At 38.1% G+C, this 72089-nt stretch overlaps 1 protein-coding gene and 2 long non-coding RNA genes across 4 annotated transcripts in view; 2 read left to right on the top strand and 1 right to left on the bottom strand.

Annotated features, from left to right (window-relative positions):
* LOC145996974 (uncharacterized) overlaps positions 1–5193 on the bottom strand; it is a 6150-nt gene extending 957 nt beyond the window's left edge. The window contains exon 1 of the long non-coding RNA XR_014442842.1: positions 4968–5193. This is a non-coding gene — a long non-coding RNA (uncharacterized LOC145996974). The remainder of the gene's footprint in view (positions 1–4967) is intronic.
* Positions 5194–27497: 22304 nt separating this feature from the next.
* Positions 27498–31828, top strand: LOC145997312 (uncharacterized). The gene is made up of 2 exons (XR_014442889.1): positions 27498–27642; positions 31687–31828. It is a non-coding gene; the product is annotated as an uncharacterized LOC145997312 (long non-coding RNA).
* A 2631-nt stretch (positions 31829–34459) lies between these two features.
* Positions 34460–71869, top strand: LOC145997311 (uncharacterized). 2 transcript variants are annotated; one of them, XM_083134212.1, is made up of 4 exons: positions 34460–34751; positions 37699–37827; positions 46161–46277; positions 48833–48969. In XM_083134212.1, coding segments are annotated over exons 1-4 (333 nt in total). In that variant the 5' UTR covers positions 34460–34665; the 3' UTR covers positions 48834–48969. The 2 variants fall into 2 exon arrangements, with proteins under 2 accessions (XP_082990338.1, XP_082990337.1); XM_083134211.1 differs by lacking the exon at positions 48833–48969 and adding an exon at positions 71585–71869 and having other exon boundaries at positions 34468–34751.
* The last annotated feature ends 220 nt before the right edge of the window (positions 71870–72089 follow it).

Raw genomic sequence — 72089 nt, 5'->3', positions numbered from 1 at the left:
GCGTTCTTCTTCTGTGTGTTCATCTAATCATTATTCATCCTCTTCGTCGTGATTAGCCAAAAGTGTAGAAAAGCGACGCGAAATAAGAGAAGTGCAAATTCTTTTAAAGTCGCAAATTTATGCACTGTGTTATCATTCTGATATGTAACTCTTTTGATTGCATTTATGGATGGGATTTGTGGAAGAAATATGCATGCAAGCTATTCTTGAGGTCAAAAGATTTTCACCTCTTATAATAAATATATAAACATACTTTTATATTATCAATGTGAATAAATCATATTAAAGATGCATAATTATGAATCCTGACCATTTAATGTTCTGTAATTCCTTTCTTTATAGCCGTAAGATAAATTTTCTCTATATACATGAGAATAGAATACACTTAACTTAAACTAGTTTTTGAAGCAACATTTTTTATAAACTCAGGAAAAAGCGCCACCTATGAATCGATAAATAAGCAAATAAAGACATTGTAGCACTTTGCAATATTTCACAGAACAAAATTGGTACCACCGTTTCAAGCAACTTTAATGTCATCAATACTATCCAATCCTTATTGCCTCGTATGCTTCTGTATTACCCCATACAGCCAGAAATACTATGGCAACAAGCAGTAGCGGCGATTAGAGGGGCGAGGGGGGCAGTTGCCCTCACACTTTTTGCCCCCGTAAGTTTTGGAACTAATCGCCGCCACTGGCAACAAGTCGTAAGGTTCATGAGGAGGATTACTGCTGTAATGGCTAAAGAAGTGTGAAGCCGCTCATTATTATTGTGCAGTCACCGAATCAACGAAGATGTAGCCCATATCTAATGTATCATTGTTTACCATGATGAAAATATTAAATGTTGAAAGCATATGGCAGGAAAGGGCCGAAGCTTAGAAATTTGGATCTTTTTTTATTTTCACTTCCGGTGTATCGTTAACTACAGAAATGAGATTAATAACAAATTGCATTACTTTACGTATCAAATCACTATTTCACGCATAATTCTCACATGTTATGTGGCCTGGAGGTTGGCATGAAAGTAGTTTCCTGGCCCGATGCGATACAGAGACACCTATAACTTGACAAGTTTAAAAACAAGACACTGCAAATAGCTGTTGCGCATCTCACACAACATTTCCCCACTCCATTCTTCGCAGCGACTTTGGTTCACAGTGTTGCAAGCTGGAGGGAGCGGAATGGTCTGAGCATTTTCAACGAAATTTGTATTCGCTTTTTCCTGGGCTGTTTTCTACCTGTAGGAGTACAGAAATTCAGCTCACCTTTTGCCAACGACTATTTTCCTTCTTTTAAAACTTTGCATCCCCGATGGCGCAGTGGTAGCGTCGTCGCCTTGTAATCAAGAGGTCCCGGGTTCGATTCCCGGTGGAGGCACATAGTGGTTCGGATCCCACTTTAAACTGTAGGTCCAGTCCTGATTAGCCCTACTGTGCATAAAGTGGACTTAAAACAACAAATCAATCCAATCCAATTCTTTTAAAACTTGAGAAACCATCCATTTAGATACTCCTGATTTCGCAAATATGTTGCAACATTGTAAACAATTTCTCTGGCCTGTCATCTAAGGGGCTTCTCAGAGCAGATTATGGATTTCGTTGGACCCGGCATGATTTGATTTTTGCATTTCAAAAATATGCAGCCAAGAGTAAAGAGCAAGAACATTTCAATGTTTAAAAAAGAACACAGGCAAGCGTGTTATCAGATTGCCTTCTCGTAGTGATTGTTGTACGATAAACGAAGTAACCCCCACCCCACTCAGTTTTTTTTTTTAAAAAAAGAAGCCACTGCTCGATGTCGCATTCAGAAAATTAAATCATTCGCCCAGTAGTTTCTCTTCGTTATAAACCTTAACGCGCGTGCGTAATACTACAGTTTACGAACCGCGCACCGCACGCATTTTCAAAGACCGGATCAAATCAAATGAACCACTGATAAACTGATATGAGCCGGCACCGACAATCTACACAGTAAAAATCGTTTGTCATATTTGTTTTAGCTTAATTTTGCTGAGTTGGCACCACTCATACTCTCAAGGCCAGACTAGTACGTAGAAGAGAGGTGGGGAGGATGACGTAATAGGAAGTGCTCCGCAGCGATCTGCGCATATCGGGACTTAACTTGTCAGGCTATAGCGACACATCAGGGGACTAGGAATTATTTTCTGCTGTCCTCAACCAGAGGCCAGAGAACCTTCTTCCTCCCTTCACCACCCCCTCCCCTCCTCCGTGACTCCCGCAGTGAGGTTTCCAGGAAAAGGGCACCCACCTATTTCTTTTCATTCTGGTTCCGGAGGCTAAAATTTCTCCACTGGCAAAGCAATTCGCATTTCACTGCTTGCTGGCTGACTCTTGCATGGAGCGAGACGAGTGGTAGGCTCCCGAGACAGAACCTTCATCACTGAAGTTTTGATTGAATAAATTTGGTTGATTACAGTGGCGGAGTGGTTAGCACATCGCGCTACGACACCAGGGGTCCCGGGATTGAATCCTGGCTTGGGCATGGATGTTTAAGAGTGTCCTTTCATCAATTTCATAATATCATCACCCATCCCCATCTTCGCAAATTAGCCAAAAGTTTCACAAAAAGCTAAGTAAAATAAAGATCAAATCAAATCAAACGTACATTTCTTTGCACATAATTAACCAACTTACATGGGCCTGTGGGACTCGAGTCTGTCCAATAATTTGACTGATATCATATTTTATTTTAGAATAAAGTCCCCACCCTTAAGGAAATAAAATGTTTCGTCATTATTAATTACTGGCTGACTTTTATCGAAATATTTCAATAAATTTGGTACGTCTCCAATGTGATACGTACATTGTCCTACGCACAGCAAACTAAATGCGTCATATCAATTGATGCACCAGAATGCATCGATTGATGCACTAAAGTGTGTTTTATGGCTTCTTCAAAGAATCAGGTTCACATTTGATGCATTTGGGTGCATTTTTGTATGTCGTGAAAGAAACACCGAAGTGCATCATAATTTCATTCAAGTGAGGATTCATTTCAGTCGAGATGCACTTCAATGCATCAGTTGATGTTGCTTGATGCACCTTCCTGCATCATCAAAAAATATGCATTCTGGTGCATTAAAACGCATCAAGGTGCATCAAAACGCATCAACTGATGCATTGAAGTGCATCTCGACTGAAATAAATCCTCACTTGAATGAAATTATGATGCACTTCGGTGTTTCTTTCACGACATACAAAAATGCACCCAAATGCATCAAATGTGAACCTGATTCTTTGAAGAAGCCATATAACACACTATAGTGCATCAATCGATGCATTCTGGTGCGTCAGTTGATATGATGCATTTAGTTCTCTGAGTGTATATCATTTACATTTACTATTAGGAAGCAGTAGACAAAGTGGTTTATAACCAGGATGAGGATCGGTAAGGACTCAATCGAACTATAGTCACCTGTGACTTAAATAGGCACAAACAAGCACGATAAAGTGCAGGCTATGTATTCCTCTCAGAAAAGGCTTGAAGCGGCTTTTTAAAACGCAAAAGCCTACGTTTGTTGCCAAAGGAACATGAAAAGCACTTTGGAGCAAATTCTGTTTTCTTATGACAGGAGAAGCCAGGGTATTGCCGGACACTTAAGCTTTGATAGGAATAATGCAAATATTGATTCATTCATTGATTGATTTGCTTTATTCTACTTCGCTTTTTGTGCCACTTTTATGCTAATTTGCGAAGATGGGGATGAGTGATGATATGATCAAATTGATGAATGGACACCCACAAACATTCAAGCCCAGGCCGGGATTCGAACCCGGGACCCCTGGCGTCGTAGCGCAATGTATTGATCACTCCGCCACGGGGGCTGGCTAATGCAAATATTTGAAAACGTTTAACACAGTATTCGTATTAGAAGGAAACCTTAATATCTTATCTTCAAAATCACCTCGGTAACAGTGTTCCCAAACTATTTGTTTTACAAGGAAAACAAAGAAGAAGACACAGCTGTCATGTTCGGCACTGCCCCGATTTTTCGGGGTAAAGCCGAACAGCGTGTTCGCCATTATGAAAAATAGTTACCATATAGACAAAGGAAATAAAAAAATAGGGAATATGGACCCTGTTTTTAAGTAGCTATATTTTTGATTGATTTGGTGTTCTAAGTCCACTTTGTGCGCAGTAAGGCTAATCGGGACTGGATCTACAGTTTAAAGTGGGATCCGAACCACTAATGTGCCACCAGCTTAAGCATATTTTTACCAAAGTATGTAATCACATCTAAGATGAAACATTATACATACAATTTCTCAGGTCGCAAAATAGCGAACGCCTGTTTCGCCATTCCCCTTTCTGCACCTTGTTGTTTTCATTATTACCACACATGCTGTATCAACAAAGGGGCATTCTAGTATATTTGAAACTTGCCTAATACAATCTATAAGATAAACAACATAAAAAATAATATAGCACTCTCCACTTATGTCGAAGTAAATAAAGCACATAAATTACAAGCAAAGTTGAAGAAAACAATCTTGTCTTCTGGCTTGGATGTCTCACAGAATAATGACGACGCTAGGAGTTTCATGCATTGTCCGTCATAGGCACTATGCTGATCGCAGGCCCAACTGACCTACATAGGTCTATCAGTAACGGCGCTGTTCAACTCTCTCCAAATTTATAGTACGTTTGGCAACATTCTATGTATCCGACGTTCATTTGTTTCTTCCCGCCAGCAACGTTCGGGTGTCTTGTGACACGAAAATGTCCGATGTCAGTCGAAGATAATTTAACTGACCGCTGATTCGTTGTTTCCCAGCCGCCAATCGGAAATACAATTAGTATAGGTGGCACCAAATTGGATCACTCTTACCAAGAAAGCAAAGCACAAAAACCTAGTGTTCTCCCTTACCCCTCTGTCCCAGAATACCCCGGTTTCCCCTATATTAGGGCACATTACCACTGAGAGCAAATACAACAACATACCTTAAATAAACAGTCCTGTAGCGGCCATTGTAATATCGATATTTGTTACGGTGTGGTGACCGGACAACGTGCACCGTTTGTATTACTGGCCTTTTCTTCTTGAATCGCCCACCCTGAACAGTCGTCACTGACATGAGGACGAAGATAATTGCGAGCAAGACGGTCCACCTGAACAGCCTCATGCTCTCTCCGTTATCTAAGAGCTTTACAAGAAACGCAGATGTTCCACAACACTTTATGACCAGAGGATGTTTGCTTTATCGCGGTTAGGGAGATAACCTTCAGCGGGAAGATCTGAGACGAGGAATCCCCGCGCTAACCACTTCCTCCTCGGAACTACACATGAATTCACCCTGAATATACCACAGTCACGTAAATATACCAGTGTTGCCACATGAAGGGAAATTCGGACCGAAATTTTAGCCTAAAGGGAAAAGGGAATTTCGATGAATACCACAATTGCAGAGAAATTTTAGTCATCTAACTACATTATTACATACACATTTTTATGTTATTTATTTATTTTGCTATTCCTACTTGTTTCTGCTCCTTTAAGTTTATTGTACGTTGCTTTTATGTATCTTTGGATAAATAGTATCGATGAGGATTAACAATTAAATGGATTCCTGACCAGGATTCGAACCTGGGACATCTGGTCAGGAAGTGATGAAACTGAAATGTGATTTTTTTTCAAACGAATAACGAATTCAACGGAATACTTAACTACGTACTACTACTGCTTCCACCACCACCACTAATAATGCTGCTGCTACCATTACTACTAATTATTATTATTATTATTATTATAATTTGCTTAGGTGAAGGGAAAAATTGGTCCAAAAAGGGAAATTTTGCCTCTTGGAAAGGGAAATTGTGCCCTCATATTGTGGCAACACTGAAATATACTTTGCAAATTTATGGTTAGAGTTTGTTGGCGAGAGCGCTTTCTGCTGCTTTCCTCATATTCGTCATGCATCTTCACGGGCACCTGCAGAAAATTTTCTAAGCGGGGTCAACATCAGAAATTTGAGATGATTGAAATTCTGACGTCATGTTTACGTAACATTCGACAAGTTGGAGTTCGATTTTAGTCCACTTTATGCTCAGAGAGGCTAATCGAGACTCGATCCACAGTTTAAAGTGGGATGCGAACTGCTATGCCTCCACCGGGTATCGAACCCGGGACACGTTGATTACTAGGTTTGGTTTATTTTACTTCGCTTTTCTGCCACTCTGGTTAATCGTGAAGATGCAGATGAATGTTGAGATAAAATTAATGAGGGAACAATCACAAGCATATGGACATAAGACAAGCCCCATAGAGTTCAATTGCAAAATTCAGTTCAGTACTGGCGTCCAAGAATGATTTTTGTTTGAAGAGGCTTGGAACTATAAATGTGGATGGATATTACATAGCTGTGCTATAAAATATTTCATAATTACCATGTTTAAACATAGTCTTAAAGGCTGTTCAAAGACCAAACATTGTAATCGGAGTCTTTTTAGGGTTAGGTTTCAGTTATCACTTAACCTTCTCTTGAGTTCTGTACTATTGCTTTCATTTGAAAATCTTTAGTTTATCAAAATTTCTGTTTGGACTGTAGCCCCATCAGACCCCTCTGCGTACGCCAGTGGCGTGAGAGAGAGGTTGACATTGGGGTGTTCTCACAAAGACACAGAAAGGAAGAGGTGTGAAAGACGAGAAATAAAGAAATCACAGTCAAAGAGAAGTAAACGAATGATAGATAAAGGAAGGAATAGAATCGTGGGGGGAAAGAGAACCAAAGGTAGTAGAAATAGAAATAAAAAGAAGATAGTCTACATTCTACACGTAGACTATTTTATACTTAGATTACGTAATCTATGTAAACAACATAGCAAAAGGTTATAACTTAGCAAATGGCGCCGTGGAATTAGAAGAAAATTATACTGCGTATCAGTTGCTGATGTGTGAGAAGAAATTTTCATACTCTTTCTTCCAAATTCGAACAATTTCTCACCTAGGAAGAAACCTAATATAGGAAATATTCTAGTGTTTTATGGGAAAAGACCACTCTTGCCTCACGACTGCCATCTGTTGTTGTTTTTGGCATACTATCTCTCTTCTTCCATAGCTATGGAACTATAGTTGATAATAGAAGAGAAGAGAAATTTGTTGTAAATAGGATTCTTTTTACTTCGTTACGAACCAATATAGTTGAAAATGTCACTTTTCTTTCATGAAACCCTTGAAAATTAATTTTAATGCACTTTAGATTGTCTACGTAGTCTATGTAAACTACAACCCAATGTAATCTACGCGTAGATTACGTGTAGACAACGCATGTAGACGTAAACTTATAGTCTACGGCACATCACTGGTAACTGGTAACATAGTTGTATGTTCCTGCTCCTGTGGAGAAGAAATGAAAGCAAGGGGTAGAATAAACCTTTTCAAGACGCTGTAGCCTTCTACGCCTGCGCAGTACGGAGAGTAATGAGCCTTCTCTGCTTCGTTAGTTGGAGGATGCGCATGTGCAGAAGGATGGAAAGCAAAGAATAAAAGAAACCTCAGCGCGATCAATGAGCCTTGTTTGCGATAACTATATAATAATAGGAAAACCTTGATAAGTAATCGAGTCAGAGTATGAACAACGAAAGCAGAGCATACCCTTCACCAAGAATTCTTGCCGCTATTTCAAACTTGTGACGACCACTGAGATAGAAAAAAAAACGTGTGGGGAAACAGCTGGAAAAAGTTCCGGAAAGAACGAAGAGACGGCGGGAAAGGCAGCCGATGGCAACCGATACCACTTAATTACCAACTAGCGGGGCACATAATGGATCCATTATGCGGACAGCGGTCACCCTTCAACCCGGCACAGCTGAAACATGTGCTGCGGCGTGTACTCGCGAAACCATATGTGTCAATGGTCACACCTCAAGCCCCTCGCTCCATCAATAGCTACACGGCAACTCAATTTGTTCAAATCGGCTCTTTCAATTGTCGCATTCATAATGCACACGCTAGCGATCGCATCGCCGTGCCGGAAATGGAGTGCACTCTGTCTGCGACTGAATGTCGAATGAACCGTAAGTGGTTATGCGGGGCTTATGGCTGATGCCTGTCAAACCGCGGATAGATAGCGCTATCGAACAAATGCATGCGCGTGGCTTAAAATGGGTAAAAATAGCAACGCTACACAAGACAGTCTGAACTTACATTTATGCATCCATTAAAGAAAATTGAACTGTGGTATTTCATTGCCACGGTGTAGTGCACGTACTATATTTTTGACATTAAAGTGACTATTCTACTGATAGTTAAGCAACATTTATTGTGAAATAAAACACTGTTGGTTACAGAAGCAACAGCTCCCTTGTGTTACTCAATGATGTACATCGATAAGTGAAAAATTCTCTCTTTATTTAATAAGATATTTATTTTAATTTCCGTGAATTTTCAAATGATGAGAAATAAATAATATAAGACAAAGAGGAAGTAATTGACGTTTGAATATTCTAGTGGAGTTGAGGGAGAAATCTAACAGTTAAAGTAGAAATTAATATTTTTTGGCATCACGGGTAGAACACAATACAAAACAAAAATAAATCAAAAAGTTAAAACAAAAAATCAACATGTAAAACACCTTGTATCTTCTAATTTCATTATGTATAATACTTGACTTTTATCCAAATGACAATTTTAGATTGTTCATTCACAATATAGAATAAAGTTACAGCATTTCATTTAATTTTAAAAATTGAGATTTGGAATGCCGCAACTAATTTTTTAACTTGGTAATATTATTTTGAATATTATGACCAGTTTGAGAGAGTGCCATCTGTTGTTGGATTCCTACGCAGAAATGTACACTATTTCGAGGAGAAATAAAGCCAAATTATTATTATTACTAACAATAACTAGAATAAAAAATAAACTGATATTTTTACTAAGCATACCCTGTCTACAGTAGACTCTAACTTTATTGAATTTTTACACTTCATCAGTTTTGTCAAAGTCTGCTTATTGCTTACATATGCTAATCAAGACTGGACCTACAGTTTAAAGTGAGACATGAATCACTGTTCGGTTCTCCTCGATGGCGTATTGGTAACACTGTAGCCTTGTAATCAAGGGGTTCAGTTGAAGACACATAGTGCTTCTCATCTCACTTAAACTGCATATCCAGTCCCAATTAGCCTATCAGTGCACAAAGTGAACTTAAACTTTTGAACTTTTGTTCCTCCACTGAATTCGAACCCAGGATACCTTAATTACAAGGCGACAGCGTTACCACATCATCATCGGAACGGCCTGAACAGTGGTTCAAACCCCATTTTAAACTGTAGGTTCGGTCCCAATTAGTCCATCTGTGTATAAACTGGACTTAAGACAGCAACTCAAGAACAAGAACAACAGCATCAGAAGTCACGGGTAGGAAAGTTTGTAAGATCTTTCATTGACTTCATCAAATCATGCTCATCGTTGCACTTACTGTAAATGAGCGTCATGACGTGATAGCGAGAAAATGACATTCCTTAAATATCGGATAAAAGTTGGAAAATGTATTAAGAACTACAGTGCATAAAGAAATTTGCTTTCATTCATAATATGACAATAAGTTTATTCATTATTTTATACTGCCATAATGCTTTGGACTGGACCAACGGAACACACTTCCAATATTCCCGCGGGTTGCATTTACCATATTAGAAGTGCTAAATAATAATATTTTTGATCATACATGAGATACGCACATCAAACGTCTGGAATTTGATCTAATCTAATGACTTCAAGTATGTAAAATCTTGATATTATATTTACAGTTGATTATGAACTGTAGGATGTTAAGTTACCCCTTCATGAAAACTACACTTTTTAGTGAAATTTTCATTTTGATAAGAAAATGGAGTGAAGAATAATTTTCAGATAAAGGTAAAGATTCGTGAAGCTTTCCAGTGACGTATATTTGATATTTTGCTTTCCATGGAGTACAACTTTATAAGCACGCAAACGAGGCTTAATATTTTTGATGTAGATAGAAACCATATATGCATCTATTGCAATTACAATTCCACCTAGCGTACGTGGTTAGGTATGCTAGATTTAAAGTTCCCAGCAATCAACTTTCTAATTGCAATATTCCAAATGCTTATAGATAGACTGATAAACCAGTACAGATAAACGTTACGTCTTAGAAATCAATATTATTCTGATGAATTCAACCACAAACTTTTCAAAACTTGCTTATGAAACAAGCACTCCTTCCACAGTACCTTCACAAGGAAGCAAGATTGATTTAAAGTAGATAAAGAACAAATTTATGGCAAAACTCCAAAGGCTAAGATTTGAAAAGAATGGCAACTGGAGTGATTTTATAAGTATCCACCAAGGAGGCACTCTAGCGGCGAAATTTGGAACAAATATCTTGCAATAATATTTCTCTTTGCTTCCGTCCCGGCAGAAGGGAAAGATGAAAGGTGAGCGTTTGATGAAAAAGGGGGCGAATGTTTGAACGGGATAAGAAAAACCGGGATCTTAATTAAAATAGGGACTCGAGATTTTCCACCGCAGATGAAGGGAACGTAGCCATAGTGGTGTAATTCTTCTTTCCATTCTTTGCAGCGCCATAAAACCTCATTGTACTGAAATAAGACTTTCCCCCTTCTAGAAGATTGGTTTAATCTCACGGAGACTTTGTCGTTTTGTTTCCAAGCAACCAGGATATGATGAAGGATTGGATATGCGTTGGATCCTTTCTGAAAATGTTTCTCTCTGCCAGACGATTCGACTTGAGGAATGCACCAGAAAGTTCAGTTAGAGGATGATAAATGCTATTTCTTCACTGGTGTTTCTTGCAAAGGTACCTACCCAAATCCTGACGTAACCGCCCTTAAATTCTTCATGTAAATAATGATTTTGAATAGACAAACATTCATACGAAAGTAATAACAACGTACCTTGAGTATCGTTTGCACAAATGTGCTTGTTGAAACTGGGTCTACAATTTTATGTGGAATCTAAACTGCTTCAATACTTCCCATCCCCTCATGTTCTCTAAATTACACACTATATGCATCATGAAACATACTGGCCGTTGGCCAAGCACTAGACCCTTGTTTGTCCACATGAAAGAAATAATTCGATGGAGAAACAAAAAAAGAAAGAAAGAGAGAAATTGAGGAAGAAAGAAAGAAAAACAAACGGAGAAACAAGATTAAGAATGAAAGACAAAGCGACGGACAACAGAGGAAGAAAGAGAAAAGCAGAGAAGGAAAAGAAGAAGAACGAGCAATAGAGGAAGGAAGATGAGAGAAAGAAAGATAAATAAACAGAAGAAGGAAGAAGACAGAAAGAGAGAAAGAAGAAGATAGAAGAGCAAAAATGAAATAAAGGAAGAAAGACTCGCAGAAACAAGAAGGAAGAAGCGAGTAGGAGATAGAAAAACAGAGGAAGAAATTGATTGATTGATTTGGTGTTTTAAGTCCACTTTAGGCACAGTAAGACTAATCGGGACTGGACCTACAGTTTAAAGTGGGATCCGAACCACTATGTGCCTCCACATGGTATCGAACCCGAGACTTCTTGACAGAGGAAGAAAGAGAGAGAACAGCGAAAGAGAGGGAGAAAGAGAGGAATGTAGAAAGAAGGAAGAAGCAAGGAAAGTATGCGATGAGAATTAAAATAGGAAAGGGATAAAGAACCGGAGAAAGAAAGAAACAGAGAAAAGAAGATAGAAAGAGGGAGAAGCAATGGATGAAAGAGAGAACAGCGGAAGGGAGGGAAAGGAAGAAATAGAGATAAAGAGATGAAGGAATAAAGAAAATGGAGAAAAGAGGAAAGGAGAAGAGAAAGAGAGAGATGGAAAATGGTAGAAAGAAAAACATAAACAGAGAATGAAAGAAACAGTGATAAGGAAGAACAGAATCTTAATCTTAGCAGCATTAACTTCGTCCACCCTTTAGCCAAACCGAAGGAAATATCCAGCCGTTACCACTGGTCAGCTCCAATACTGAAGAGGCTCGCTGACGGTGGAGGAAAGACTCCTAACGAAGCTTGTTAGTGAATCCGAGGCAGACTGCAAATTCGGGCACTCCCAGTCTACGGGCCCCGGCATATTGCTGCTAATAGGCTATATAACCTCTGCATGGATTAATTATGTTTGTGTTTATCGATTTCAGTCGCTGACATGGCAAGGTCTCTGCTTTCCGTTGGCAATACATTCAGAGAGCCGAGGCAGAACTTACACGACTTATGTTCGTTCGATTTTAATTATGTGCACAACCACGGAAACTAATGACTGAAAAATATCTTTTTCAATGATAGATGGCACTACTGTTTTATGAACATACTATATGTCTCAGGTTTCCTGTATATTTACTAGTTATTAAATGTTACTTAATTTTTTATTGGGTTTTCATTGTATCTCGTAGTCGGATATAAAAAGAGTGTATGTTCAACTCTAATAACATCGCAATTTAGTGTGTATTCGTATATCTAAATTAAACTATATTTTTATTTCTAGTTTTTTTAGTGATTGGTTTTTATATTTTAGTAACGGTAATTGAATTATGGACATGGATGTTCATAGGATTCTTCCTAGGGAGGGACAACCAAGGTAATTTTTTCCAACTCGGGCAAACAAGGCATTTTTTCTCCTTCTCAAAAAACACTCCATCAGTATGAAATAATCGTGTTGCTGCAAAAAAATCAACAACAAAAAGACCTTCAAATATTTAACATAAATTACTGACAAATGAAAGTGTGGGAAATGTATAATTTTTGTGACTATCATTTTCGAGGGGAGCGTGCCCCCCCCCCCTTCTGGACGTCCATTAAAGTGGCTGTTATATTAAGACTAACGTTGTTAATTTATTTTCTGACAAACTATATTTCTTCATGATTGGTTCAAATTCGCATTATACGCCCGTAATATTGAAGAAGGAACAAGAAATGAGGTAGGTTTCCTATCTATAGAAATTGAATAATCACACACAAATGCGAAATTTCAATTTTTTGTATTAATTTATTTATACGAGATACGTGGGTGACACTAAAAGGTTTTAGATGCGGCAACACTGATTGCAGCAATATATTGTCTCTAGGATATGTTGAAGTTAGTAGTCTGTGAAGTGTGATAATGCTGCAGAATTTATAGTTGTTAATTGTTGTGTGCCAGAAATTAGTCAATTATTGTCGTATGTGTACAGTAAAATGGATTTAACACGGGAGCACTTCAGAGCAATGATTTTTTACGATTTTCGAGCAGGTTTAACGCAGCAGCAATGTTATGAAAGGCTCCGAAATGCATTTCAGGAGGAAGCCCCATGCCGTGCGACTGTGTTTAATTGGTTTTTAGAATTTCGACGTGGACGTCAGAAACTCAGTGATGAATTACGTGATGGTCGTCCTGTGACAGCAACTTCTCAAGAAAACGTCGACAGAGTGCGTCGCATGATAGAGGAGGATAACCGGGTGACATATGCAGTTATTAGTGCAACACTGGGTATTGGTATGAGTCAGGTTCAAACGATCCTGCATGACCGCCTTGGTGTCAGGAAGCTCTGTGCCAGATGGATCCCACACCATCTTACTCAGGAGCAAAAGCAGGCACGGGTCACATGGTGCATGAAAATGCTGGACAAATGTAACCAAGGACAATCAAATGCAGTGTATGACATCGTAACAGGTGACGAAACTTGGGTGTACTGTTATGAACCCGAGAGCAAACGACAGTCGACGCAGTGGATCTTCCCGGATGAAGACCCACCAACAAAAGTCAGGAAGGGACGAAGTGTTGGCAAACAAATGGTTGCCACTTTCTTCAGTCGGACGGGCCATATTGCAACAGTGCCGCTACAGGGACGTCGGACCGTTAATGCTGAATGGTACACTACGGTTTGTTTACCGGAGATCGTACGGAAAGTTCGTGAAAAACGCCCACTAAGTCGCATTATTGTGCATCAAGACAATGCGCGCAGCCATACAGCAGTACGAACAATCGAATTCTTCAAAGCCTCTAACATCGAAGAAATGACTCATCCTCCTTACAGTCCCGACCTCGCCCCTTGTGATTTCTTCCTGTTCCCTAAAATCAATGATACATTACGAGGTTCTTCATTTCCTACTCCCGAGGAGGCAGTCACCGCCTTCGTTCAGTGCATTCAAGAGGTGCCTGCAGATGTGGGGTCCCAGTGCTTTCACACTTGGTTTGAGCGGATGAACAAGTGTATCAACTGTCATGGAGAATACTTTGAAAAATTATAGCATTCATACTTTTGGTCTCCAGTGTTTTATTTGCGCGTGTCTAAAAACTTTTAGTGTGACCTATCGTAAATACAAATTATTCACACTGGAGAAAAAGCAGTTTTGCAGAGCATTAACATGATATTCAACACGAGTTACTATATACTACTATATGTATTTATTTCTTTCAAAGACATATAACAAATTTGCTTTCTACCAACCGTGTAGTATCCGAGACGTTTAACATCAAGTCCTGACATCTAGCGGTTGAAAGACGTACCAAATCATTGGGGTGATTCGTATGAGCGCTGATCCTTGCCCCTGTGGGCTACCGCGGCCTTTTTAATCAGTGTCAGATAGAGAAAGTCTTGGTCTGTCTGGAGTGATGGTTGCTGGAGAAAGACCTGGAATTTCCTGCAGATTCCACTGTTTGTTCTGGCAAGTGTGGCAAAAGTGCGAAGCCAAAATCCTGACAGTCATGATGGACGTGGAATGAGCGCTGAGTTGGAAACTCGGCTGGCCAAGAAGGGGACAGAATGCTCGATGAGGTAAAAAGTACCAAAGGGAACATAGTTCTAGTTTCTAGGAGCTAGGTTATCGTCTCATGTACCCTCATCCAGTGATGTGCCGTAGAGTATAAGTTTACCTCTACATGCGTTGTATACACGTAATTACGCGTATATTACATTGGGTTGTAGTTTACATAGTCTACGTAGACAATCTAAAGTACATTAAAATTAATTTTCAAGGGTTTTGTGAAAGGAAAGGGACATTTTCAGCTATATTGGTTCCTAACGAAATGGAAAAATCCTATTTACAACAAAATGTCTCTTCTCTTCTATTATCAACTATGGAAGATTAATAGTATGCAAAAACAACAACAGATGGCAGTCGTGAGGCAAAAGTGGTCTCTTCCTCATAAAACACTAGGATATTTTTATATTAGGTTTCTTCCTAGGTGAGTAATTGTTCGAATTTGGAAGAACGAGTATGAAAAGTTTTCCTCACACATCAGCAACTGATACGCAGTATAATTTTCTTTTAATTACACGGCGCTCTTTGCTGAGTTATAACCTTTCGCCATGTTGTTTACATAGATTACGTAATGTACGTGTTTAAAATAGTCTACTTGTAGAATGTAGACTATCGTTGTTTACGCGTAGACTCACATCACTGCCCTCATCATGCAAATGAATATGGTAAATTGTAAATAGCTGTTAGTGTAATCTACGGACACGAGATGACGTCACATTTTTCAGGACAGCAAATGCACCAAATTTATAACTTTAGCACATTTAAATAATGACAAAAGACCTTCAAAAATAAGAAAATGATTTAGAACTGTTCTGTTCCTACGATAAAATGTTAATTATTATTACTGGATGATTTTGATATGCATTAATATTAATACCTTGCAATTCGACCAATTAAAATTGTGACTACTGAGTTGAGCAAGGAAGAATCACATTCTGACATAAGAGTAGATTGATACTTTTTCATGAAATATTGATTGACTTGTAAAGACATAGATATTACATACTATTATGTCCTAAATGACATAAAACAAATAGACCTGGGCACATACAATGGCGATAAAAGTACATTTTCTTCGCGATTTGAACAGCGTCAGTTAACATCCTTTCTAGCAGGCGATAGAAAGGATATTGTTCAAGTAATTCCAATAATCTGGCTGAAAGAAATGCCTTCCATGCGAGAACGCATAGAAAAGTAACTTTTACTTTCGTAACTAGTTATTTGAAAAAGTAATAAAGTTGCAGTTACAAGTTTTAGAAAGCAACGATGTTACTATAAAAGTGATTGTTACTTGAAAAAGTAACAGTTACAAGTTACTGTTATTATAGAAAGTTGTTGTTACTTCAAGGAGTAAAATGTTACAATTACAAGTTTTAGATAGTTACTAGTTAACATTACTAGAAAAAAGCGGTTACATTTTAAAAATAACTAGTTAAGTTACTGTTACTAGAAAAACAATGTTACTTGAAAAAGTAACAGTTACAAGTTTTAGAAAGTAAGTGATTAAATTACCGTTAAGTAACGGAGTAACAGTTGCATGTTTCAGAAAGTAGAAAAGAGTCGTTGTTACTTATAACGGTGTTTCTTCAAAATACTGGTCGTGATTGTTCCATGCCAGTAAAAATGAATATAATTCAATATCTAGAAATACGAAACAACGGCCTTCGTTTTCATTGGACACCCACGCATAGCATGAAGCAAACAATTAAAAATTAATGTATGTGCTTGTAGTCGCGTTTCACGTACTCTCGTCACACGTTTTCGCTCTCAAAAATCTCTAATTAAGGAACGTTTGCACTGCACGACCTTACATCGTCCGCGCGAGTGCACGTGCGTACACGTACATCTATGCGTGCTGCTAACGGTTGCAGCTTTTTGCAAATATTATACGAGGTGAGGTACAGAAGAAAGCAAATTTCGGTTCTCTGGCTATATTTAGTACTCTACCATTGAATCAAATGTTCCCCTGTGTTCCGTGTTTTTACGTATATCTGCACCCTCTCGAAGCCTATGGGAGTGTTTCTGACAGCCAACTGATTCCCAAACCATCAAACCACTTTACGCTCCTAGTACAGTATAAATCTTTAGTAAGGCCTCACTGAGGCCTCACCTTTTACAAAAAAAACAAAAACAAAAACCGATATTGAATTGGAAACACTGCAGCGTCAATGCCGAAACTCTATCCAAGATAAGGAAGAGCTGCACAGCTGTGAGTCGTGAATACCACACACAAGAGCAATGTTAACCATGAGTCATGAAGGAATTAGCACAACGTTTTTTCTTTCATGCCTGACAAGACTCCAACAGAAAGCTTTCCGGAAACAAGTTTAAGTGCGCATAGGGTAGTGATGGCCTTGTCTGCAACTGCCTTCCCCCACTTTCTTATCCAGTACAGGAGTAATGAAGTGTTTCCAACCACCTTGCAATCTAACTAAGAGGAGGGAGACCTTTTGTTTAAAGATCGCCAGTGTACCTAGCACTACGACCTATAGGGCTTGCTCAATGACTCCGCACGGATAAATCTTTTATGTACAATTTATTTACACCCCTCCCTTCTACGTATATAGCTACATAGTTTCAATACAGCTGTACTAAAAAATGCTCAAGGTTGCCTTTTGCTCCATTACAGAGGAATGTACTTTTCCGGACTTCGGTCTACGAGCGCACTATTTGCTATAGCGCTAACCCGCTCTCGCAGTTTATCACTCAAGAGTCTCTCCGCGGTCCTCTCAATAAGTGCTATATATGTGAGAAACGTTACGAGCGCACTATTTATCATTGTGCTAACCCGCCCCCCCCCCCCCCCGCAGTTTATAACTCAGGAGTCCCTGGATGCGGTGCTCGCTCTCTGTATATATATCTCTCTCTCCCGAACGAGTCGGAACCGGGTATTTACCCAGGGTGCGAAATCATTGAAAACTGATGGGGGGGAGAAAGTTCTTAATCTACAAACTCCCCTCCCCCACATATGTGTATTATTAAAAGTAAAAATACGCAATTAAAAGTATATTTTTATTATTGTTATTATTATTATTATTATTATTACTATTTTTATTAATTAAATAAAGGAAATTAATTTGTTACTTTCATATAAATCAGATATTGCAAAGCAGCTAACTAATTTCTTTAGTAACTGGTTCAAGATGTTAATAAATTATGAAATAATTGAAGTGGTTTTATTATGTGTAGTTTGTGCTTTATGTTAATATAAATCAATTAGATTTCATATTAATAATTTTCTTGCATTCTTGTTTTACTTTAATTGTGCGTATTGATGTAGATTTGTTAAAGATGTCTTGAGAGAGAATGCATTCAATACTCACAACTACACTAATTTGTGTATTTTCGATACTAATCTTAGTATAGTATATTTCAAATTAAAAGTAATTGCTTATCTCTTGTTATAACAAAAACTCCCCCCCCCCAGAAAATTTTTGGTGTGAGGGATTTTTTAGGCCAAGATTGTCGGTGGGGGAAATCCCCCCTCTCCCCCAGGATTTTGCACCCTGTTTACACCTCCAAGAAAACTGGCCCGCCCCCACCCACTGGGGCGATGACCCTTTTGTTACATTTTAAACCAGAAAGCCGTTGGAAGAAAACTAACGTTTCAATTTCTGGCTACCGAGCCGAAAAACAACCTTGGCAAGTGCATTTACAAAACAAACTTTTATACAAAGCTTTTTGATTTTACAGCTGTGTGCTTCAAAAACCACACAGCACTTTTCACCAAGGTTATGTGACAGTTATGTTGAAAATATAACAATGATCAGTATAAACCCATTTCATTATTTCAGGCTTATGTGTTGCATTACGAAATACGACGAAAATATGAATGTTAAAGAATGAATGAATACGATGATATGAAGATCAAGAATAAACAACAAAACACTGTACTAATAATAACGATCAAGAATAAACAACAACACTCTGTACTATTTTATGTCGCTATTCTTCTACTTTTGGCTAATGAGGATCAATGGTAATTAGGACAAGCTCAAGCACACGCCGATATGACGCAGAATATAAACTCCACAGAGGATTGTACACCCAACGGCGAAAGAAACAGTAGGCAAATTATCCACCACCATTTTCATTCGGTCTGTATTACACAATGTGATGACAATGAATTGAAATAATTAAGTCAATAAGCCGAGAACAACGCCCGCTTCGAACCAACATACTTTCATTCCTTAAAACAACGCAGGATGCAGAATAAAAAAGTAATGAAAGTAGTGATGGACAGTTTGCCTACCACTATCTTTGCCGTTGACTGTACTGCTTGAGAGCCAGGCAGCAGGGCCTTGCTAGCCTGCAAGTATGTGTGGAAGAGGGATTGATATTTTGACGCCTTCAGGAAAAGTGAACCCCATTTTTTTTATGTTTTGAATTATCACGCAACACAAGATGTATTTTGCGCATCATTTATGTATGTTTGTTTATGTCTTACAACTGATACCTTTCTTGGAAGTTCTCTGCTTATGAAACGCAATATAACCCATACAGTCAGTGATCCATTACGATGTATTCAATTCGTTGATAACCTCTGTCCAGATGTCACTGGTATCGACGAATCTATCTCATCTTGACAGCCATAAAACCACATCGTAGCGTTCCAACATGAACGCGGGGATCTTAAATAGGGATGTAACTTGCCCCTCCCGATTAATACTGTTGATGGTAGAGACAGCCCTGACAGTTTAAAGTGGGATCCGAACCACTATGTGCCTCCGCCGGGTATCGAACCCGGGACTCCTTGACAGTGGAAGAAAGAGAGAGAACAGCGAAAGAGAGGGAGATAGAGAGGAATATAGAAAGAAGGAAGAAGCAAGGAAAGTATGCGATGAGAATTAAAATAGGAAAGTGATAAAGAACCGGATGAATGAAGAAACACGAAGAGACAGAGAAAAGAAGATAGAACGAGAGAGAAGCAATGGATGAAAGAGAGAACAGCGGAAGAGAGGGAAAGGGGTAGATACGTGGAGGAAGGAAGAAATAGAGATAAAGAGAGGAAGAAATAAAGAAAATGGAGAAAAGAGGAAAGTTGTAACTTGCCCCTCCCGATTAATACTGTTGATGGTAGAGACAGCCCTGAACGGGCCAGGTACAAATATCTAAATTAACATTAAAATAAACTCATTATTCGGTTTAGACTGAAGTGAGCAATACGAATGGCAGTTAAGGGGTGTATACTAGCTTACTCTGCTCGGTTTAGAAAATAGCCCAAAAGCTCCTGCTTCTCCGATGATTCCAAGTAAAAAGCCTCGTGTCGCTCTCATGCGCACCTATTTAAACCCTCGCTTGGCCTCTCGTCACCTCTCGCCAAAGGCCAGTGTTCTTACCATTTCCTGTAAAAGGCTTACCCTACACATTTCTGAGCATGAGCTGACAAGGTCTGCCAGGGTAAATATTTCTTAATCGAACGGATATGCTACGACATGAAACATGGATGTAAGTTTATTTGCACAACACATTTCAAGATGAAATTCCTACTCTCCTATTAGTGGAATTTCAGCGCATTTATTATTTATTTCGTAGTACTCAATTCTTTACTCTATAATTCACTTTGAAAAGTGATTTTGGTTGGTTGTACGCGGATTCTGATGCGTACCGGTTCAGTTTACATGATTTATATATACTGTTGTGTTTATGAATACAAGTAGATTTATGTAGTGGATATGAGTAGGTTGTAACAGCTACAAACTGAAGATGTACCTAAATTAAAAACGCAGGAGTGCACACACTAAATACTATTTCAATTGACCAACTACACTACATCTACTATCACATTTATCTAAGCACAGATTCACTTTTTGGGAACACGCTGTCCTCTTTTTCATATCTGGCCGTTGAGCGTGACGTCTGGGAAGCAACGTGACAGTAGATTACATGTGCAATGCAGTTTTAGGCAATTCCAAGTTATTTCGGTCTAAACTTTTTCCCTTTCTCTCCTCCTGCCATAGTCAAGGGGAGCGCTTGCAACCCCCTCCTGTAGTGGCAAAAAAAATAATTTTGTTCATGTTGCTTTTTTTTACGTTGAAAATAAAAATAAATGTTATTCCATTTTCAAATAATTCGAAATAACGCATTACCACAATTTCGAAGTGTAAATTGCTTGTCCTCCCTGGGAATGTGTTGATGGTCCCTTGAAAAATAAAATATTCCCCCTCCTCTCTGGAAAAAGTCTCATGGCTAGATGTACAGTCAACATCAGAAGCGATTGTAGTTCATCAAATGAAACAGGACACTCTCCATATGGCCCTTATGTAGATAATACGAATTACAGTATATAGTATCATCGTATTACACAGTGAACTCCTTTTTATGCTTGAAACGAAGGGATCACATACTGCCTTACTTAAATGACGTTAATTGGCTGAATATGACACGACGCAGAAAACTTCATCTGGCCTGCACAATATTCAAAATTCTGCAAACAAAAACACCCACATACTTATACGACAGACTCCAATTTAGACACGACATACACAACTACACGACTCGACACTCTAAGAAACTTAATCTGGACAGATTCTCAAAATCCATATTCCTGTCATCCTTCAAAGCTGCTTCTGCATATTGTTGGAATGCGCTGCCACCAGATGTTACCTCGTGTGCGACATATAACAGCTTTAAAAGGGCAGTAACAAAAGTACTTCTACATGAGCAAGGACAAACCATCTGTACACATGACTAGATTCAGCATGCTTACGTTGAAATCAAATCAAAACAAAAAATGAGCAGATTCGAACCCAAGATGAACATTTTGATGTGTATGAATGTGAGAAATTGTTTTTTTTTTTAATATTTTTAGTGTGTTAATTACTGAAATATTTAGAAGTGAAAATGTAATGGAATTCGTATGTTATAGTAGTAATTGTATTTTGTCTGTTTTATTGTAGTAGATTTTGCGGGTTAAGTGGTAGAGCAGCCACAGGCTGAACTTCGACCATGAATAAAGAAATTCTAATTCTAATTCTAATTCTAATTACCGCTAATTCGAACGGAAGTTTATTCCCACTGAAATCATGAAATCATCTTTAATTATACATGTTTTTATGTTTTTGTTAATTCTAATTTAGGATAATTAGTCATGCTCCTTGGAGATCGAATTACAAAGAATCCACTGTATATAAAAATATAGATAATTTCTAGCTCCTAATATAATTAGTGATATTTTATTCCACTTCTGCAAACACTGCTTGCGTCGGTTGTGCAGTACGAGATTTGGTGTTCGACCAGTAACGTAAGGTTAACTTCGAATGAGGCCCCAGAAACATGGATTTAGACTGCTGTCGCGAAATTCTGGCTTTCACCATTGTATCGGACTCTTGTTAGCGGGACGTTGAAGTACTCCAAGCCGCCCTCCTTAGGTAAACCAATCAATTGCAAGTTGAATTCTGCCTTCTGGGTTTTTGGAACTTCGCTCTTCAGCGCCGTACTTCACACGTGAGTTACGAACGCATCTCCTACCCTTCGTTATATTTTCCCATCCTAGTGTTACATGTATTTCCATCACCGCAAAAGCATCTTCAGAATCTCTCGAGAGATGTCGCCAGCTACGAAGGATCATTAAAATGTTCTTCAATTCTCTCGTGTAAGATTCTGTGGAGACGCTACAACTATGCACATAAAAGGAACTATAAGATAGTAAATTTACCAAATTAAAAGTGAAAATATGGGCAAACGAATGTTATAAATAATAAGGCATATACAGGGTGTTACTAAAGTTCGTTTCCAACGCTTAGGAGGTGATTCTACAACTGAAAATAAACACAAAAGTTCATGTGACGAAATGCCGAAAACGGCACCCATTCGGAGTTATTGAAGTGGGAAAAAGTGTGAACATTATGTTTACAAGGAAATATTGGCACAACGGCCAAACATATGACCGCGGCGAAGGGTTCCACAAATAAATGTGGCATGCTCTATTCAAAAATGTACATGGCAGATGTGTGAAGTTGATGCGCAAGGGATTCCCCAAAGGAATCGAATGGGTGTGTTGAAGTCATGGGGGTAGGGAAGGGTTTAGCGAGATGTGTTATCCACGGAAAGTGATATGTGGAGACTGACAACTAAGAAGAAAGCAAATATCCGTAGTGGACATCACCATTACGTAGAAAAACAAAGATGGTGGTGGTGCTGCGCTAGGTTGCATATGTGTCGACATGTTCACTGTGTGCAGAGTGGAGGTGCCGAGGGAACCACATCACAGACGATGTTCAAACTGTCTGCCAATAACTTCCACGCAGAGATGACAACGCTGAATCAACGATTGTCTAGTGCGAGCAAACAACCCCGCGGTGCCATGTCCTTTTTTTAATAGAGCATGCCGCATTTCTTTGTGGAACGATCTTCGCCGCGGTCATATGTTTGGCCGTTGAGCCAATATTTCCTTGTAAACATAATGTTCACACTTTTTCCCACTTCAATATCTCCGAATGTGTGCCGTTTTCGGCATTTCGTCACATGAACTTTTGTGTTTATTTTCAGTTGTAGAATCACCTCCTAAGCGTTGGAAACGCACTTTAGTAACACCCTGTATACAGCTACTGCATACGTTATATCGAGCGAAAGTGATTTCATGAAGTTGCGACATACATTTCGTTTGTATGCATATTTTGTTATTTTTTTGTTGTTGATGTTTTAGCATTTAGAAAAAATCATTTATATTTTTTTCTAGATTTTTTTTTTCTAGTCGTATGTTTCTCCCAAAAATTCTGCAATGGAAAATTAATTTTTTGCCTTTCAGCGGTGCAACAGAACACTCAGGGCGCGTGATTTTATAGCATTTCTTTCCGTTATAGGATTAGTGCTGATACGTATCATTAAACTAAGGAATTAATTAAATAATTTTCTATTATAATGATAAATATTTTCCAAAGTAATCTTCCATATTACGTCTAATTTTAATTAAATCTAAGGGTCGTTCAAGGTTGACCGAGCCATTTATTTCTAGCACGTTAACTGCCACGTGATTTCTTCTTGCGAATTGCATTACGTACGGCACCCTTCATCAATGTGCAGGAATATTAGGTATTAAACATGACCCTTTCCTATAAAATTCCACATAAAGAACACCTTGCACAAATGTGTCCATGCGGTTCACTCGCCAGCAACTATCGTTCTTCTCCTAACTGTTGACGTCATTCGTACACTCTTGCCCGTGGCATCGTTTCTTCACCATACTGTGCTTGCAATCTTCTCAAAATTTCAGCTGGCTTGAGATTCTTCTTCACAAGGAATTTGATCATACACCCACCGTTCCACAGTTACAGACACACTACTTGCCGCCATTTTTGCTAACATTACTGTGCATGCGCAAACTGCATCGGGGCAAACGCCCTTTCTTTGATCTCATTTACTCTATTTCATTCCCTAATTCATTGCTACAGTATATGACAGTTTCTGTGACTTGTTAAATGCCCACATCGCGCTACGATCCTGGCCTGGGCATGGATGTTTGTGAGTTACCATTCAACAATTTAATCATATCATAACTCATCCTCATCTTCGCAAATTAGCCAAAAGTGGCACAAGAAGCGAAGTAAAATAAAGCAAATCAATCAATCAATCAATCAATGAATTGTTAAATGCCCGATTTCATTATCTGAAAAATATGATAACCTTAGGATAACATCACCAGATGGGGCGAGCGCAGATTAGACTAGAATTTCGTGATTGGTATTTAGAAATTTTCCATCTCTTTTATTTCATATCAGACTGTCGGAGGCAATTTTGTAGGCGTTTCTACTTTAATTACATCACTTAATTTAGTTTTCCCTTCTTTGTGTTCCGATCGTCTGATCACAAAGATCCCGGGAGAGATTTCTTGACTCTCCCCGTCAAACTTCTTGCGGTAGGCAAGAACACCTAAGTTATCATAATTACTCGATTTTTGTAATCTTCCTGTTAGGGTTCTGTTTGTGTTATTTTGATTACATACAATGTTATTTTTCTACTTTGTAAGGAAATAAGATTAGAAAATGTTAGTGCTGAGCAGATACCCTTACCGATACCGGTACAATAATAAAAGTTGTTCAAAATTTTGATAAATAATAGTGTGTAAAATATTCATATCCAATGCATCAATTTGGTTTAGAATACTTAAAAATTACATCAGAATATGGAAATAGATGTTAAGTACACACAAAATCTAGTTTGCATGCAAAATTGCTGCAAAATGAATTCCAGCCCATACTTTCCGAACCAATACCGAATCCCTATTTAAAATATTAGAGAATTACATCAGAATATTACATTAAATACTAAGTTATCACAAAATTCAGTTTTTCACACAAAACTGGCGCGAAAAACCTTTCAATTTGGCATAATAACTTCCAGGTTAATTAGAATCTCGAAAGTGTCTCACGGCGTATTTGCGGAGTCCTTGAAATACCGAAATTCCGGAAAAGTATCAGTTGGTATCGTTAAATGAATTCCAGCCGATACTTTCCGATACGGATGCCACTGGTACCGACATCGGCTCAATCATAGAAAGAAAATATGTGTGAGAATGAGAAAGAAATTGCCCTTGTGGGATCGGGACCGACAACCTTGACGAGACAAACGTTTCATTGTTTTGCTTTATTTCAATTAGCTTCTTGTGCCACTTTTGGCTAATTTGCGAAGATGGGGGAGAGAGATGATATGATTATATTCATGAATGGACACTCACAAACATTCATGCCCAGGCCAGGATTCGAACCCGGGACCCCTGGCTCGAGACAAACATGTTCGGAAGTAGCCTATATCACCTAAATATTGTCGAAAAGAAAAGAGCAGATCTAGTTCTGTATTGAATATCCAGAATTGGATGAGTTTTTAAATATCCAGTTCTGGATATCCCATGGACGTCCAATGGACATCCAGAATTAGATATTACTAACTGCATATCTAATAGATGTGCCTATGGATCTGATCTGATCTGATCCCTTGGGGATTTGTGTTATAAAGGGTGATCCATAAAGAACGCCGGATTTGAAAAGGACGCCGTATTTTTTTTGTTTGGTTGGCAGCATTGTTTGTGCGATTGATGTTATATGTTATGATTGAGGTTTTGTGTTGAGAAGCATTTCAGTTGTTCTACTGTGTGTGTGTCGTTAACGCCTTGGAAAGGTAGAGTAAGGAACAGCGACTTTTGATTGTCAAAACGCACTACAAGAATGGTGAAAGTTTCGCGGTGACTGTTCGGAAACTCCGTACGATACTTGGTCATCTTCATGCACCAAACGAATCAACTGTTCGTAGGTTGATCAAGAAATTTGAAGAAACTGGATCAACACAAGACATCAAAAGCCCTGGATGCCCTGGAAGTCGCCGGAGTGAAGCAAACGTTGCTGTTGTGCGTGATTCTGTTGCTGCGAGTCCTGCAAAATCGTATCGCCGTAATGCTCAAGAACTGTATATGGCGCCAACAACAATGCAAAGAATCTTGACGAAAGATCTGCACTTGCACGAATACAAAGTGCAGTTAACGCAGGAACTGAAACCAGCGGATCATGGAAAACGACGACAATTTGTTGACTGGATCCTTGAAAGGGAACGAGGGTTTCGCAAAGCGCATCGTTTTCAGCGATGAAGCTCATTTTCATTTAAACGGGTTCGTAAACAAGCAGAATTTCCGAATATGGGGATCTGAGAACCCAAGAGTGATTCAGGAAAAGGAAATGCATCTTCAGAGAGTTACGGTTTGGTGTGAGATTTGGAGTGGGGGCTTGGTCGGTCCTTACTTTTTTGAAGACGAAGAAGGAAATGCTCTGACAGTGAATGGAATTCGTTACCGTGCAATGCTAACTGATTTTCTTTGGCCTCGTTTGGATCAAATGAACATCGAAAATGTATGGTTCCAACAAGACGGCGCAACTTGCCACACTTCAGAAGAAACAATCAATCTGCTGCGTGAGAAGTTCCCGGACAGAATAATCTCCTTTCGAGGAGACCAAACCTTCCCACGTCGATCTTGTGACTTGACACCATGTGACTTTTTCTTGCGGGGGTACACCAAGTCACAAGTTTACCAGAACAAACCCACCCACTTCCGAAATTAGTTGGAACTTAAGCAAGAAATTTGACGTGTCCTCAACGCACTTGATGGGGAAATGTGTGATCGGGTCATGGTGACTTTCATAGACCGAGTGATTGCGTGTAGGGCTAGTAGGGGAAAGGGGGGAGGTCATATGCCCGATATTGTTTTCCATGTTTAAACCTTAATATCTCCAGAAGAGAATGGTATGTGTTTTGTGCTTTCTTTTTCAAAAATAAATTTCATTTATAGAACTTCAAATCCGGCGTTCTTTATGGATCACCCTTTATTTGAACGTCGTCGGCTTGTAATCAAGGTGTCCTGGGTTCGATACCCTGTTGTTGGGATCCCACTTTAAACTGTAGGTCCAATGTCCTACAGTGCATAAAGTGGACTTGAAAACTCTGATCTAACACGCTACACTGTTACTCACGAATCAAATGAAGCGAGGTTTCCCACTGAACGAACGCGACAGACGAAGCCTCTTATATTTGAACGCTACAGTAACTCTGGTCGCTCTGCTGTCCACATGTGCATACGATAACGCTGTTTCACAAATACGGCAGGTTGCCCAGACCTCAAATTTGCGCTAAGCTGTATAATTCTCTGTTTTTTCTAGCCCTAGCATCGTGTTTATGCAACATATATTATCAGGCATTGCATCAGTTGGAGCTTTTATCTGTGACCTTGAACTTACAGCTGCCAGGTTATAAATAGGAAGCGTTTCCCAGAACAGAAACAGAAATCTCTGAACCTCCAAGATGTTGTCCGTTCGAACTGTTCTTGTTTTGGCAGCCTTCGTTCTCCTGATTGGGACAGCTTTAGTCCAGGGACGGACTGCTGTTGACTCTTCAGAATCAAATTCAAACTCATCAGAAGAATAATAGGATGTGAGTATATTATGGATTCTTATTATCACTACCAACACCGAAAATATCTATTATTGCTACAGGCCTACTAACATTACGTAAGAAATGCCTATATGTTTACTTTCAACAATCTTTAAGTATTATGGCCAGTTTATGCACAGATGTAAAGTGGGATCGGAACCACTATGTGTCTCCACCGGGTATCAAACCCAGAACACCTTTATTAAAATGTTACGGCGTTAACAGCACGCTATCATGATCAGGGAACGATTTTATATGTACTAACAAGTGTTGGATATGTAAATGTAAGGTAAGGTGTGCATAAAGCACCGTGTCATGAAGAAACATTTAGGGAATGTGGGGGTAGGGCCAGTGATGTGCGTCTAAACAACGATATTCTACATTCTACACATAGACTATTTTATACACGAATTTTACGTAATCTATGTAAACAACATGGCGAAAGGTGATAACGTAGCAAAGGGCGCCGTGGAATTAAGAGGCAATTATATTACGTATGAGTTGCTGATGTGTGAAGAGAACTTTTCATACTCTTCCCTCCAAATTCGAACAACTTCTCACCTAGGAAGAAACCTAATATAGGAAATATTCTAGTGTTTTATGGGAAAAGACCACTCTTGCCTCACGACTGCCATCTGTTGTTGTTTTTTTCATACTATTTGTCTTCCATAGTTGATAATAGAAGAGAAGATACATTTTGTTGTAAATAGGATTCTTTTCATTTCGTTAGGAACCAATATAGTTTAATATGTCACTTTCCCTTCATGAAACCCTTGAAAATTAATTTTAATGCACTTTAGATTGTCTACGTAGTCTATGTAAACTACAACCCAATGTAATCTACGCGTAGATTACGTGTAGACAACGCATGTAGACGTAAACTTCTAGTCTACTGCACATCACTGGGTAGGGCCCCACACATTATATTTAGTTCTTTTATTCAACATATGAAATTAAATATGGACTTACAATTGTGAAAAGTGACAATTTTCATTATGCAACCGCTCACCTGGTTAAATAAAATGCATTAGTCTTAGATGATTATAAATGAAAACTCAACGCTTTAATTTTCGTTACCACAACAATGGATTTCCAATTTTAAGTTCTGAAACGTGAATCTCCTCCTGTCGTTCTAGAGACAGGTTGAAACTGCGTTCAATATTGCATGAAGTAATGGGAGTATATTTAAATATGCAATGGATTTTTAGCCCGAAAGCTTGTTGACAAAAACAGAGTACAAAACGAACAGAATACAAATGAACGCAAAACATTTGTATTTAACACAAAAAGTGGAAAATGGAGTAACAACATGAATATGGAATATGTGAGGGGTTCAAAGCACAAGTGTTGTAACTCCATTAAGATAAGTTTTTAAAGAAAATGTTACATTTAGATAACGTAGTACTGTATTTAGCTGTTGGAGCACAAACATAGTGATGCCTCTATGAGCAAGAATTTCGAACATAGGAGATACTTTACTCCTAGCACTGAAATGTTGATACTTCACAGATCGAAGTTATACATTCAAGTCCATTTCCACGAAAAGTGGAGTTACGCCACGTGTGCTCTAAACTCTTCATATGTTGGAAAATGCTTGAAAACATGGAAATTATATGTAAACAATAACTTAAATATGTAAAATACATGCTGAAAGCTAATATGGAAAGTAAAAATAGTGCTTTTCAGGCTTGTATATCAGAATTAGCAAAATAACATTGATTTCAGCATCGTATGATTGTAACACTGTGTATTTGCTCCCCCTCCAGCCCCCATAAACAAATGGACATCATTACAAACATAGCAATAGATGGCATCTGAATGTAGAAAGTTAAATTTGAACATGTACATAGACAGAGTAGAAGATGGAGATATTTGAAATTGAAATCATTGCATACATCAATACGTTATGTATATTTATTTTGCACTAGTGACCCGCTCGTAGCTTCAGCCATGTTGCATTCGTTTTTTTAAACTATTTATTGAATATAAATAGTTATATGTTATATTATTGTATAATGTAATAGTGATGTTTGTTCACCACAAATATAATATGCATTGAAGAAGAAAATCATATGTTGAAGGTTTCTAACTCTAAGCAATCATATGAACCGATAACATGTCTTTACCTACTGAACAAAAGTTAAAAATACATTTGAACTCACCTTTCCCCTCTTAGGGGTTGAATTTCGAAAAATCCCATGTTTGTGGGTACATACGTACAGTCACCGGCAAAGAAAATGGAACATCCAGTTCCTGAAATGCTCTCTTCCCTGCGTGTTGCCTAACACACGCCGATAAGTGGATTTTATTAGTAAATTTTCAATCAACGTCTACCACCGCCGTAGAGTTATGCAACACACACAGCACTTTGTAGGGAAGAGAGCATTTCAGGATTTAGATGTCCCATTATTGTCTGTTTACATAAGGCCCTGTCCGAAAGATGCAAGATCGTACTTGAATCATACATTCTTCAAGAATGACCTCGCAGTTCAGTCTCGAAGTGTTGCACTGAAAACAAAAATCTTTCGAATTACGCGTCGACTGCAGCGCCAAATACGATCAGTAGATAAAACTAAGAACACATTCTTTTTCTCGCGTTATAAACACTTATTTTTCATCATAGATATCACATTGGATTTTAAAAAGTTCTTATACAGGGTGTCGCATATTGTATCTACCAATTTGAGCTGGCAGGCTGCTAGTGCAGACGTGGAAGCCTTCATCCAAACAGGCATCGGGCACTGCTGCGAAACAATGAAGATCGCCATGCACCTGTTCCAGAGACACACATCATTCTTAGGTGGGTTAGGCAGTGGAGAGCCAAAGGTTAATATTGTGAACCGCCAGTCACCGTGAAATACTCGCTATTCCACAGGACATATTGAGACGCGCGTCATGGAAACCTTCCAGCATCGCCTCGAACAGTGCTTCCAAGCAGGAGGAGGACATTTAGAGGTCGTTATATTCAAGGTGCAGTGATGTCTGTATTGTCCATATTATACAATGTATTAAATGCCTATACGTATATTTTTATTCATAACCATATAATGTTACTGCAAACACTCAACGTTTTTCCGTTCTTATTTAAAATTGGTAGATACAATATACGCCACCCTGTATTTACATTTCTACACAATAGAACTATAACCAACACCTGGCTGATTTCGATAACCAGAAACATAAATTAAACTGGAAATTTTTTATTTGTTTATTTTATTTGACTGTGTGTAATTTGTATCAAAGAAAATTGTCAAAAGTAATTGTCAAAATAACTTATAAGGTAGGTGAGCCAAAGGTAGACCGTGTTCCCAAGGTGGCCCACTTTACGAAAACATATTAGTATTTAACGTAGATAATAGATAACAGATGGCACTACCTTAATATATCCAGTCGCCCTCAGGTGCATCATACAGAAAACTAACTGTCTCGGGCTGCCAGCAGTCATTTTATGTAAGTTATTCTGGAACCCATGACGTCGTAGGGACTGTGTATGACCAGTCCTCCACGGAGGTCGGCTATTCGTTGTTACTGTATGTAATGCATGTCAACAATCAAAAGTTTGAGATAAACCATTTTCTCTAATAAGTTGTAAACCGTGAATAAACATTAATAAATATGTTTCCTTGAGCATAAGCATCATTTTCTAAGCCAACTGTAAGCCGTGGGTCACCTTTTGGATCCATGGGCCACCTTGAGAACACATGTAACGGTTTTGTAATTCTTTTTTAAAAATAAGTTACAAGCAATGTTACAAAATATCAATTTGGTACACTTTGTTAATTAGTTATAGGAGTTATTATTTTTAATTTCAGATTTTTATCTCTCATTAGAGAGTTGTAAATTTGCCATAGAAGCTTAACTAGGGTTACCTTTGGTTCATCTATCTTATTTACTTTTCAAGTACCAGTAACTGCAACAGTTACTGTTTAAAATGAGTACTGTAACTCAGTAACTTTTAAGAAGTAACCTTCCGAACTCTGATTGTAACACATATCAGTCTAAACATCCTGCCCAATCAGTTTACATTTTTCTTTATCTTTTCAGGTGAAATAAGGAAGGAGTGATAAATGAGAAATATCATGAGAAGATTATGGATGAGGTATACGTTTTGCATTGAAGTGTAAAAACATTGAAAAATTGTACAGAAGCGTATGGAAATAAATGTAGACTTATGATTTCTAACAAATATTTTCTTTAGAAATATCTACATATACTTGGCCAAGGGATGGCACTTCAATTAGACCACTCCAATTCCTTTCCTGCACCAAAACATAGTAACTGCATTAAGCAGGCTAACGAAGTACTGGCGAGCGTAAATCCAGCCATGATATTAATCTTGAACCGACTCCCTTGGCGGAGTAGCTAGCACAGTGCGCTACGACGCCATTGCGAGAGCAAGTTCATCATATCATCACTCATCCTCGTCGCCGCGATTAGCCAAGATCCGAAGAAAAGCGACGCTAAATAACAAAAAACAAACAAATTCAGATATTTACCTTTGTTTTCCTTGTATTTTTCTATCGGTGTCCTTGTTTCTGATTGGTGCCCTTGATATTTTTTTTTAGTCATCACGTATTTAATGTTCACTTTTTCACTTGAAATAATTTCGCCCTCTTCAGCGCTTTCGATATATACAGAATGCTTCAGAACTAAACCGACAAGAGAATGAAGAACAAATTTTCTTGATTTACATGTTAATGCCTAGGCTAGATATTTCGACTCCTGGAAAAACGACTGTTTGTATCCTACAGGGTGTCCCATAAATCTGAACCCGTAGACTTACAGAGTTTGTTAAAAGTGTCCGCCATTACATCGCATACACACAGTTGAAGACGAAACCTCCCTTCCTGCAACAATTTATTTATCACAGTCGCAGAAATTTGCTGACATACCTGCACTGTACGTTCTTTAGGAATGAGAATGCTCTGAATGTTGACCTTTCAGGTGGCAACACAAATAAAAATCGAGCAGAGTGAGATCTGGGCTCATTGGAGGCCACTTCATTCATCCTCGGCGCTCAATCCAATCTGCGGGAAAGTGTGTGTGTTTAGCTAATGTCTCACTCTCAGCATGTAATGCGGGGGTGCATTATCCTGCCGAAAGCACTTATGAGTCCAAAATTACTGCATGGAAATATTATCATGACAGTAGAGACCGCGGCAGGAGGAAGTCGCAGTGCTTAAACCCCCACCCTTCATCTAAACTGATGTTGCATATCGAATTTATTCAAGTAGAGTTTGTGTTGTTTATAAGTTCACTTTTTTGCACAGCAAGGCTAATCGGGACTGGATCTACAGTTTAAAATGGGATCCGAATCACTAGGTGCCTCAATCGGGTATCAACCTCTTGAATTCAAGGCAACGATGTCATCGGAGAGGCCATATCAATTTTATTGTTGTACTTACTCGTACTTCTGATATCACATGCACCGATTACTATACGTATACAAGCACTGACCAATGCCGGAACATAGCGAAGGTGGTGAATATGGTGGGCAGACCCCTCCCCTTTTTTTCGGCTTTATATTCCTGAAGATAATAGGACAATCAAATTATTTTACTGCATTTTCAAAATCATATTTGCATACAAAATTCTTCAGCAGCATTTGAACATTACCTTTTAATAGCTCTTTCCTGTGCCTTAATGGTATCCCTGTTGTATTGTAATCAAGGGTTCCAGGGTTCGATCCCCGGTTGAGGCACATTGAACAGGGGTTCGGATCCTAATTTAAACTACATGTACGTCCCGATTGCCTGTCTCCAAGCTGCCGTAGTAGTAATGCTGTCCCCTTGAAATCCAGGGGTTCCAGAACTCGATCTCCGCTGGAGGTACATTGCACTATTATCGCGTATATTATAAATGAAGAGTAAACTAGAAAATAAAAGAGAAGCGGGTATTCCGAGACGTCCTGGTTTATTTAAAGGAACCAAAACATGAAGGCATACCCTCGAATGTATGCGATTGGAGGCGGACCTACTTCGGGTATTGCCCCTCTTATCATAACCAAAAAAGAAAAGAAAAAATGCTATCGAATCTCACTTTAAAGTTTGAGTGTTTAAGTCAATTTTATATACAGATGAACTAATCGGGACTGGAAGTAGCCATACAGTTTAAAGCGGAATCCTCCTCCCGGTATCGAACTTGGACCCTTTGATTACAAGGTGACGACGGCACAAACTTTCAACTTTATATCCAGTCTCGATTAGCCTTTATAAGCGTTTGTATCGTCGACATGAGTTATGCTAGAACTCTTTTTCTGAGAACAAAACTATCATAAGATTAAAGTTTTCATAAATCTGACTTCACCACTGAATTCCTGGTGAAATTCTAGCCCAAAATCATACCCCACATGCCCCCCTTCCCATTTAAAGAAATGAAGTTGGATCCAAGATGGCGGTCACCAAGATGGCGGACGTTGTCATGACATGCACCAAAAAGTTTCCCCCTAGGCCTAACATATTACTACCATGACCTATTGCTGGAATCTACACTCCCTTTCATTTTATAAGGAGTGCTCGGGGACTTTTGACTCACCTTGTAAATACAAAAATCTTAAAGCTTAAATTAAGTCGTGGTGACTATGACGTAAAAGACTATAAAGGTGACAGAATTCAAAGTCACCCTTGAATATGTGTGTTTATAAATGTTTATAACATTTTCATTATGATATGAGGCTCAACAACAAGATAAGTTTCAATAATAAACATCCGATATTAAGCGAAACAGCTCTATACACATGATAGATACATAAATATGTTTATTCCCTTGTAATCTTTAGCTTTGACATTTCGATAACCTTTTAACCTTACCAACTCGAGAAAACAAGATTACGCCTAAGTATCTATAGAAGCTCAATACGTTAGAACGCTATACATTTCAACCATTTTACGCGTAACTTAATTCAGAACGTACGCATCAAGAAGACAATTGTTGGTAAAATGCGTTCACGGACGATTGTTCTTTGGTTGGTGATTATTATGTTGGCAGCGCTCTTTGCTGAAAAAATTACTCGAGATAGAAACAATGCTGATTCCAGCAGCTCTTCCAGTAGTTCCAGCAGCGAGAGTTCTGACACTGAGCGAAATACTTTGTAGGCTAACAAATACTAGGTAAGTGGGTCATGATTTGTACATTTGTGCAGTAACATAAGGATCCTTTGTTTGTAATCCTACACTTGGCAGAATCAGTGAAACGTTGACTGAAGAAATGACGGTATAATACCGTTAAAAAAGTGAACGTGACCGTTTTTAAAGTAATAACGGCCATGGCATAGTTGCCCTAATTGATATAATTTGAATTATTCAGTTTTATACAATATATTTATGGTGTAAGCAAGTGTAATTTATGATCATTATTTATCTTGATGCATAAAATATTCGAATTGAAATTTAAAAAAAAACGGTTGTGTACCGTTTTTAAACATGAACAGACAGCCTGTTAAATTTTTAACGGTAGAAAATTGAAATTTTTACGGTAATTTCTAACAGCGTACTGTAAAAAGTTACAGTAAATTTTACAGTGCTCTGCCGTTAAAATGTAACTGTTAATTTACCAAAGCGGGGGGCGCAACAGTTTTTCTTCACGCCGCAAGCGCATTCACGACATCACTTCTCTGTGCTATGGCTATAATGAGAAGTACACACGATATTGGTAAGAGCTTGGAGTAATAGACAAGAAATACACATACTATGTGTAGATGCTTCTGAAACTGTATTGATTCCTCACAATGACAAGAGATGTCTCTAGCATCGATTTTAGTTTAAATATTAGTTCAATACTTGTAACAAAGACATATGAAAATATGTTTGAACGTAGAAATATAACAAAAGTAGTATCAGTATTCATTTGACTTGAAAATTGAAACAATTTGTCTGACTTTAACAATATCTTCAATTATAAGAAGAAACCATTAACATTTAATGTGTGTGCCTCCTACAAATTTCTAACACGTATTGTGAAGGTAATGACATTAAAATACAGAAGTCCGCAATTATGTGCAATTTCCTATGGTATAACTGCCAAACTATGACAATAGACAAAGTAGGTTTTGGAAACATATCATGAACTCGTGATAAAATGTTCCGAAGGTCAATTTCGTGTCTGAATCGATATATATTAACCTTAGTGCAGAAGATCATACTTATATGGCTTAGAAGTAAACAAGGTGTTTATTCTAGCTCAAGAAAAATGAGACTAGTTTCTTGTGTAGTGGTCGCCCTTGTACTTCTTTTGATTGTTGTGACGTGTTCACCGGAAGTGCTAAGTCGAGCATGCGCGTTGAAGCAGGCGAGACACTCCATTCAGGTGCCAAACCGTGAGGGTATTCGCTGGATCCAAGGTCGCCCAAGGAAAGTTTACCATTAACAGGTAACTCTAATTGTTGTGTTTTTCGCGCATTGTTTCTTGGGTGACAAACAGTATGTCTCATTGTGTAGCGCAGGCCTGGGCAACGTGCCGTATTTGTGACGGAGCGCTCTCGTATGCACGCGTGGAGTGAAGAGAGCTTGCAGCGGCACTGTAGCGTTGCAAGAGGGAATGAGCGAGGCAGGAGACTTCGACGGTCGCGTCCTTACAATGGTAAACTTCTCGTTATGTGATTCATGAGTAATAGTGCAATGTGGCATTGTAAACATGATAGAAGGGGCAGGGGGCGCCTTCTCCCCCAGTATTTTTACCTCTCAACGCACGCGGCTTCCCCACTGTTGCTCTAAGTACGTGTAACTGATACTATAACAGATAGACCAAGAGCTTGCTGGCCTTGCGTTGCAGTGTACAGGCGGAAAGCTCGCTCAGCTATCTGGTCTCCACAAGTACACGAGATATACGCGTGTTGCTAAGTCTTGTGTACTGGCTAGCACTGTCGCCTTGTAAACAAGGAGTGCGGTTTCGGCTCTTAGTGGAAGCACAGTGCTTCAGATTCAGTTAGATCTAGTCCTATTTAGTCTATCTGAACATAAAGAGGAATAAAAGCTACCTTTGCCTTGGATAGCATTGTCGCATACGACGTTTTTCAATCCACACTCTAGCATCTCAGCTTGTAGAGAAATTTGACGAAACACAGCATTATGGTCAAGACACATGCTAAAGCGTAGAATTTCATAGCAGAGAAATACAGCGGTGAGCCAGATAGGGAGAGAGAAAAAGAGAGGGGAAACAAAGGGGGAGAGGCAGATAGCTCTCTCTCTCTCTCCATATATATATATATATATATATAGCTATAGCTATATACAGAAAGAGTAATAAAGATGTGAGACAGGGGAAGAGAGAAAATGGAGGACGACAAAGAGTGACAAGGAGAGATTTAAAGGAGTGAGACAGAGAAGGAGAGAGATAACATGAGAGAGAAACAAAGGAGGCGAGATATAGGTATACAGGAAATAAAGAAGCGAGACAGAAATGGAGAGGGAAAAGGAAGGAAACAAAATATAGAGACTGGAAGAGATATAAAGAAATGAGACATTGAGGGGAGAGAAAGAGGGAAACAGGAGACAGACACAGAGATAAAGATATAGAAAAGCGAGAAAGAGTAGGGGAGAGAAGGAAGAGGAGTGTGAGAGGAAAGATAAATTATAAAATGAGACCAAAAATTCCAGAGAAAACATAGAAAATGAGATGATCAAAACTAGAAGTACTAAAACAGAAAAAATAGTAAAAAAAAAATAAAAAAAGTTACGCATGAAAAGAACAAGGGAAGGATAAGCAGCCATTTTTCCTGGGGGATGGGAACCCCATTGACCCTCCCTGCGTTCGACCTTGACCGCATGTCTTATCGCTTTTGATATATATATATATATATATATATATATATATATATATATATATATATATAACTATATGATAAGTTAAAACTAACGCCGCAAACATTACGACTCATCCTGTTTGCATAAATGTCACAGGAAACAACAGCTTCCTCAACAAGTTATCACCAGCCTCTTATTAATACATTTCTAACTGCTAAGGATAATTATCTTAAGAGTGGTTTACTTCAAAGATGTTCTTCAAATATTGGCTCTTCTTCTGCCTCCTTGTGCTTATGGTCTCCACCCTGTCACTTAGGGATCATCGGAAATACAAAGAAATGAAGGAACCAATCGAAGGACCAGTACACAACCTATTAATTGGTGTTCCAGGACGAATGACGTCACGGTATTATAATGGTCGCCTTAGGAACGTCTATAATGATAGGTAAGTATTCATTTCTGTCTATGCTGGCTTTCTGGATGAAAATCTAAAGTACCCTGCCCTTGCCCCTCTGAATCCTCGCTAAAGGGTGAAATACAGGGTGCCCACAAATTAATACTTTCATGTTACTTGCAAAATGAAACGACCATTTAGAGCAAAGAATCCCTCAAACGTTTACCACAATTGAATGTTTTGCTGAACACAGTCAGCATGCCTCCACACACGTTGCTCGTAGGGTATCCAGACAATAGTCCAGTTCAAGGTTTCATGACGCGCCTGCGTCATGGGAATTTTTGAGGGGGACAAAATTTTATACCAATTCTATATATCTTTGCACTTAGTTTTGGTTATTATGTGCAGTTTTTTTCCTACGTTCCTGTGGGTGATCACGGCGATGGAGTTGAAATGCCTTTAGAATAGGTGTGGATGGGCAGGGTTGCTGTTCGCATTAATACAAGGTTAGTGAAGCAGACAAATGCTAAGAATAAGGTTCAGTACGCTAACAATGGCAGTGGCCTGAGCAGTTTTGTACGTTTTATGTTAGCAAACATGAAAGTGAGCCCAAAGTACTTAAAGTAAACATATATTGCTTAAATATGTTTGTATTATATTGTTCCGCTAATTTTCTCTGATCAAAATAATTTGAGTGAATAATTCGACATAAAGGGGGTGGTTGGGCGAATGTTCTACCTTTTGGGGGGAGTGCGTCATAGGCCTTGGGGGGGGGGCACCTCTGGTTGGAGGTACTCGATGAAACACTGTTCCAAACTTTAGCTGCACTTGTGTTGCAGATTTTAAAAAGACCCACTCTCTCTCGTTCCCCTGGCCCTATCAACCGTATGTTGATTTTAGCCAACGTTCTGAATTACATATGACGTATTAGTACACGTGGACGGAAAGAATGCATCACATAAAATCCGATAACAAAACTCTTATTCCTATTTACTAGTAGAAATAGGTCCTTCGCACATATATACACGACAAGACAATCACAAAATCTTCATCCTATTCACAGTTTGGTGTAAATAGGTCTTTCGCGTTATGAATTTTCTAAAGCTAATTGGGACAACACAAACACATACATCCGCCCCACACCTAGGCACAAGGCGGACTCCCCAACAAGACACACACAGCTTTTTCCGGCTGAGACGCCATTTCTGTTTATTGAGCTCACTAGCGCCACCACTCGCCGGAGCCCCGAACTAGCACAACGTTGCCAAACTTGCGCACTTGCCAGTTAGTTTTCATTCTACAGGGAAAGAGGGTTTTATACATCATTTACAGACACGAGGTATTTGGCAGTGGCGTAGCATGGGCATTTGGGGTGGGAACGCCAAGTCCGAAGGAAGGGTCGGCCCTTTTCTGCTTAATAATTTACTTATGGTATTAGTCGCCACAGGTATTGTTTATTTGCCTGAAGTCAGCTGGGTTTTCAATAAAACATCATCTATGCATGTTTTAGCTAGAAAATGAGATGCCTCACTATGCAACAAATGTTTTGAACTCTGGTGTTTTATACTTTTCGGTATGACGCAAGTCATTAGAAAACCTACCTGAATCACAAGCGCCTCTGAAGCAACAGTAGACGTCATTGTTGTGGATGATTCAACTACTGATTGATTTGGTTTCTTTTACTTCGCTTTTCTACCACTTTTGTTTTGGTTAATCGAGAATATGAATATGAGTGATGATATTTATGAAGTTGATGAAGGGACACTCACAAAGAACACCCGTGCTAACGCCGGGATTCGAACCAGGGACCTCTGTCGTCTTGGCGCGCTGTGCAAAACACTCGGACACGGAGGTGGGTGGATGATCCAACTATCGTACACTCTACAGACGTAACAGTGCCGATTAGTAATTCAGACCACTGTTTATTGCATCTTGGAATGGTGATAAACATTTTAAAATAATTTTGTCCACAGACCATTCGATGTTAAGAGTTTTCAAATGAATGTTAAACATTTCCATTGACACAATATTAAGCAGTTAGATACTAACGAAAAAATAATAATAATAAAAAAAATAATAGTTTTGCGGGTTAAGTGGTAGAGCAGCCACAGGTTGAATTTCTACCACGAGGACTTCACCAACTTATTTGACAAAAACTGTGTTGATCTTTTAGTTTTTAATACACATCGCTGTTCGTGCGATAAATTATACAATGCAATGGTCATTAAGAAATTGTATATTTGAGTTTGGTAAAGTTACGTCAGTCAATATTGCGTATTGTAGCATCACATAGCACGAGTGGCACGAGCGCGAAGAACCGGGTAGGAATTCTACCGCTGTCGTCTGCTTCAGAAGGCAGGAAGGGGTCACATGAACCAATCACGTAGCCATCTGCTCCATACGCTGACGTACGAGAGAGCATTTGCGCGCGTGCTGTAGAGAGAGATCCAAGCCTGTCCAAGCCAGTGATGCCAAAAGCAGGGAAATTTCCCTCGGCACAGGGAAATTTGAGGGTGAAAAGGGAAAGGGAAATGTAATGAAAAATAGCTAAAAAACAGGGAAATTTAAACTCACATTTTCGTTTCATTCTTTTAAAAAGTTCGAAAATATTTTTTTTCAGCGCGTACTTTTTCCAAATGAATAGTTAGCAACAGTGACACTTTTCAGTAAGCTTTCTTTCTCCCTGTTATAGATGACCTTGACCGGTCAGTCTTATATTTGTCGCGTTTCCTAGAAAGGCCTCAGTGCACGAGCAGCGCTGCACCTGGAAAGAATTTGGGACGCGATTTTTAATTTTTTCCTTGTTCCATCCATCATTTCAGAACGTGTCTTAGTGGCTGTGTGTGTGACTTTGTGTGTCCTGTGTTGTTGCAAGGAGAATGGAAGAGGTGACTGATAGGAAGCTACCTATATCTGGGAAACATGTGAAAAAAAAATCATATTGAGTGGCTGCCCATTACTTCACTCTTTTATGATGTTCATAAATATTTAATAATAATAATTAAAAAAAGTTTGTTCCTCAGGCAAAACAGGCGTCAAAAGAAAAATATTAACAGCAGGCCCCTAGCTAAGCTTTGACAATGGGTGCGTTTCAAAGTCCGACAATCATTGCACCGCAGACGAAATTTTTATTTGGTTTGGGTATTTTTTGAATACCTTAGTGTTTTATTTTAAAATTCAAATGTTTATTTTAGAATAAATATATTATGAAACTATGATCAGTTTCTAGTATTTTATTCAATGGGGGGTTTGAACCCACTAAACCGCCTTATATACGGTCCTGATTAACAGTTATAGTAATACAAAGATACAGCTTCAGATGTGTTTTGAAAATCGAGGGAAATTTAGGTCGAAAAAGGGAAATTTTATACTGGTAAAAGGGAAATTCTGCATTCGGAGATTGGCAACACTGGTCCAAGCTTTCCCTCCAGAAAGACAGCAAGGAATATAGAGTTCTTTACGCCGAACCTGCCCAGCGTCCAGGCAGGAAAGGCATTGAAAAAAATGCTGGAACGAGTGTTGTTAGTGGAGCGTTGCAAGCGGATCGCGAAAAATAGCTATTATAATGCAATGAACGTCAAACATAAAAATAAAATACATGAAATTAGTCAAGATTTACTTTATATTTACAGCATTTACGTATTTTTGAAATTTTAAATCAGGGAACACCGGGCGTATGGGCGTACTATAACGCTACGCCACTGGTATTTAGCAAGTTTTATGATCATGTTGTTTATGTACAGTGGGGTCCGAATGTCTTGTTACTACCTGCAGAACAATTTAGAAAGTTGCCGATCCATGTCGTATGACTTCCACCATTTTCTTGGCATAAACAATTTGCATGTTCTGTGTGAGATTATTGTCTGGCTCGGTTACAATATAAAGCAACCACTGCGTCTGAGACGGTTTCGGACTCAAGAGGACATTCCATCGTCGTGAAACATGAGATGTCCCGACTCACACCTGATGAGGTAGAAGATATTCGAAGCCTCATACATTCTTGTGAACGCTCTGGGGCACTGCTTTGAGGGTTCATAGGGCGCTTTGTGTGCCCCTCTTCTGTTTTTGTACTGCCAATGTAGCCTTGTGACCAGGACGGATAAAAATCATCATTTTTATGCTGTTTTTTTTTTATTTAAATCGATTTTTTTTTAAAAAAAACACGCTTAATATTGCTTGTATGTTTTTGGCACCATACATATACATGTACGTATCTTTTTTTTTTTATATAGAATGGCTTTTTCTGGTAAATGGCCCTGTAAAATATTTGAACAGTTTGATTAAAGCAAATACAAAGTTACACGTAAATATACATTTTTTTTCTGTTTCTGATACTGTATATATAAACATAGTACTATGGAAAGGTTTGTTGAGCCTGTTAATGAAACAATAATACTTTTAGTAACTTTTCTTCTAGTGAAAACATTCTGGATATTTTTAATAGTCTTTGTAACGGAATTTTGGCAATTTTTTAAATTATAGTTTGCAAAATATCAGCTTCAATGTTCATTTACAGTTTAATGATAATGACACTATTTACTGTTTGACATGATTAGTATTTTGTATATTATTCTACACAAAATGTTTGCTATATTTGCCAATAGACATTTTTGAATTTTAAATGAAGAGGATGAAAGTGTGTTTAAAGTTTACACATTACATTTCATTTCGTATGAGCTTCACCCATCAGTACATATATAAACACCATTAAATTATTACAAGATTAATGTACTTTCATCAAAAGTGATTCTCATATCTACAAAATCCTTGTGTACATTATTCCATAAATTATTTCTTTGAAGTGATTTAAATCAGTGATTTTTTTAAAAAAATCATCTGATATAAATCGCGATTTAAACCAACCTGATTTAAATTAACCCATCTTGCTTGTGACCAATACATGCATGCGAAAAGATAATTTCTTTAATTATTTTTTGATACTTCCCTACCAACCCCTGGTACACATGTCTGTCGGGGAGCGAGCCCCGTTCCGATTTGTATCCAAAAACTTTCGGTGGTTGGGTAGGTGAATTGCAAAGGACACTCACCTTATGTAAACTACATGTCTAATGACACACACATATGTTTACATACATTACACATTCCATGTCACACAGATGACAAGAGATAAAACTGTAGACACGAAACGACGTCCCACAGGCATACTTGCTGCGCACTCGAAGACAAGTGTTGCCAACACCTACTTGGCAAATATAAAGAAAAATGTCTTGGCCGCCATGTTGGATCCAAGTACATAGTGGGGGCCAACAATGTCCTACATTGTTTGTACATTGTTAAGTTCCATACAGTGTTCTCTTCCATTTGTATAATTTACAATTGTTGTGCCGTTCCTGCATTCTACCCAAACAAATAGTTGCCATGACTTATGCGCCAACCCTCGTATAACTGATGCACCACGGTCATTATTACAGAGTGTGAAATACATATTTAATGTTGTAAGCAATTGCCATTATAATATACAAGGTGTCCCGTAATAGGAGATCAAAACAAGTTAATGTTAGGAACTTATTATTATACAACACAGTTAAAGAATGTGTTCAAAGTCCCCACCAGCAAAAAAAACTTGGATTCGCTCCTCCTTAGTCAGTGCAGCCTTACCTGTAACAGAAGAAATGGTAATATGATAAATACCTATGGTTCCTGTAGCACAAGCGTCCAGAATTAGCCTACTGGTTTCTGGAGTTCTAAATAGGTCCTGGATTCCTTGTTGAATTTTTCTAAAGTGTAACGTAGCCTTATTACTATTATTAAAGCAATTATAAGATACCTGAACTTAATATGCCTATTTGCTGTTTCCAAGTAGTTACATAGTTAATTCAACAGATGGCGTTAGTATATCATTTAATCTGTCCGAATGACGTGATTGAACCTGTTGGCTGTACGTGATTGTGTTCTATGTGCTCTAATACTGCTTATGTAAGTTAGTACTTACTACACCTTGCAAGTGATAGGTGTTTATATCTGTAGTCAACATTATGATAGCTCATAATTTGTACTTTACAACAATGTACTTTGTTTAGACTTTAATCTAAATCCTGTTTATAACGAAGCTAAAAATAACACTATGTAAGGTAGACTCAGTATGACCTACATAGTGATATAACGTGAAGGACATGCCCAAATGTGACGTTTGTTATTCTTACGTTCACGTAGAGTGTGTGGGACTCACTAAGGATAATGAAGGACCTTTCATTTGCCCAGACTGTGATGCGTAATCCATGGCCTTCTGGTAACAAATTGTGGCATGCCACTCCCTTGTTTATTGGTTTGTAAACAATATTATTTTTTTTTGTGCAAATCTCATATGTCAATATGTAAATAAGATGTAAGTGTATCAATATACTTCCCTACCTATAAAAAACCTACGTATGTACCCAATATGGCCTAAACGTTACTTTTTAACAAAATCTTCCCTGCATCTATGTTAATATTTGGAACTGACTCCCAATTCTCAGTAAACCTCCAAAAATGCCCCCTCTCTTGAATCTTGCGATTAGTTTTAGCTTTCTAACTTTGTGTGCCATTAGAAACAACAGCAAACTTTAGGTAGGCCATCTTTGTATCAGATACCTTCAACAACCTGACCTTTCCTGGCGACCTATATGCTCAGGCTGAGTTCACACTCACTTGACATGTTACTCGAAAGCAGTGTTTCCAAATAACAGTTAATTTTTGAGAAATGTAACCGTAACCAACTAACTGTAACGGAGTTACTTCTTTGCAATAATAATTGGGTTGGAAATTTAATAGTGGCAACACTGCTGTATATACGCCATGAAACGGAACCGGTGCTTCTTACTTATACCACACGTAAAGGCCCAATCACACGGAACTGGATATCAAGTTAGTTGGCTACCTGCCCGGATGTGATGGTTGCCTGACTGACTGCTTGACTGGTTTGGAGGAATAGGACATGTTCTAATTGCTACTGACTTTGCTCGACTGGATTCTGTGGTACAGCCAATCAGAGCAAAGTTTGACCATGTGAAGATAATTTGTGAGCTTGCAAAGGGAGTTTTTTGTCCATGGTTTCCGAGATGACATGCAGTGCATTCGTGTTCAGTTCATTAATATTTAGGTATTTATGCAAAGCGATGAGACGTGTACGTGACAAATATGATTAGCCAAAAATTAAAATCGTTATTATTACAAGTGTATTAAATTATATGTTTGATTTTTTAAAAAATATATGAATGAATCCTGCGAAACCCGAGTTAATTAAAAAGCTTGTTCGGTACGCATTGATTACCATATTTTTTTCGAGCCAATCTCTAGTCCATATTTTCCTTTATAATTTTTAATAAAAGCACAAAGCAGTAATTCTCCTACAACATTCTTCAAATTGCTCGTCCATCTTTACAGAAATTGTCTGCTCTGCGCAATGTCTTATGGGAACAGAAGACTATCGACAAGTATCGTGTGACTCGAAAACTAGCAAATGGGTAGCCAGTCCAGCGCCAACTAGGACATTCCTACTGGAAATCCAGTTCCGTGTGATTCAGGCTTTAGTTTGATACCTAAGCTACCTCCCAGTAAATGGACTCTTCCTTCCAATACTAGGCGCAAGCGCAGTGAGGACAGGAATAGAGTATCGTTGGACTTGGCGGTCTAAAGTTGTGTAGTCAGAACCCCACTAATGTAAAAGTTCTGGTGATTCTCACCGTACCTCCAGGACAGACCGTCAATGCGCAGTTCAGTTTTGGAACATATCCTGCGACCTGCGTTGCGAAAGAAGAGGGGACACTTCTACTGAATCCTCCCATCATTTTGAAGGACAATGCTCGGGCGCATGTAGCGCAACCTGTGGTTGGTTTGTTAGCTCGATGGGGCTAGCAGAAGCTCTATCATCCCCAATACTACCCAGACTTAAGCCCCTGTGACTTTGATTTGATCCCTAAGATGAAGCTTCCGAACTGTTCCAGATATTATTCAGGCAATAGACCACTCTATTCAAACCATCAACAGAACAGGCTCTACCACTAGAAATCCTACGACATCCACATCGCTGGCAACGGTCGTACGCAATGCTAGTGACTTCATCGAAGGGCTGTAAAAGTTTCACAGAGGTATCTCTTTTGTATCATATGAGAATAAATAGTTGACAGTTACTTTGCAGCACTTAAACTGCAAACTTGAAAATTTTGTAACTTGAAGTAAGAGCTGAATTTGTCAACTCGGTTTCCAACTGTGTGTCTTCTCCGGATGCTAAGGTTAAAGGATTATCATATAATAGCCCAGAGAAGACATATAGACTATACATAAATAAAACACATTTTATACATTTATTTTATTATAATTAGCGATTGTTTGTAATTGCCAGATAAGTATTTTTCCTAACTTAAATTTCTTTTTTTAACTCGCAGATCATCACACACCGACCGGTGGAACGAAATGGCGCTAACGGGAGTGGATCGAGTCCCGCGCAGAAAGAAGTACCGCCGCCGAAATGGACGCTTAAGGAGAGTTTATCTGCACCAATGGTAACTATCCGTTTCACCAATTAGGATTATCCTGAGACTTGCGTCATTTTATAGTCAATCTTATTGACTTGACTATTCTACTACAGTACACTGTAATAATAATAATAATAATAATAATAATAATAATAATAATAATAATAACACTGTTGTTAAACAGGATGGCTAGTCACCGGGAATTCCTTGAATTTCGGGAATTATTCGTTAATTATTGGCTCCGGGAATTCTGCGTAAATTGTTCTCCGTAGACGTGAAAAGTTGCAACTTTTATTAACCCAAATCACATTGAATTTACACATACTTATAAATGCCCTGAGGCAAATTTTTCAGTAAAACTTTTATTTTTATCGAAGAAGGTAAAAAAGATGCATGGAAAATAAAACAGAAATTTCTCAATCCTTTAACTTAGTTACTTAGTTACTTTTCAGAACAATCTATCTGACAGATGGAAGATTGTTGCAAGATATCTTGAAGTTAATTAGGTAATTTTGAATTTTAAATTCTTGTACAATAGCAATTTTTCGTATATTAGTACTTGTCTTTTTAGATGTATTTCGCGTTTGACTATGTGAAATGGCAAATGTAAAATTCGCACCTTAAATTAAATATTTTAAATATGTATACAGGGTGTATCATAGTTAATAGCGCAAACTGACACAGTTGAAAGTACACGTTAATAGAAGCAAAAAAGTCTCAGTAAACATGGGTCCGCAAACGAGTCGTTTTCGAGATAATTGCGAATGTGTGGTTACAATCCGCCACTGACTTCATTGTTTGCAAACGTCGTCCTAGTTGGTAAAATGCTAATAATACAGTAAGAAATTCATTGGATACCTCAATGCTTTTATTGAACATTCTACTTACTTTAACAAACGTTAGTATGTTTCAATTACTGTACACTCGTACCTGTTAAAGGAGGTGTTCAAAGTGTCGTCCTTGCATCTGGATGCAATACTGTACGCGATTCCGCATTGATTGAGTTTCGAATTCTTTCGAACACCCTCGGTTCATTTCGAAATTGGTCAAAAGCATGTTCAATTAATTCTCTGTACCGATTGTATCCATCCTGTTTGATTACAACGCCACCTCTCGGAAATGCTCTGTTTTGTAAAGAAAGAGCAAACCTCGGAACGCGCAAGGAGTAAAGCACTCTTTGTTTACAAAAATGCAATCAGTGACGGCTTCTCACCACACATTAGCATGCATTATTAGCACACTAGGACGACGTTTACAAACAATGAAGTCAGTGGCGGCTTGTAAACACACATTCGCGATTATCTCGAAAACGGCTCGTTTGCGAACCCATGTTTACTGAGACTTTTTTGCTTCTATTATCGTGTACTTTCAACTGTGTCAGTTTGCGCTATTACTTATGATACACCCTGTATATACCGTTTAATTGAATTGAAATATAATTTTTGGATACATTGGAATTTCACAAACCCTTATATTGTTAGCTACAGTATATATTTGTGTGTGAAGGCTTGTGAACTGTGGTCAATGGTGTTCAAATAACACAGCTGAATTGTTGTAATCGACAAAATTGTAACACACTGGCGTTAGACGTTGACCCAAATGTGGTGTAGACCTCCTGGGGTAACACTATGACCCTTTAATAACAGTGTTTTGAGTGTATCCAAAATCGATATGTGTATCTTCAGCGTCATCTTAACACTTTATCGAAGCAGAAGTTTCGATCAACTATGAAACTAACAGCTACAAGCACAGGTATCGATTGTTGCATTTTAGGTGCATTTTTTCCCCTGCATATAGATTGCAGTTAGCTGCATGCTTAGTACTCTCAGATTAGACAAAAGTGATTTCAGGTTTCAGCCTTGGTGAATTTTTTTTAAAAAAATCGACTTTCATCCGTAAAGACAATTGGGGAAGTACCGGTCCAATGACGCTACCTGACGGTTCTGGGTCTCAAAGGGCTGAAGTTAAATTTGGTGCCCTTAGGGACGATATCCACTCACCTACAACACACCCAAAATTTTCTCAGTACCCTATGGAAAGTTTCCACACGGGTCAAATTTAGAGTAATTTTTGCTTTAAATTTAGCTCTTGACCCCTTTAAACACAGTTCACTTTATGCATAGGTAGGCTAATCGTACTGGACCTACACCTTAAAGTCATATCCGAACCACAATGTGCCTTCACCGAGTATCGGACCCGGCCTCCCTTGATTACAAGGTTATGTCGTTACCACAGCGACATAAGGGAAGCCTGTTAAGACCAATGTGACAAGCGTCAAGTAACATGCGACACGAGGGTTTCGCACCTAAGCGACAAATTATACAAGGTCCATCCAGTCTGTAGAAAGGCATTCACTGTGTATTAGCATGCCAACAGACCGAAGCGACACGACCGTGTTCTATATTTACGGTTTTTACGACGATAAATAATAGCCTTGTTTTTTTAGTGCCTTAATGTCAAAGAACGCGTATACTGTAGGTTGATATAAAAATAACAGCAGCCTCTTAGTTTAAATTGCTACATGATTTTGCAATATACATTTGTCATTGAGAAGTAACTTCAATTATTTTTTCTCTACACAGATCCAACTCTTTATAAAACAAATATCCACTTTTATGCAATCAGAAATAAGGATTGGCCCTACTTAATCGGGACGCCCCGGTCTGGCGCCGTCGAGGGCGGTGTCCTGGGCAATCGCTTGGTTCGCCCGGTCCTTAACCCGCCACCACACACATACAGGTACTGTTGTACTGTTTTGGTTCAGCATTGGTATAAATATGTAACACTGCAACTTTCAGCCACATCAATGCAGTATGAAGTAGCTCACACGTGTTTACAGGTTCATGTAAAAAATATACTAATCCTTATTACATAAAACAGTGGCATATTGAGAACAGAATATTTTCAACTTCTGCTTGACTTTTCCGAAGGGAAACAAAGGTTCCTATTTTGCAATGGACTGGCTCATTCAAGAGCATGAAAACTACAGCATTCCCATGCTTCTTCCTCTATTCTCGCACATATTCATTCATAATATGCCATGCGTTTTCCTTAATTCATTGTCGGTTTGAAAAAGGAGATACTGAAATAGTAAACCCAAAAGCACAAGAAATATACTCAAACTGAGTGATAGTCCCACTTTATTGATTCTGCCCATTTCAGAGCAGAATCATATGTAATTTCCCATCTGTGTGCAAAAGTTATGTAATATGTTGAAAGTAGTGTTGTGCACGGGACGAGACGGGGCAGGCTTTTAAAAATTCGAGACGAGACGAGATTGACCATGTGTCATGAGACAAACGAATATTTTCGAGACGAGAGAGCATTTCCACGAGACTTCCACAGGCCAAAGTCTAGTCTCGTGGGCAACACTAGTTGAAAGTTATACATTGGGGTCCCTATAGAGAGGGGGCCTAGACGAGAACTCGATGGACCCGGGCCCCCTGCCCTCCCGTTTTCGGCGCCCGTGGTGCAACTTACGGTTTCGCCTGTGTTGCTTGTGGCTTGTCACTTTGGTCCGAAAGGTCGCTAAAACGTATGAGTTTCGTTTCCTGAGCGTTTTTATTTCAGGAGGACAAGTCGAACATCACTCTCCCTCTCTCCCCCCAAGAAGAACAGGAAATTCCATCGGATGATACATGCTCCATGAGACAAGCATTAAAAATATATTTATTTTAATTGGCCGTCCAGCAGATAAGCACTGACCTCATCAGCATTCCGACATGACGTCACCTTCTGAGGCTATCTAAATCTGCACAACACGCAGAGCAGTGAGGATTGGTTCAACATGAAGTTTATCCACCTGCTATACCTCGCAGTACTTATAGTACTCATAGACTGCCTATTGTCAGTCGAAGGAGGCCGTTTTTACGTCCCTCCTATCCTGAGCGTATTCAGAGCACCTAGAAGGAACTATCGCGAACATAATGGCCGTTACAGAAGAATATACTGGACATAAGGTAATTGTGCTGCATTTGTTGTTCTTTGTCCGTACAAAGAAACACTCGTGTTTCTTCTTATTAGCTATATTACAAGACTCAAATGAAACCCTTAAAAGTCCAATAAAAATTGTAGGGCAGACTATACAGCTCAAATTTACACGAGGTATCAACCGTTATTTACAAAACGACCTCAAGGCTGTAACACTAATCAAGTGAGCTTCAAAACGCCATTTTTGATATTTTAAAGATGGCGCCTCGTATTCACACTTGCACCGGTAAAGAGGAGTGGTTTCTTGCCCTCCGTCAGCCTAAAACTTACAAAACATTTCTCGGTAAATGAAAATTCAATATCTCTGTGCATGCTCACCACACCAGCAAGTTTACTAATGGAGGAGAAAGTTTGACAATGGCCTCACTTCGCAGGCAGAAGGCTGGAAAGACCTCCGCAGTAGCTCAGTTATAAGTGACTGCATGCAGAGGCACAACCACGAATTTTGTCGGGGGGGGGGGGGGGAGTACCAGGATAATATTATTATTAATAATGATGGTATTATTATTATTATTATCACGTTCAATTTCACATTAGCTAATGATGGAAAAGAAGCACACAAACTGTATTTTTGAAAGACAGAAAATGCATGACAGAATTATAGCATGTTTTACACAGATGCAATATGTAGCAACGTAAAATAAGAAAATACATGTGCAATATGTTAACACTATATTGTGTTACGTATTTAAAGTTTCTTTAATACATACACACACACACACACACACACACACACACACACACACACACACACAACTGTCAAAGTTTCTCATGCGCTACCAGAAGTTCGGTTCTCATGCTTACTGGGAGGCCGCGGGCAAATTTCCAAGGTGGCGTAGCAGCAGGAGAAGGCATTCTGTGTGTTCCGTTTTGAGGTGTCCAAATCTGTGATTACAGCACAGCATGCATTCAAAGAAAGATACACAACACGAGATTAACGTAACCAGCTGGTATCGACAATTTGTGCAAACTGGATGCTTGTGCAAAGGCAAGCAGAGTCCAGGCTCACCTCGTGTTTCTGATGACAACATTGAAAGAGTGCGTAAGGCGTTTAAGTTAGGTTCCCCCGAAGTCAGTGACTAGAGCAGGGAAGATGACCCTGACTGAATACCAATTATGACGGTTAAACTCCACAACTGGACGGAGTCACCCCTCCCCCCACCTCTCTCCCATTTTGACAGGAACGTACGAGTGTTTCTCAATGATGTTCCTCCACAGCGCTGGATCGGACGTGTTGCAAATGGAGACAACAACCTTCTCCCTTGGCCACCCGGTTCGCCGGATCTTACACCATGTGATTGTTGTTGTTAAAGGTTGTTAATAGCAGCGTTTATGTATCACCATAGCTCATGTCCATCCATGAACTTCATGATCGGGTAACGCATTCACTGCACAGACATGATACTCTAAGTCTGGGATGAGTTTGACTATCCTTTAGATATGTGACATGTGAACCAGGGTTGACACCCCAAAGGATTGTAATTAACGCATAAGAAACTTGGAGAGTTGCCGCTGCTGAAGGTGTATGGTATGTTGTACAGTCACGGACACTTCTGGGTTGTGACAATCCCATTGACTCTGAATGGGATAGCTACAACCCAGAAGTGTCCGTGACTGTACACGTGTAAGTTGAGAAATACATTTTTTATAAGCTTTTGAAACCGACCATTCTTTTGTGTATGCACTGTATATATTTATTATTTAAATACATTACATAATTAATTCATTCGCATCATAACAAACCAACAGCAAAAATTATATAAATCCGTCTCTCTCAAATGTGCATGCTTCTTTTCCTCAAAACAATTGTTCATGTATTTGAGACAAAACTGTTTAACAGCAACAGTCTGAAGTACATAGTTTGTCTTACTTCTCTCTCTGGTAATTTACAATACATTGCAGAAAAGAACTATATTGCGAGGCAAGCGAGGGAGAAAATGTTTAGATGCAAATTTTTGCAAACTGAAAGACAATATTGATTTAATCGTGTGCAAATAATTTCACGGGACACCATGGCATTCTCTTTTACATTCTTTTTAAATTTAGGTTGTTCGGCTCCAAGGGCCGACACCCGCCGCCCCCTTACGGGTCTAAACTTGAAGATTCAATTCAATTCAATTCAAATTTTCTTTATTAAAGGGCGAGGTTCAGCCTGTGGCTGTTCTCCCACCTAACCCCGTTTGACATTTACCTAGTGTACATAAACAAAATCATAAAAAAGAGAAGAAAATACAATAAAAAATGGTTACAAGGAAAGAACAAAGATGAGATTAAAAAAAAATAAAACAAATCAAGACAACACGTAAAAAAGAAAGAGAGAAAAAAACACATTCACGCACACACACACACACACATTAAAACACACATACTAAACATTTCTGAGCAGGACATTCACGCACGGATGTTGAGATTGATGTACATGATTATGGTAGTTTTGTGAGATACGATAGAACAACGCATACGTAAATATTACAATATAGTTGTAGATTTGTGAAGCATTGGATTGGATTGGCGAGGCTCGTATGTAATCTAAACTGTATTGTGTAGTGTTACTCGTGGGAGCTTGAACAGAGATATTGTTCATCTAACAGAAAATTCTTTAGGTTATTCTTAAATTTGTTAGGACTGGGGAGGGAGGTAATGGAGGGCGGAAGTTCATTCCATGTTTTTGCCGCTGAAAGTGTAAAAGACGATTTGAAAATTTCCAGTGAGTGTTTGAAGAGTTCAAGTTTCGCTGTTCCTCTTGTTTTGTAGCTGTGTATTTCCCTTCTGGTTTTTAGTTTCTCGAATAAATTTTCGGGAATTTTTTTATGCAAAAGATTCTGTATAAAGCAACAGAAATGAAGTTTGCGACGGCTGTTCATGTTTAGCATTTTGTTCTCGTTCAGGGTTGGAAGAATATGATCGAATTTTTTAATGCTATATACGAAGCGTAAACACGAATTTTGAACTTTTTGAATTTTGACCTTATTTCGAACAGACAAGTTTGCACCGTATACTATATCACAGTAGTCTAGAAGAGGGAGAATCAGTGTTTGCACAAGTTTCATTTTAGTATTTGTATTTAAGTATTCATTAAATTTATAGAGGGATCTTAGTGCTGCGTAGGCTTTCTTAGTTTGCTCTTGAACGTGAAGGTCCCAGTTCAAGTGTTCGTCTAACATAACTCCTAAATTCTTTATACTTTTTGAATGTGGAATTTCGGATGTCTCTATTTTGACGCGTGGATTATTCGGGTTCATCATTGCGAGGCTATTCTTGGAACCCATGACGGTGAAAACAGACTTTTGAGGATTTATTTTCAGACCATTTGCATTACACCAGGTATTTATGGCTGCCAAATCTTTGTTAAGTAATGCTATTGCATAATCTGGTGATTTTGGTGGAAATGGGATTTGAATTTGGGTGTCATCTGCATAAAAGTGTACGGTACTATGCTCTATGTTGGTTTCTAAATCTGCTGTGAAGATTGTATATAGGAGAGGAGCTAGAATTGATCCTTGCGGAACGCCAGTTTCTAGCGGAAGCGTGTTCGAGAGAGAGGGCGTGGCAGTTTTTAGGAACACGTTCTGTTGCCTGTTTGTCAAGTACGATCTGAACCATTTGAGTGCGGGGTGTGAAAAATTATAATATTTCAACTTGCTTAAGAGTAGGTCGTGATGAACCTTGTCAAAAGCCTTTGTCAGATCCAGTGAAACCAGAGCAACTGTCATACCCTTGTCCATTGAGCGAAGTATATCATCCGTGACTTTTAGCAACGCCGTCGCCGTGCTGTGAGCAGGGCGGAAGCCCGATTGGCATTTCGGAAGGAGATTGAGGCTGTTCACATGATTTCTGACTTGATTGTAAACAATTTTTTCGGTGATCTTGGAAAGGGTGGGTAGTAGACTTATAGGACGAAGATCGTTTAAGGACAATGTTACTTTTTTCTTAGGTAGAGGGATCACGCGCGCTGTTTTCCAGCTGATTGGATATTGTCCAGTCCGAAAGGAGAAATTTATTATATGTGTCAGGTGACTTAAGATAAACGGAAGTGATAGTTTGAGCATTTTTATTGTTATTCCATCATTGCCAGAGGCATTGGATCGTATATTATTTACTGCTTTAATTGTGTCATATTCACTGATTTCTTTAAGATGAAATTGTTTTGCACTTTCATTAAATATTTTGGAGTTAAAAAAAATACTGGTTTTATTTAAGGCTGATTTCGAGCAGTCGGCCTCACGACAAATGTTTGAAAAATGTTCGTTTATTTTATCTACGTCTCGTATATCAGAGGGTATTTCATTATTAGTAGTTTTACTATACACTCCCCACGCCTTGAGTTTGCTCCACAGGTCTTTGTTGTTTTCATTAGATCGTAGGTGATGGTTAAAGAATGCTTTTTTCTCTTGTCGTTGCACCGTAGTTGTAAAGTTTCTTAGTTCCTTGTAATGTTCCCAGTTGTTGTTTGTCTTTTCGCGTTTATATTTTAATAAAGCTCTGTCGCGGAGTTTCATGAGTAATTTCGTGTTTTCGGATATCCACGGAACACTTTTATGCTTAACCGGTTTAGTGTGGAGAGGTGCATGTTTGTCAAAAAGGTGGATAATATTGGTAGATGTATACTGTACCTTATCTTCGATGTTGTCGTAGCTGTTAATTTGTGCCCAATCAATTTTTGCAGCATCATCATCAAATTTCTCCTTATTGAAATTTGAGAAATTACGGTATGTGACATAATGTTTTTCTCTTTTCGGTTTTTCAATGGCAAGGGTGACACTTACCATGCAGTGATCTGAGTTTCCGATAGGTACGGTTACATTTGATGAACGTACAATGGCAGGGTCATCTGTTATTACGACATCCAGGAGTGATTCGCTATTTTCCGTTATTCTAGTCGGTTTATTGATGATTTGCGTAAGGCCGACAGAATTAAGAATTGATCGAAAGTATTTTGTCTCCGGTTTGTGTGGCGAAAGAAAGTCTACGTTTGTATCTCCTAAAATAAGCAATTTGTCAACACGCGGGAAAACTTCAGAGATTGCGGTTTCTAAACGTGATAATTTTGTGTAGGATATATTGGGTGCTTTGTATATCCCGATTATTCCCAGGGTTGTGTTTCGAATCTTTATCGCTACGTTTATAATTTCAACTTCATCGTTATTTTCATAATTGGTGGATGTTGAAAGGACCTTGACATTTAAGTCTTCGCGATGATATAAGATAATACCACCTCCACCCTTCGTAGTCCTGTCTTTTTTGATGGCTGTGTAACCAGGGATAGCGAAAGAGGACGTGGGCGCTTCTTCACAGGACCAGCTCTCGGTGATTAGGAGGAAGTCGGGAGGGCACTCGCGTGTGATTGTTATTAGTTCCTCTAATTTTGTCCGCGACAGAGACCTGACGTTAGCCTGTGCGAGGGTGAGGAGGGGTGGTTGGTCTTTCCCTGAAAGGCGATGACCAGGGGGGAGGGAACCGTTTCTTGCGGTTGCGTCACGTGATGTCGTTGACATGGAAGGCATTTTTGCAGAGAGGAACGGACAGGGGTACCATTTGTTGAGATTGGGACCAGGATGGGTAACAGTTTTTATCAAGGCAGTCGGGTGTTTTTCTTTTTAAAAACGACATAAAAACATTGAATACTATTTGGTGTTCTAAAAATAGATCACGCTGGAGGGATGAAAAGAAGAGAGTGTACGAGTACTTACATGCTGTCTCCTTGTAAAAACTAGCCTCGCCATACCTCACAGAGTTAGCAGTTAACATCTTCACATTTTTAAGCACTTTCTTACATGTAACTTCACTAAACACAAACACACACACACACACACAAAACACACAAAAGTACACAATAATCAAATACCAAATGAGATAATATGAATTTTTCCAGTAACTGGGGAATGATAAATTGTGAGTTAATTTCTGGATGGAGTTCATGAGGTACACACACACGCACAAGTGTTCACACGTTCGTTTCTTGTTTTCCAGTTCCACGCATCATCATTCCCGCCTACATTTGAGAGCGTTTAGGTCCCTTTCGGTTTCAATGAATGTAAGAAAAGCAGATATTGCAAGCGAAGCGAGAAAGATCAGTTTACGAAATGCATTTTTGTTTGTACAAAATTTGAAATCGAGGGGGCCAATTGCCCTTCAGTGCCCCCTCTGAATGTGCCCTCGAGCGTCTGGAAGAAAAAATGCAAGAAATACGTGAAAACTAATTCCATCTTGAGTACCCTTTCGTCCTGCTACTCATACAGTCTGCTAGTCTTTTTTTTTTTACTTCAATGTTTCCTCCCCCTAGAATTGACTTCCGTCCAAGTTTGGGGGTGGGGGCAATGACCCCCCATGTGGTTGCGCCACTGACTGCGCGTGGATTCCAAAGACTTATTCTTCTTGAGGTATATAGGCAGTAACTGAAAGTTGAAAATATACTTAGGCAGATCAGCAATAGGTCTGTGCTAAAATGCAGCAAACTTGATCAACCCTACATACAGAAATCTACTAGATAAGAAACAAAACAAATTAAGGTTTTCATTTGACTCCGTTGTATTAAACTCCATTACACCGCTTAATCTGTATGCTTAAAACAGAACTGGCTCACTAGGAGTCTATTTGTGGCAGAGCGCTCTCGTGTGCACATGTGGATTGCAGAACGAGCAGCGGTACTGTTGTAAGAAGAGCGGAAAGGTGAGGCAGGAGGCTTCGTCGGTCGCGTTCGTGTAGTGGGGAACTTCTTGTCATCTGATTTGTGACTCACAGTGCAATCATAGCAGTAGAAACAAAAGGGAGTTCAATTAACGAAATTGAAACAAACAGCAAAAATAAAATTACCGAGATGTACATACAGGTGTAAACGAATTTAGAAAGGGGTGGAAACCAGTAGTAGTATTGGTGATAGAACCAGGACCACTTACAAGTGTACAAATGATGAGCTCATATAATTAAACAGCCCGATTTGCCCACACTTAAAATTATGCCAAGATGCCCTTATTCCCCAATTCTTCAAGTGTAATATGCTCTTAATTCTAAGAATTTTCAATCCTAGTGTACAAATGATGAGTCCCCTCAGATTAATTTGCATACACTTATAAAAGGCACTTCTGTGAGATTGTTGTCCATAAATTTGTTAAAAATATGCCCCTCTTGATATTTTTTTTGCCCACACCTAAAACTAAACTAAGATACACACACACACACACACACCCACACACACACACACACACACACACACACACACACCCACATACACACACACACCCACAAACACACACACACACACACACACACACACACCCACACACACACACACCCACACACACACACATATTTACTTCCGGTTTAAGTTCAATTGGGCACCAGGCTCAACTTGCATATCTAATATTAAAACAATGTAATTCTTCTAGAATTGCTCTGTGACTCTCTCATTTCTTACATCATAAACATATGATTTTTCCCTTATGAGAATAACACTACATATGGTGTCATCAGGTAATGCCTCATGGAATTCACAGATAATTTTAATGTTTGTCCTGTCATTAACCACAACTTGTTTTCTTTTTGAAGTGTTGATTACAAACATGGGTCTCTGTGCTTTGAATTCATCTGGTGTGTAATACATGTCAGTATTGCCAGTAGTGACCCTTTTGTATGATGAAAATGCCTCATATAATTTGAGGAAATCATCCTTGGACATGTCTAAATTATAATTTTCTCTAGGAAATACCTCATTTCTGCCATTTTTAAGATATATGTTCTTGATGTTGCAGTTATCAAATCTACTTGAATTTTTTTCCTGATTATTGTGTCTTCCGGTCTGAAACAATACCACCACAAAATCCGGCATGTCATATTGTATACTGGAGAATGAATTTGTAGCATCAAACTCATAATAAGTACCAGTTGCGGGCTTCTGTACACATTGATATGTATAAAATTGTAAAGGAATCTGTGGATTTTTTATTATATCTGCTTTGTATTTAAGAGCATAACTGGCTTCATATTCAAGAACTGGGATTCTTAGCTCCATAGTCTGAATAATGCATTTGCCTTCATCAGGTAAGGTATTGGGCAGAGCTTCTCCTGTAGAGTTTAATGTGCTGTACCTCATCAAAGCATTATTATCATTTGCAGCTCTTCTAAATGTGATTCTTAAACCACCCTTCCACATAATATCTTTGTAATCTGAAAAGAATCCTGGCAACAGGCGCATAGGGAACAACACTGTGTGGCTTTTAAATATTATTTTATCACCAGCCTCAAATCCACCTATTTTGTAGTAAGAAGCCTCGGTTTTGGATAATTTTAGTGTGGCCAAAGCTGTGGAGGTAATGCCGGGATAATCCACTCTGTTTATAACAACACCATGCTTTCTGATCTCAATTTCAGAGAACAGATGCGGCACAAAATTGTCCACCAATCTTATACTTGAATTTGCCGGATAATCTGTTCCATCGAGCTTTACAACATCAAATTTGATGTATAGATCTGCTCTGTGGGGGTGTATAAAGCCATCCCCTACATCAAGATCAACCTCAATTTCTGTGTTGGGTTGATTTAAATTTGCAAATGTCCTCCTGTTTGGGGGGAATGATTGTAGCTCATAACTCTCAATATTTTCCATTTTTTTTGTATGTATTTTTATTTAAATATTAATCTCTATGATTGCAGTTGTTGTGGCTCCAGCAAAATCAACTAATTCTTCTTTTTCATTAGTGACCATCAATTCAATGTTATATATTCTATTATGGCACACAGGAAAATATAATGTTGGGGATGGAGTGTAGATGATTGGCTCCATAAATTCAGAATTAGGTTTAAATGTTGCAATGATGCCAGTTTGTTTGTGAGTGCCTATGCCATTTGATTTGGTGATCATACCCTCGGCCACATTACAGTGAATATTCAGAGTCTCTATGGCTAAGAATTTAGGTATATTAATAGCAGTGTGTTTGATGGCCGGTTCAAGTTTTATGTTGTTCTCAAAGCCTAAAAGCTCTCGTATAGTACCCAGATCCACTGTCTCTGTAGCAGATAGAATCTCTACTCTGTGAGTGACAGAATTTTGACTTAACACTATACCTCTGGGTAATTGAGCATTTAGAGTGGACAGATTATATTGCCCTGGAGTGATGACAATTTTTTGATCCCCTACTGCAATTTTGTTGTTGTGGTGTGTAATATTAGGGATCAAGTACATGCCATAAAATGCTCTGAGAGCTATTGTTTTGGGATACACTATGTCATCATGCAATTTGAGTTTCAATATTGAATTTTGGCTGGTGAGATGGAATACCCCCATGATGTTTTAAATACCACAAGGCCTTTTGAAAATTTTCAATTGATGGTTTATTTATTTGAGACATATATCTAAGAACAGATAAACACAAATGTCCACAATTAACATCTTTGAAATTTTGAACACGGGCATTATTGTAATAAAGATTAGCTGAATTTAGATATTTTATTAAATTTTCAGGTGGAACACCTCCAAATGAATCAAACACAAATGCCTCATTTTTTAAATATTTAGGATAACAGATCCAGTGAGTGCCCTGATTTTTGTACTTATCCAAATTAACAATGCCACACTCTTTGTTGAGTGGTTGCTCTGGCAAAGAATCAGACATGTACACACCTCTAAAATTTTTGATGCCCAGTGGCTTGATTAAAGCTTCAATATCTTGGTTAGTAAGCGGCTCTTGTTTTTTTTAAACTTATTCATGGCTCTCTTAACACCTTTGCCTTGTTTCTCCATGGCCAGGTTATGGCGCTTCAATTCATCTAATTCTGCCCTATTTTTCTTGGCATCTATTACTGTTTTTGCTATGGCAGCTGATCCCCCAGCCAAGCTCCCAACAGCCCCGAGAGCAGCTAAGATGGCCGGGATAGTAAATATAAATCCCCCCACATGTGATTTTTTTCAAGATTGCTGTAATTTTTTTAATTGGGGGGTACTAAGCAACAATTTCATACCATGACCCTTGGCAATACAAGAATTTTTTTTCTTGCGCTGCTTTTTGGTTAAAAGGCTGTCAATAGGCCCAAGAGATTTAAGACCTGCATAAGGTATTTGATACATAACACCCTTGGCCTTCATTGTAGGTTTATTATATACATATATTCACAGCCCCCACCCCAGTTTTTGTTTGGTGTTCATAGCTATGGTGGTTCCCAATGCTGCTATTTTTTTACTCAAAGAAGCATCTTTGCTTACAAATCTACCAAATGCAGCCTCTTCTAATTTCTTGTCTGCAACATGTCTCTTGTCAAGATCAGAATGTGTGTTGTATGCTATGTCATGGTCTCTACAAGCAGCATCTAGGGGATTAACACCAGGATCACCTCTGTTTAATCTATGGTCCAATTTTGTGCCTGGACCACAATACTGATAGCCTGGAATATGTAGTTCAAATGGCAGCTTGTTTATAATGTCATTAACCAACCCCCGACCCTCAGAAATATTCCAAAATTTAGGTGGTAGAGTATTAATAATTTTTATAAGATATCCAATCCCCTTAGTGTCATTCACTATAAAATTAGACAATTTTGTGCTTATCATGTCCATAATTCCAACCTTTTCATTGTAAAAATTGTGGTTGCCAGCATTTTCCTCCCCAGCTATCACCAATAACCTATCTACAAGTTTCCTGACATCATCAACCCACACAAATTCTTTAGGCAGGGTGTTGTATTGTTTGATTCCACTACCTGTCTTAATTTGTGACCATATGGGCTTGATTAAATTGTTGTATTTTGCTCCACTGCTAGACTTGACTCTTTTTTGTGTGGGATCATTGTTCTGGTATAGAGCATCTGATTTTATTAATATTTCTTTGTAATGTTCATAATCTTGATCTGTATAGCTGCCAGGCCTTTTCCGAGTCATCAGTTCCCACAATCCAGGTGTGCCGGGGTACTTAACAAAAGCACCTTTTTCTCCGAGACGAGATTCTGAATATACAATCAGATCATCCCCCATAAATGTTACTCTGAAATTGCCAATTCTATGTCTGATGCTACCATCAAGCTCTGTGTCAGCATATAAGCCAAAAACCTCATCTGTATTGTCTTTAGGTGTAGTTAAATATTTTTGAGCAAGAAGACCCAATTCAATAGGATCCTGAGTAGCTTCAATTCTTCTAGGAGCAACAGGACTAGGTGTATGAATGCTGGAAAGTGGGGTAAATGGATAATCTAATATGTTCCTGGCAGCTACAGGTACAAGCTCTGTAATCAAATTTTGATTTTGCTCTGTAACAGTTTTGATATTTTTACCTAATTCACTAATAGCATCAATTACAGGCTGTTCTGTTTGTTTGTTTTTTTCATAAATTCCTCGGTTCTCTGATTTCCATCCCTTAAATCTTTTTACAAGATAATCTCTTAATTTAAGATCATCAATGATTGGCCTTTTCATGGTTATTTATATATGTTTCAATGTCTAGAAAATTGTTGATTTTATTTCTATATTTACCACTATTGGGTGTTCTTGTCATATCAATTGTGACAAACCCATAACTGTCCTGGTTCCAGCACCTGCTGCAAAACTTAGAAAAATCATTGTAGCTCAAGTCCCCACCTACATATTCATCATGTATGTGTTTGAGGTTGGTATGGTCTTGATGAAACACACATATAAAATTGCTGTTGTCTCGGATCAGCTGCTTGGGTATTTTTGAAAAAGTCTGTGCCAGGTAGAAGCAATCAATGTTTTTGTGTCGGCCCTATGTAAAGAAATTTCTAACCTTGTTTTGATTATCCAGTATAATGTCATCAAACACAACAACAGAGTTATCGAGACATTCATAAAGTGGCTTAACATCTGGTTCAAAATTGGCAATATCCAATCCATCATATAGTTTCATCAGCTGCTGATATTTTAATTTTTCCAAGCTCTTAGAAAAGACATACAAGTGCCTGTTTTTCCAGTCTAACCAGTTGGGTGCCAATAAAAAATTATCAACCATTAGTGTAGTTTTACCACAAGCTGATGGCCCAACAATAAGACATCTAATATTTTCAGGCAGCAACTTGCCAATTCTCTTAATCTGCTGTTCAGGTTCTGGCAGCCTCTTTATAACATCCCAGGTGCTCATATTATTATTTTGTTTGCATCGATCCAGCTGTGTTCTGGGAGTCCTAGCCATTTGACAAATAACTTGTTGCCTTTTCTGCGGATAATTTTTTCTATGAGATATGTGTCAGGCTGTTTAGTTTTGCTGAGCTCTTCTTCATAGAATCTGCCTTTGAGAATTTCTCCTCGGTGGTCTTTTATTATATATGTGTTAAGGGTCCCAGGTTTAATTTGAACCACTGTAAATAATTCAGTGCTCCAGTTTCTTGTAAAGCCTCTTTTGAATAAGTGCTTATATTTGCTGATTCTTACTTGATCACCCACCCTGTATTTGGCCTTTCTTGTTGTTGGCCGATATTTAGGATAATAAACAGTGCTGATCAATTTTTGCTCATCAGATGAAGTTACTTCAGAGGGTTTCATGTTGATTGTGGAATGGACCGAGTTGTTATATTTATGTAGAAGTTCTGGAAGAATATTAATCCATTTATAATTACCTTGAAGTGTAAATTGTTTATACATAAGATTTTTTAGGGTTTTGTTGAATCTCTCTACAATTGAGGCTTTGAGATCACTGTAACTCGAATAATGTTTTATTGACTGGCTTTTAATAAATTGTTGGAACACAGAATTATAAAATTCTTTGCCATTATCTGTTTGCAAATAGCGCGGTGATCTTCCACTCTGATTGATGATTGTCCTGATGGCTTCTGTAACACATTTTCCAGTCTTGGATTTGAGTGGCACAGCCCAGGCAAATTTTGAAAATGTGTCTATTATAGTGAGTAGATACTTGTAGCCCTTGTTGATTTTGTCTAAGTTTTTCAACTGTCCACTTGACATTTCAATCAAGTCGCTCTGCCATAAATCATCTATGCCTTTTGTAACTAATGGGAGTCTCATAAAATTATGTCTGGCTTGTCTGTGTAATTCATCAACAATAATTTGTCTAGACATAATTTGAAAACAAGAATATTGCAACTATGGGGTGTTCAGCAGCTGATACTACAGGATTTTCTAAATATAATTTGTCTCCTATTTGTATATGAAATTCCAGAGAGCCATCATCTTCAGCATAAGATGTTTCTAATGTATTGGGATCTGTAAAATCCTCTAACTCTACACTGGTGATTTTCACTTTGTTTTCAGCATTTGTTATTGATAAGGTAGGGTAGTGGTGTGCCTGTGGTTGAAGCCAATATTTGATCTTGATTGGTCTCAATGTGCCCCCAACAAAAAATTGGTAATAAAATTGTGCAGGGGACAGCATATATATTTTGCCACCTGGTGTAAATGGTGAATCATATTCTTTGTTGGGGATGCTGTACAATTCAAGAATTACTGTATGTTTTGGATTCTCGATTATGCCTGTTATTTCCTTTTCTGCTGTGAGCAATCTGCTTGTTACAGATTCAAGGTGCTCATTGATAGTTCTAACAACATCATCATGGCCTGGCTTGATTTTTATGTCCACAATAAGTTTCTTGTATTGTTGCACAATTTCTTGTAGCTGGGTGGCAAAAACAGACAGAGGATTTGCTTGATTGGATTCCATGGTCCCTAGCTGTTGCTTGATATTAGCTACAATTTGTTGCAAATTTTCAATAACTGCCAATTTTGAATTTTGAGCAGTAAGATCATGGACCTGTCTTCTGATATCCTCAAACAGGGCATGCAGTTCATTAATATGTTGATTAGTTGGTAGAGTGGCCACTGTCTGAGTAAGTTGTTTGATCTCTGTCTGGATATTCTTGATATCTTCTGATTTCAATATCCTATTCACTGCCCTCTTAATATTTTTAAGTTCCTGTGATGTAGGCAGATTTGTTACAGTATTTTGCAGAGATTCAAGTGCCAATTTCACATTTTTTAATTCAGAAGCATCAGCCACATTTTGCATAGCATCTTGGAGCAGGGCTATATCTGCCTGAGTGGGTGTTGATTGTTGTAAAATTTCAAGCTTTGTTTGGATATCATCAATCAAGTGATGAAAATGAGATAGTTCAGATTCAGTGTTGAGGTTTTCAAGCTTTGTAATCTGTTCCTGGACACTGACAAGTGTGTCTACAATACCGGGCAAGCGGGATTCCAGAGATTCTTGTACATTTGTCAAATCACTTTGCACTGCTGCTATTGTACCCTCAAGATGGGTTATGGTACTTTGAATTTTTCCAAAATCTTCATATGTTTCAAGTTGCAGCTTAATATTTGCAACACTCCGAGTTATTGCACTCAAAGCATCAGAAGATGGCAAATTGTTCATAAAATTTTCAAGTGTCTCAATTTTTTCTTTAACCTCGGGTATGGCATTGTTCAGAGGGTCCAGATTAGGTATCTCCAGTGATTGAATCTGTTCTTTTAGAGTGGAAATCACTAGATCAAAATCTTCTTGTGATTTTATGCTTTTCACAATTGTTTGGAGCTGTGTCTGGACATTATTAATATGTTCCTCCAATTGTTGTTTCAATTGCTCAGAGTTGGTGGCCTGGGTCTTAAATTTGGCTTGAAGAGCTGCAACAGCTTCTTCTAAACTTTGAAAATTATCCAATGTAGCCAGGTCAGTATATTTCTGAAGCAATAATTTGAGTTCAGAATCAATTTTAAGAAGAGGGTCCATGCATTGTGATTGCAAATTTGTAATTTCTAATTGAAGACTGGCATTAAGTGTAGTTTGTAAAGCTTGTAAATCACTTCTTAATTTCTTGACTCTGACATCAAGCATCAAAATCTCATCACTGTGATCTTCATGCCTTGTATGGCCAAAAATATCATTAGGCATTTTTGTTTTAGCGGTTATTTATTATTGAATATCTGATTCTTAATTCTATAAAAAAAGGTATAAGCTTGTCATATGATCCAGGGACCTCAATATATAAGCAGTCACCAGCAGAAACAGTATAAACAGTGCCAGAAACCATGTTTGAGTGCTTAATTCTGTAAATATTTTTCCCTATTGAAATCTTGACATTGCCCTCAGGGGTTGTAATAAATTGCAATTGCCCACCCACAGGTAATTGGTAATGATTTAAATTATTGTTAAATATGTACAATATTTTACCTGTTTCATCATCAATATCTGTAAGTATGCTGTTCAGATGAATAATTAACAAAGCACTCAGTTTAGATATTATATCAGGAGAGGCTTGGGGTGTTGGCAGGTCCATAATACCTTGTTTCTTGAACCCAAATAAGTTCATAGGCATGTTTATTTATTTCAAATCATGCTCTGTAATTGGGCATTGATTGCCACTTTTCAAATCACAATGACCCCATGGTAAAGTATGTATGCCACATGATAAAATGCATCTCTTATCATCATGTGGGTCCAAAGCCACTTTTCTTACAATATTGCTAGTCAATAAGTGATCCACACTCTGAATTCTATTTTCTGATGTTCTTATTAAATTCTGGGTCTTGAGGCAATTTTTATAATCTTCAAATTCAAGCTCTTTTTCCACAGTTACTCTGCCAATGCCCTTGGCCTTTTTGGCAACAACACCACTACATGTTTCAAAACTATACATCTTGGCTCTTAACCCAGCAAATGCCACAATAACATCACCAAGTGTCTCATCTTTTAACTTGCCAGGCACCTTTTTGTTGTGGGGTTGAATCCTTGTATGTTCACTGGTATCAAAATATTCAAGCAATTCAGGCTGTGTTATATCTTTATAAACATCTTCTGTTTGAATATCAACAACAAAACTATCTGTGTCCATGTACATCAATTTTACACGATCCTGATAAAAAGGTTTCAACACATCATAATACAATTTTAACATGTGTAATTTGGCCTATTCCAATATCACAGCCCCTACATAAATAGGCTTATCAAACTTAATATTTGTTTTTTTCATGTTGAAAAGTGCCATATTCTCATCATAAATTCTTCTGTAATTGAAGTTGGGCTTTGCAATCAATTTTTTGCTCCGGCTGGGGTCAGTAATTATTTTAACATCAATATGTTTTCTGACATTTTCAATTGTTTTGCCATACACTGAATTGACCATCAATTTAAACAAGGTCTTATCATTTTGGCTGATTGCAGATGTTCGAAGCTCTGTGTTTGTATCAATATATGGCTTCAACCATGTTGAGTGCCTGAACCTCAAAACTTTTCCAACTTTGGTCACTTGAACACCATGATTCATCAGGAACTGGAGGTTTTTGTAATATATGACATAGCCCTGTTTTGGCTCCAGAGTCATCATCAATTTCTTCTGTTTAGAGCCAGGTGAACACTGAACCTCAGAAATTGGGGGCAGATCAGAAAATGTCTTGTGTAAATTATCTGGAATTGTCAGATCAACCTCTAAGAACAGGCCATAATTACTGTCATCAAAATCCTTAAGATCTTCAATATTGAAATTTTCAACCCACTCAAGCCCTGCATATGGCAGTTTATCCATCATGGCATAACCATAGAGGCTGTTTGCATCTACATACAGTATATAATTTGATGGCAATGCTGGATCATAATCGGGAATATATTTGTTATTTGCACTGGCATATCTCTGAGAACATTGCACCATGCCCCCTCTTATACATTGTTCCATAAACAGATACATATCTTGATCCTGGATTAGATCCAATTGCTTTTTAGTATTTAAAAACATTGCAGCCCATGCTAGGCCCGGGGCACTGTAAAAATACACTGGATCCAGTCTATAATTTTGCATAGAAGATTTTCTGAATGCCTGAAGTATATCAGCTAAGAGGGTTACATCAAGTTTCAAATATGCCCTGTGATAATCACCAAATGTCTGGCATTTTAAATTGTTCCACATCAATTGGGCATGGTGATAATCATCATCAGTGATTCCAGATCCTCTGATTTTGCTGTAAAACTGTTGTTTTGGTGGCAGAGAACACTCATCAAATTTAGAAAAATCTGTAACATAATCATATGGATATACACCCTTCCGCCTAATTAATTTCAGGTCCTGATTTGGAAACAAAGCACATGTGATTTTGAATTGATCATCAGATAATTGAGTGGCCAGTGTAGCCAGGCTAGCCGATAAAATTCTGTATGAATCAAGAAATCTTAAGTGAATAGAAACACCATTAACTTCAATTTTCTTGCTAATAGCTATATATTTCTCATCATTTTCTGCTAAAATATTTAAATTCTGCTTGTCAAACCCCTCGTACCTGATCAAATGATGAAAATCATAATTGGATGCTCCATGGCAAAATATGGGGACAAATTTTGGTCTCTTGATCTTAATATTACAGTTATTACACAGAGCCATTAAGAATTTACCATCTGTATGAGAATGGTGTTTCACCTTGATATTTGTATCTGAAAATTCAGAATCACATACCGGGCATTTTTCTGCATTGTTGAAATCTTCAATCTGTTTCTCTGTTAAAGGCAACATAGGTTTTGATTTTAATAAGATATTAGATGCTATGTCACGGCACTCATTTTCTATTCTTTGTGCAAATTCTTTGATGGCATCTGCTCCCATGTATAAATATTCTTTACTAACCACACCACCCTGTACAACCACATAATAAAAGCTGGAAGGTTCATGTAGCTGATATGGTGTAATTAAAGATTCCTCAGGGTCTGGGCTACAGAAAGCAAGAGGTTTGAGATTTGATTCAAAATCACACACTATATATGCTGGGTGTTCCAACAAGGCTTGAAACTTTTGGAATTTTGCATTTTCACTTGGCATTGGCATCACCATATGAACAGGTTTATGGTTGCCACAGTATTTCAGATGCTCAATTAACTTGTTTTTAGCAATTTCTGCATTTTCTTCCCGAACCCCATTCACCATTTTTCTACCATCAAAAACAGTTAAACATCTTCTGCACAACTTAAATATTCTATTAAATTTGTCTAGTTGTGTTCTCACTAAAGCTTCAAGACTGTGTATCAGAGTGTAATGATTTGTGCCATCCCCTTTAATTAAGAGCAGATCAATCGGAATAGCAGATTCATCATCAAGTGTACTGATTCTGAGAGGATCTATCAAGCAATTGTCACGGCCAGTAGAACAAGTAAATACATTAATAGATAATTGTTTGCCATTTATGTGCCTGGCCTTTTTTTCAAATTTATCAATATTCTGAACAGACATTGGATATTCTAAACCCTCCATTGCTTCATCAAAATCATTTTCATGTTGTTTATAATAAGTTATTCTCTCAGGATGCCTTGAAACTGGATACAAAGCAGCTAAAATACACCACAAAAAGCATTTCTGGTCATTATTTTTTATATTAACCACGGCTGTTTTGTTTTTGATATTGGCAGGTAATGGCACATAAGTGGAACCTTGTAATGGGCTGAATTCAGAAATATTAACATATAACTTGTGTGGAGAACCGCATAGGCTCCATCCAGACTCTTTTGCAGCAAATTCAGAGTGTTTAATATTCAATTGATCTATCAAACTGCTTATTATTTTGTCTGAATTTGCATTTGAGTATACAGGTACAGTTTCTGCTATGTGGGGCTGTGTAAATTTTGTGCCATTTGGCTTCTTATATTGTGTAAACAATTTGAGAGACAGCTTATAAGAGCCATTTTGTGCATTTAGAATTGCCTGCACATCTGGATTTATACTCTTCAAAAAATTCTTAATGTCACATCTTGGCTCTGATACAAACCGGTGATCCCTTAATTGGCCGTTAAAACTGCTATGGATGGGTTCATAGCGTGGCTGCTTTGCCGGTCCAGCATTAACAGGCGTTTCATGCTTTCTTTTCAGACCAGATGTAGAAGGTTGTGGGGGCAATGTTGATGACTGTACAGAACAAGAACCCACATGTCTATTGAAATATGCCTTGCTAAATATTTTATTGCATTTAGAACATATTTTAGTGGGAGTTCTGAATTTGCCTGGGTTACAATTCTTTTGGTGTCTGGCCCAATTGGGGCTGGATATATTCTTATTACACTGATTGCAATATTTTTGATTTGGCATTTTTGTTGTTGGTTTATTATTTAAGATTTCCTGGGGTTCAATTCAAAATTTTGTACTTAATATATATATATATTTTGTTCAGCTGTGTGCTTTGTTTATTTCTTGTGTATATTTAATATGTTAATAATGTTAATTTTTATCCTCGGTTTATTATATAAATTTTTTTGGGTTTTAAACCAAAACTCTATGCTTATTATGACAGGTTGTAAAGCCAATAGCCCACAAGTGGAAAAAATAAAATATTGATCTAAACTGACCTTCCGCAAATGCCTGCACGGACATGCATGTCTAGGATGGCAATGACCTAGCGCTGTGTTATGTATTGATTTTTTGTATAACAGGCTGGGACAGATATAAGCCTAACTCTAAATAAGAGTGGATTACAACAAACAAGCTGGATGCAACAAATATCAGATTTTTTATACAAAATATAAGCCCTTTTGTTCAATATACCAGAAATATATTTAATATGAATAATAAGAATTAAACCAAACAGGCCTGTAAGTATGAGCAGCACTGTAACAACACATCTGTTCTCCTCAGCCACTCTCACAATACTGGCTGATGCAATTTTGTTTGCACGCAAAGCTTCAATACTCGGAAATTTCTGTAGGCACTGACGCAGAGGAGAATCACTTGAAACATGCAAAGCAAAAATTCAATACTACCGTGTCGGGAATTGTGCACATTAATCACTTTGATCTAAACAAACACTAACACAGAGGAGAATCACTTGAAACATGCAAAGCAAAAATTCAATACTACCGTGTCGGGAATTGTGCATATTAATCACTTTGATCTAAACAAACACTAACACAGAGGAGAATCACTTGAAACATGCAAACATATAATGTAAGAAATGAGAGAGTCACAGAGCAATTCTAGAAGAATTACATTATCTTAATACTAGATAAACAAATTGAACCTGGTATCCAATTGAACTTAAGCCAGAAGTAAATATGTGTGTGTGTGTGTGTGTGTATCTTAGCTTAGTTTTAGGTGTGGGCAAAAAAATATCAAGAGGGGCATATTTTTAACAAATTTATGGACAACAATCTCACAGAAGTGCCTTTTATAAGTGTATGCAAATCAATCTGAGGGGACTCATCATTTGTACACTAGGATTGAAAATTCTTAGAATTAAGAGCATATTACACTTGAAGAATTGGGGAATAAGGGCATCTTGGCATAATTTTAAGTGTGGGCAAATCGGGCTGTTTAATTATATGAGCTCATCATTTGTACACTTGTAAGTGGTCCTGGTTCTATCACCAATACTACTACTGAAACCCAATGTGAACATGATAAAAGATAAAAACGGTGAATTTTTTTCTGATTTTAAATAGATGGAAGAACTATTTTAATGACCTTTTAAATGTTCATGTATTAGATAAACCAGAAGTAATGAAGTACACAGCAGAACCTTTAGTTGCAGAACCTAACTTGTCTGATATTAAAGATGCTATTAAAAGGCTAAAGAATAACAAAGCACCTGTCATTGATATAATACCAGCTGAGTTAATTGAATATGGTGGGAATTCGTTAATAAATTGTCATATTCATAAATTAATTTCTTTAATATGGAATAAAGAAGAAATTCCTGGACAGCATGAGTCATGGAAGACATTCCGTCAATTGCTTATTTCTTAGTGATATTCAACGTCTTAGCAACCATACTATCAATCAAATATCAACATTTGTTACAGTTGCAGTGTCAAGATAGAATGGCCCCGTGTACTTCGCTACATTTTTTTACTCTTTTTGCACTGACGTGTCTGGTTTGTTACAAAGTGTAATACTTCGTTCATTTGGTGTCCGCAACGTTTCCTCTAAGTTCGGGACGGTGTACAGTGTGGTGTGTCTTCTCGTGGTAGGTGCTAATCAATCAAATGAACGTTATAAGCAGCAGACAGGCATTTGTTCAATCAACTACAAACCGCTTTTCTTGCGTACAACGTCAGCACAGTTTCCTTGCACTGGCCCCACGTTGTATGTACCTTGACTACACCTGGTGTCAAAAAGTGCAGGAAACTAGACTTCGCTAATGAAACTTATAACTTTTGTGGAAACACATATTATTATTCAAATTCAAATGATTGATTGATTGAGTTGGTGTTTTAAGTCCACTTTATGCACAGTAAGGCCTGGACCTATAGTTTAAAGGGGTCATATTCAAATGCATTTTTTGCATTATACATTAATAGAGTGTCATCTTGTACCATTATAAAGAATCGTTTTAGTGCTTGGCTATCTTGAGAATGTGTCAAAGGAAATTTATTGATATGTTGCTACCTTCTCTAATTATAAATTATGTATAATGATTATGCACTGTTATCTAATTTCAGGTAACAATTTGTGATTACGAAAGGCTAATCCCGAAACTACTACAAATATCTAAGAAATCAAAAGCAGATGTCACTTAATTCTTCTTATCCATTTGAGACTAACCTTTATACTGCAATTAAAACAATTCAAATTTATGTAACGAAGTTTATATTGTTATTATCCTTTGGTTATTTCCTTGAGGTATGTTACAAAGTTATAAAGGTGTTTAGCTACAAAGTTTGTAAACATAAGGTTTATCGTATATTTCTTTTTGTATTTTGAAATAAAATGAAGTAGGGTCAGAACTGTAGTGTATTCTTAATAACTCGGTTTTACATGTTTTTTTTATCGAACAATGTACTTACATATAATTTAAAAAAGTGGAGTAATATGTTAATATCAATATGAAACAACTTACGCAATTGTTTAATGTAATCTATTTGCAGCGGCGGCGCTAGGATTATTCATCAAGGGGTGCTGAGGGGGTGTGATGCTGAAAATAAGGAAAACACGCATGCAACCTTT

Source organism: Lepisma saccharinum, chromosome 13 (genome assembly GCF_977018435.1).
Source record: "Lepisma saccharinum chromosome 13, izLepSacc3.1, whole genome shotgun sequence".
NCBI classification, from domain to species: domain Eukaryota; kingdom Metazoa; phylum Arthropoda; class Insecta; order Zygentoma; family Lepismatidae; genus Lepisma; species Lepisma saccharinum.
This window is presented reverse-complemented; position numbering and strand designations above follow the sequence as displayed.

What these genes read in the sequence shown, in the direction of transcription:
- LOC145997311 (XM_083134211.1), top strand. Translation starts at nt 34,666, where the DNA reads ATGCTGATTCCAGCAGCTCTTCCAGTAGTTCCAGCAGCGAGAGTTCTG. An exon ending in TGTAGGCTAACAAATACTAG is followed by an intron (nt 34,752 to 37,698) that starts GTAAGTGGGTCA and finishes CCTGTCACTTAG; the next exon opens with GGATCATCGGAAATACAAAG. An exon ending in AGGAACGTCTATAATGATAG is followed by an intron (nt 37,828 to 46,160) that starts GTAAGTATTCAT and finishes TTTAACTCGCAG; the next exon opens with ATCATCACACACCGACCGGT.